This window comes from Arachis ipaensis, chromosome B5 (genome assembly GCF_059453495.1).
Source record: "Arachis ipaensis isolate K30076 ecotype BB chromosome B5, ASM5945349v1, whole genome shotgun sequence".
Taxonomy (NCBI): domain Eukaryota; kingdom Viridiplantae; phylum Streptophyta; class Magnoliopsida; order Fabales; family Fabaceae; genus Arachis; species Arachis ipaensis.
In genome coordinates, this window is record NC_142440.1 from 94,772,592 (window position 1) to 94,844,680 (window position 72,089).

General features: G+C 38.5%; 1 non-coding gene and 1 pseudogene across 1 annotated transcript; one reads left to right on the plus strand and one right to left on the minus strand.

Moving 5' to 3' along the window:
• Positions 1–22,909: 22,909 nt before the first annotated feature.
• On the minus strand, positions 22,910–23,013 carry LOC148565039 (small nucleolar RNA R71). The gene has a single exon (XR_015884833.1). It is a non-coding gene; the product is annotated as a small nucleolar RNA R71 (small nucleolar RNA).
• Positions 23,014–40,220: 17,207 nt separating this feature from the next.
• On the plus strand, positions 40,221–47,783 carry LOC107640759 (putative receptor-like protein kinase At1g11050 pseudogene; annotated as a pseudogene).
• The last annotated feature ends 24,306 nt before the right edge of the window (positions 47,784–72,089 follow it).

Genomic DNA, 72,089 nt, shown 5'->3' on the forward strand with positions numbered 1-72,089 from the left:
TTCATAAATTAAGAGGTTATTTGTTTTTATTTAGTTATAAATTTTTTTTTTTAAAATTTGTTCTTAGTGTTCATCTTGATCTTCAAGTTGTTCTTCGCGTTCATCTTGACCTTCAAGCTGTTCTTAGTTGTTTTCTTCGTTTTGATCTAAAAATTTGAAATTTGGTGTCATTTTATTGTTTTTCTCTTTCCTCATTAAATTCAAAAATATTTTTAATTAATTTTTTCGAAAAAAAAATTTCAGATTTTTATTTTTAAAATTTTTATCTTATCTTATCTTATTTCAAAAATCAAATTTCAAAAGTTCAAATTTAAAAAATTTCAAAATTTAAATTTAAAAATTTTCAAATTTCAAATTTCAAATTTCAAAAAATTCAAATTTCAAAAATTTAAAATTCAAATTTCAAAATTCAAATTTCAAAATTTCAAATTTCAAATTTCAAAATTTAATTTTCAAATTCAAAATTTAAATAACCTTTTAATTTAAATTTATTTTTTTTTATTTGTTACTATGAACTCTCACCCCTTTGGCTATGAGCCTGGTTACAATAATGTTGCAGGAAGAAGAAATTACAATGAGAACAGGCATCAAGGTTGGAACAATCAAAGATGGGAGGAGCCACAAGGATTTGATCAACCCTCATGGCAACAACCGCCTCCAATGGACTATCAATAACCACCACCATATGCCTATAAACCCTTTCCTCAACATAACTTTGGACCACCAAACTCACAAGCCCCTTTCCACCATTCACCTCCATATGACCCTAACCCTCAACCACCATACCAACCACCTTATGAACCAAATGAACCATACATAGATCCACCCCAAACCTCCATGGAGAAAGCACTTGCCAATCTAAACTCTACTATACAAGCTCTCTTCACCCAAATCAGACCACCAAATACCTTCAACAATCAACCCTCAAGCTCTAGTGCACTTCCTTGTCAACCACAGAATAATCTCTCCATCCCATCACCACCATCCATGGAAGAGCACCCACATCCATCAATCCAAGAGCAAGATGATCCCAATTATGCTATTGATATGGAACAGAAAAGAAGGAATCATCTTCGCGAATCCATACTTCATAAAGAGCTAGAGGAGGCCCTATGGGTAAGGGTAGGAGAGACCCTTAAAGATGAAAGAATAGTTGAAGGGAGTTGTCATAGAAAGAAAAACATCAAGGATGAGTACGATTTTATACTTAAACAACTGGACAAAGTAGCAATTATTAAAAAGGAAGAAGTGGTTGCAGACTTAAGAGATGCTGTACCTCCATTGGAAAGTCCAGTCACAGAGCCTCCTTCCACGGTGTTTGATGTTGATGTTGAAAAGAGCGTACAACCTCCAAGGCAGATCATGGTTGAAGATTTTGTAGAGGTTGATCAAGAGGTAGAAGATGTCAAAGAAGAGCACAAGGGAGTGGAGCTTGAAATTACCCTGCCAAAGTTGTTGGAAACCCCTCCCCCTAAGTTGCCATCATCCTTCACAACATTCAAGTGGGTAAAATTCATATCCCTTAGCTTTCTAATCCCACTTGAATATGGGCTACTGGAGACGGATGGTCAACTTAGAGCTCTTTGTGACATTAAGAGTAAGAGGAAGGTGGCCAGTGGTAAGAATTGTCCTGCAAGGTTCATCATGGTTGGAAGCTTTAAGTTTAAACGCAAAGGTTGTTATAAAGCTCAACTGAATGGGTCTAGGAAGTTGTTTGGTCGCCTTAGTGAGAATTCAGATTGCCTGCCACCCGAATGGAACAATATTGCTCAACAAGAAGACGGGTGCAAAAGCAAGATTTGGGACCCCGGAATCCAATCTAGAAATCAGCACTCTTGGGGCCTTGTCACATGCTTTAACTTACTTGAAGGCTTTCTGCGCCTAGTTTGGGATCCCGGAGGCCATTGGAATCACAAACATTGGTGGAGATTCCTGGATGAATACAAGCACAAGCCACCATAACAGGAAGCTCACCAAATGTCCAACTTAAGGACTTTAACTAAAAGTGCTAGGTGGGAGACAACCCACCATGGTATAATCGTTCCTTTTTCATTTTTTAGTTTTATTTGTTTTTGAGTTTTATTTTATTTTATTGAACCTGGAGTTTTGCATCACATCCATATTAACACTGCATTCTGCATTTTCTTTTCAGACTAAAAAAAAAAAAAGCGAGCACGCGACGCAACCGCATCAGCGACGCGTCCGCGTCGCAAGGAGATGAGAGAATAATAAATTGAACAGAAAGTTACGCAGGAGCAGCGCTGGAGGCATGCCAATGGCACAAATCACCCCACGCGACCGCGTCATATGGGAATAATGGCCTCCCACGCGACCGCGTGCCTCACGCGGCCGCGTGACCTGAAAATCGACGTCAACCAGGTGCATGGCCGAAAGTTGAGCTGGAGTTGGGCAGGACTCGTGCTGGTAGCCCAAGCCTCACCACGCGAACGCGTGCCTCACGCGTCCGCGTCATATCCCCATGATGGCCACTCACGCGATCGCATAGCATGCGATCGCGTCACCCAGAATTTTGGCAAAAAGAGTTTCGAACAGAGAGTTACGCGACCACGAGGCTACACTCGCGCCAATCACACAAAACAGGCCACGCGATCGCGTGACCCACGCGTCCGCGTCACCTGACCTTATCACGCACCACGCGACCGCGTCACTCACGCGTCCGCATCACAAGCAGCGCACAGAATATCCAGATCAGCCAATTTTCTTATCTTTTCTTCTCTAATCCTTATTTTTCCTATCTTTTCTTATTTCTTTCTTCTTCCTTTCTTATTTTCCTTCACTTCCATTCTATTTTATTTAATTTATTTGCATACTTTCATTCATTGCATTATTTTCATTGGTGTTAGAAATTTATTTGGGTCACTATTTCTATATTTTACTTGTGGGTTATTAGAGGAATTATTTGACAATTATATATATTTATTTTTAAAGGGTTGCTTGCATGTTCAATTTATTATTTTCATTAGATTATTTACCATGCATGCTATGTGTTTGTGAAAACGCCCGTATGGCATTATGCACTTCTCTATTATACTTTATACTATTTAATGCTTGCTTTTCATAAACTCCCTTTACTATTTTAATTGAATATAATTGTCAATACAAACATGGTAAATTATTACAAGTAATGCTTGGTCTATGCTACTCATGCCCTTTTCCGGCATGCCAATAAACACCCTGCATCCACTTATCTTTCGATGCACTGGCTATTTTTCATTACTGGCTTTTCACATGTACTCGAGAGCATGTGTTAATGTCAATTACATCCTAATGTGTATCCATCACCACTCTTCCATTCTCTTCCTTGCTATATATCTATTTGAATTTAATTTACTTTCTCTTCCCTTCTTCAGGATGGCCACCAAGGAAGGAAAGGAGAAAGCTACTCCCAAACCGCCGGCAAGGAAAGGAACAAAAAGAAGAGCCCAGCTGAGAAACCACAACCCCCATCCACTTGCACATCTTAGCATGCACCGAGGACGGTGCAATCTTTAAGTGTGGGGAGGTCGATACCGATCTCCATGGGTTAGTTATTTCTTGACTCAACACCATATTTTTTTATTTTATTCGTTTGTTCATTGTTGCATTCGCATATTTGATTGCATGTTTATTTGATTTTTTTTTTTTGCATATTTTACCACTTGGTTGAAGTAATATTTTCTTTTTCAAGAAAATTTTTAGATCATTTCACTAATTTGAATAAAATTTAATGTTACACTTGTTTGAAGAGATATTATACTGGAACATGGTTTAGAGCTCGAACACACAAAACCTGTGAGATTTTGAGCCTATTTAAATTGGTTGCATTTTTTAACCAATATTTTATTTTTGATGTGTATTTTTTCTCTCTAAAATTGTGATATTTGTCTTGCTTAATTCTATATTTTCATAATTTGATGTATTCATACACTTATATGATTGAGGCCTTTGTTTCACTTAGCTTACATACCCATATCGCCTTACCTTTCATTATCCTTTGCAAACCAATTTGAGCCTATTTTATCCCTTTGTTCTTTACTTTAGCACATCATTAACTCTAAGCGGAAAACAATAATATCCTTAATTTGAATCCTTAGTTAGCTTAGACTAGTGAGAGCGCTCATAAATTAAGTGTGGGAAAAGTGGGTTTGGAAACAATTGGTTTGAGAATTGAGTATGTTAGAATTTTCTAAAAATGTGAAAGAAATGTTTAGGACATGTTCATGCATTCAATAAATTAATCATATGCATTGAGAAAAATAAAAGAAAACAAAAATATATATATATATATATAAAAAAGAAAAAGAAAAAGAGCAAATAAGTAAAAGGGGACAAAATGCCCCAAAATATGTGGTGAAAGCAATGCATATGAGTTGTACTTGAAATTAGAATGCATGAATATGTGGAAAACATGGTTAATGGATGGTTAGATGTTGTATTATGATTACATGGATTGTTTAAGTTAGGTGGGAAAAGTTTAAGTTAATTAAGGATTCAAATTTTAGTCCACTTGGCCAAATACAATCCTACCTTGACCCTAACCCCATTACAACCCTTAAAAGTCCTCTTGATTTGTGTATTTATACATTAAATTTATGTTGATTGTTAGATGAAGAGCAAGCCTTAGAAAGCAAGGTTAGTAGAGAATTGAGAGAATCGAACCTAAAACACTTGAGTGATTAGAGTGTATACACTACCAGTGAGGGTTCGATGCTCAATCCCTTGTTCCCTGCTTTCATGAGCTATTTTCTTCTTGCAAGTCTATTTGTACTTCATTTTCATGATTTAAATTAGTGAAATCCAGTTCATATTTCCTCTTGAAAGATTTGTTTACTTTTAACTAAGTAGGTGGAAATATTCTGCATGTAGTTACATTCATAGGTTGTATTTCATACATTCTTCATTCTTTATAGCTTCTCTTGAGCTTAGCATGAGGACATGCTATTGTTTAAGTGTGGGGAGGTTGATAAACCACTATTTTATGGTTTATCTTGTGCTCAATTGAGTGGTTTTTACCAACTCTTTACCCACTTATTCATACTATTTGCATGGTTTTATATTTCCTTCCTAATTATGTGCTTTGATTGAAAACATACTTCTTTGATCTTATATTTGCTTATTATTAATCCTCTCTTATTACCATTAGATGCCTTGATATGTGTGTTAAGTGTTTTCAGATATTATAAGGCAGGAATGGCTTGGAGGATGGGGAGAAAGCATGCAAAAGTGGAAGGAATGCAAGAAGTTGGAGAAATTGCTAAGCTGTCCAGCCTGACCTCTCAGCACTCAAACGGCTATAACTTTAGCTACAGAGGTCTAAACGACGCGGTTCTAGTTGCGTTGGAATGTTAACATCCGGGGCTTCGATTTGATATATAATATGCTATAGTTCCCCTGACGCTAGGCAACGCGACTGCGTGATCCATGCGGCCCCGTCGCAGTGACGAAAAACCAGCATGGCAAAATCCGAAACCAGCAAATTCTGGACTGTTTTTGACCCCGTTTGTGGCCCAGAAAACACAGATTAGAGGCTATAAAGTGGGGGAATGTATCCATACATATCATGCTTCCATATATCACTTGTCATGATTTAGATTTAGTTTGGAGAGAGGTTCTCTCCTCTCTCTCTTAGGATTTAGGACTTCTCTTAGTTTTAGGAGTAACTCTCAAATCCCAGGTTCTTTATTTTTATTTATTTTTCTAATTTAATTTATGAATTCCCATGTTATGATTTAAACATTTTATTTAATATAATTCAAAGTATTTCAGACTTATGATTGCTCTCTTTAATTTATTAATGCCCTGTGTTTATCCAAATTATTTTTATTCAAGTAGAATTTCTCCCCTTTTGGCTTTGGTTGATTGATTGGTAACGCTTGAGCTGTCAAATAAAACAGTGGTTGAAATTGGCAGATTCTGATTGCACTAGGATTGCTCTAAAGCTAGTCTCTCCACAAGAGTTGACTAGGACTTGAGAATCAAGCTAATCAGTCCACTTAACCTTCCTTTGTTTAGTAAAGGTTAACAAAGTGGGATTAAAACCCAATTCTCATCACAATTGATAAGGATAGGACTTCCAGTTCTTCATACTTTGCCAAGAGTTTATTTTTATTATTAATTTATCTTTCATAATTATTCCTCTTTCTCAAAACCCCAATTTACAATCTCCATAACCAATAATAAGAACATACTTCCCTGCAATTCCTTGAGAAGACGACCCGAGGTTTGAATACTCGGTTATCAATTTCAAAGGGGTTTGTTACTTGTGACAACCAAACACGTTTGTACGAAGGGATTTTTGTCGGTTTAGAGACTATATCTACAACGCGACTGTTTTTATGACATTCTTTACTGGCAAAAATCCCGACGTCAAGTTACCAATAAGGAATAGAAACAGTAAAATTTAGAGTAACAAGCAGCAATTGTAGGAAAACACAGCATATGAACAAGGTCACAGGAACAGCAGAATTGCAGTTATGATAAAACAGAAACAGGAACAGTGCAAGTAAACAGACCTAGATCCACTAACCACCGCCTAAGCTACCTAACAACCTAAAAATTCCACTGCAACATGCATATCTAACTATCCTAATTATGAACAGGAACGGAAAAAAATTACAGAAAAATGACGAACGGAGAAAAGGGGGTTGCTTTTGCGGAACCCAGTAGGCGGGAGGGGTGGAACGGGGAAGAAGGTGGCTGCGGTGGCGTCCGGCGCGGTGGCGGGGCACGGCTTTGCGGTGGCGGCTGAGGGGGGCAGTGGCGAAGAGAGGGTTTAGGGTTAGTAAAAGAAGAAGGGGGGTTTGCAGGTGGGTGGCGTAGAGGGGGGGCGCGGCTGGGTGGTCGGCGGTGTGGGCGGTGGCGCGGTGGGCAGTGGTGGAGAGGGGAGGAGAGAGGAAGAAGGAAGAAGAAAAGAGGGGAGGGGGTTGCGGCGGCAGCGTCTGGCGTGGCGGCGGCATCTGGGTGGTGACGCAGTGGCGGCTGGGTGGTGCTGGGTGGTGGTTGGAGGGAGAGGAATCAAAGAGGGAGAAGAGGGTTGGGGGTGGGGGGCTGTGCGACTGATAGGGTTCGCGTGGCTGGTGGGGTTATATTTTCGAATCCACGCGGCCGCGTGGGGCACGCGGTCGCGTGGTTGGGGTGAAAATGGGAGTGACGCGATCGCGTGGGGCGCGCGATCGCATGAGAGGGGGGAAAAAAGGGTGACGCGATCGCGTGGGTCGCGTGATCGCGTCGCCGGAATTCGTGCTAAATGCACGACTCCAGCGCCGTTTTAGCGCAACTCTCTGTCTCCTTTTTTGTTGATGTGCAATCCATGTGACGCGATCGCGTTGCTCACGCGGTCGCGTGGGATTGGTATTGTGCAAGTGACGCGATCGCATGGGGCATGCGATCGCGTGGGCCAATTTGTGCAAAACGCACAAGGGCCGCACGATTCCAGCCTAACTTTCTATTCGTTGGATCCTTACACCGATATATATATATCACGCGGCCGCGTGGGTCACGCGGTCGCGCGGGTGGTGTTTTTCGCAATATGACGCGATCGCATGGGGCATGCAGCGCGTCGTGCACCCTTCTCTCTCTTTTTTTTTGTATGCATGAATAAATGCAAAATGCAATGATTAACATGAATGCTATGCATGATTCCAGGTTTAATATTAAAATGAAAAAGGAAAAATGAAAGCAATTAATAAGAAATAAATTGAAAAAGAAGCGACCATACCATGGTGGGATGTCTCCCACCTAGAACTTTTAGTTAAAGTCCTTAAGTTGGACATTGGATGAGTATCCTGTTATGGCGGCTTATGTTTAAATTCGTCCAAAAATCTCCACCAGTGCTTGGAATGCCAATAGCCTCCGGGGTCCCAAACTAGGCATGCAAAGCTTCTGAACAGCTTCAAATATATTGTTAGGCTCCCGGGATGACAAATGTCAGAATAAACTCCAGGATTCCAAGCCTTGCTTTTAAATCCGCCTCCGTCTTGATCTACATGTCTCCATTCAGGCGGTTTAAAAAGTAGAATCTCACCGTGATGACCAAACGTTCTTCGTGATCCATGCAATTGAGCATGATACCAACCCGTGTACTTCGAGGTGAAGCGTGGAACCTTATTGAACCTTGTGCACCAGCTCTGAGTACGAGCCATTTCCCTCTTACTCTTAAAGCCGCAGAGAGCTCTAAGCTGGCCATCTGTTTCAAGCAAACCATATTCAAGTGAATAAGTAAAGTTATAAGTTAAGGATTGTACCCACTTGAAGCTTGTATTAGGTGGTAATGGCCTTGGGATAGGTGTTTTTGGTGGTTCTGCAAGTTCCGTTTCCTTGTGCTCTTCTGTGAATTCCTCCACTTCTTTGCAAAGATCTTCAATTGTATCTGTGTCCTGGTCAAAGTCTTCTATGTCTTCCTCATCACTTGAGTCATAGATTGGAGGTTGAGAGAAATCTACCTCCGCATCATCTTCATATTCACTTGGGGAAGATTCTTCGATCTCAGAGAATTCACTTGCAGATGCAAGTTCATCACCAAGAGAGCTAGACTTGTAACTATCATCATCAAGGGATTTTGCATCTTGGATTATTCCGTCTGATTCCTCATAAACGACTTGCCTTGGAGAAATATCCTCCTTAGCATCAACTGTAGTCTCCTTGACGGCGTTTTCCTCAATTCTGGATTCTCATGGAGGTTCAGCATCTCCTAGATCTTAAACCAACTCTTCTTCTTGAACAAAGACAGCTTCTTCTAATTGTTCTAGTACAAATTCATTCTCTGTCTTGTCCACTGGAGTTTCTGGCAGCTCCTTCATGCTACGCTCTTCATTGGGCTGTCCACATGGAGCTGTGGCTAATCCTTGTGTAATTGAGCGCCTAGAAGCCCATTGAATTAGCGCTTGATCCAGTTGTTTAATGGTTGTTTGAAATTTAATTACTGTTTTCCTTAGGCGATCCTCTGCTTCTCGGGTTGCTGGACTTGGACATGATACAAAGGAAAGTGGTGGTGATTGGGAACAATCGGATTGGTATTGGGGTAAGGAAGGATCATATGGTGGCGAATGGTAAAGAGAAGCTTGCGAGTGTGGTGGTTCGAAGTTATGTTGAAAGGATGGTTTATATGCACGGGGTGGGGCCTGTTGGTAGTTACAAGGTTGTCCACCATGTCTTTCAGCTGGGTTTGCACTGTAGAATGGTCTTTGTCCAGGATATCTCGGAGGGTGTTACTGCCAAAAGGGTTGATTAGATCCTCTTGGTCCCATCCATCCTTGATTAGTCTGACCTTGGTACACATTCCTGCTGTAACTTCTATTTCCTTTAACAATATTAGAACCAAACTCAAAGCGAGAGGGGTGAGAGTTCATAGTAGCAAATAAAGATAGAAAGGAAAAACAAAAATAAATAAACAAGCAAAAGAAAAAATATTTACAATAACCAATAATAAGGCACACGTTAGCAGTTCCCCGGCAACGGCGCCATTTTGACGTCGGGATTTCTACCAGTAAAGAGATTCATAGAAACAGTCGCGTTGTAGATATAGTCTCTAAACCGACAAAAATCCCTTCGTACAAACGTTTTGGGTGTCACAAGTAACAAACCCCTTTAAAAATTGTTAACCGAGTATTCAAACCTCGGGTCGTCTTCTCAAGGAACTGCAAGGAAGTATGTTCTTATTATTGGCTATGAAGGTTGTAAGCGGGGTTTAGAAGGTGAGAAGCAAGTGATTTGAATGATAAGTAAAGTAAATGGCAATTAAAATAAATAAATACTGTAAAACAAACTTTTGGCAAGGTAAGAGAAATTAGATGTCCAACTTAGTTATCTCTCTCAACTACAATGAAGGTTAAATCTATATTCCACTTGGTCAACCTTTAATAAAGCAAAGGAAAGTCAAGGGACTAATTAAATTGACCTTTGAATCCTAATTATTTCCTAAGAAAAGGTTGGGATTACTTAAGTTCAGCTCAATTAGCAAGATAAGGATTATCAGTTATGTTGAGTTTAATAACTGTTGAGTTACTGAATTCTTAACCAGAACCAATCATAAACTGAAAATACCTCAATTATCATTAATTCAAATAACAGTCTGCAACATGAAAGAATTCATAGATTCAATTATAAAGATAAATAGCCAACTCAGATACTGAATTAAATAAATAAAGTGAAAGGGAAGTTTAAAACAAAGAAATATAAAACCTGGAATGAGAGTCACTCTTAAAACAAGAAGAAACCCTAAATCCTAAAAGAGAGAGAGGAGAAGATCTCCCTCTCAACTAAATCTAAATCATTGAAAAGTAAAATATGCGAGCTCTCCTTGAATGGATGCATTCCCACACTTTATAACCTCTGGTCTATGCTGTCTGTACTTGGATTTGGGCCAAAAAGGGCTTCAGAATTTGCTGGGGGCGTATTCTATAAATTCTGGTGCGTGGCCTCTATCACGCGTCCGCGTGGGTCACACAGTCGCGTCATTTGGAGCTTTTCCTTGCCACGCAGTCGCGTCAGTCATGCGACCGCGTCAGTCATGCGCCGCGTCGCTGCATCTTCGCTTCTGGCACGCGATCGCGTCGTCCATGCGATCGCGTGAACACCAGTTTCCTTCAAAGCTCCGTTTTGCCTTCTCCTTCCATTTTTGTATGTTTCCTTTTCCATCCTCTAAGTCATTCTGCCTTAGAAAATCTGAAACTACTCAACACACTAATGACGGCATCGAATGGAAATAAAGGTAATTAAAATAATTAATTTTAAAGCTTAGGAAACATGTTTTTCACAATATGACATAATAAGGAAGGGAAAGTAAAACCATGCAATTAATGTGAATAAGTAGGTGAAGGATTGTATAAATCACTCAAATTAAGCACAAAAGAACTCATGAAATATGGGTTTATCAAGGGTGTGCTAATTTTTATGCTGTTTTTGATTTTTCTTCAATTTTTTCAGTTGTTTTTGTGACTCCACATGATCATGAACCTATGAAGACATATAACTAATAAAAAATATAATTAAATAAAAATTGGGTTGCCTCCCAACAAGCGCTTCTTTAATGTCAATAGCTTGACAGTGGGCTCTCATGGAGCCTCACAGATGTTCAGAGCATTGTTGAGACTCCCCAACACCAAACTTAGAGTTTGGATATGGGAGTTCATCACCAAACTTAGAGTTTGGTTGTGGCCTTCCAACACCAAACTTAGAGTTTGACTGTGGGGGCTCAGGTTGACTCTGTTTTGAGAGAAGCTTACTGGTGCACGAAATTGTGATCTCTGGTAATGGCTACAAAAACTTGGTGCTCTAATCTCAATTCATAATTTGTCACAACTTCGATACAACTAACCAGCAAGTGTACTGGGTCGTCCAAGTAATACCTTACGTGAGTAAGGGTCGAATCCCACGGAGATTGTTGGTATGAAGCAAGCTATGGTCACCTTGTAAATCTCAGTCAGGCGGATATAAAATAGTAATGGGGTTTTCGAAATCTAGTAATAAAAGAAGGATAGAAATACTTATGTAAATCACTGGTGAGAATTTCAGATAAGCGTATGGAGATGCATTCGTTCCTCTGAACCTCCGCTTTCCTACTGTCTTCATCCAATCAGTCTTACTCCTTTCCATGGCTGGCTTTATGCAAGGGCATCACCGTTGTCAGTGGCTACATCCCCTCCTCTTGTGAAAATGGTCCAAGATGCCCTGTCACGACACGGCTAATCATCTGAGGTTCCCGATCATGCTGGAATAGGATTCACCCTCCTTTTGCATCTGTCACTACGCCCAGCACTCGCGAGTTTGAAGTTCGTCACAGTCATTCAATCATTGAATCCTACTCGGAATACCACAGACAAGGTTTAGACTTTCCGGATTCTCTTGAATGCCGCCATCATTCTAGCTTACACCACGAAGATTCCGATTAAGAGATCTAAGAGACACTCATTCAATCTAAGGTAGAACGGAGGTGGTTGTCAGGCACGTGTTCATACGGAATGATGATGATTGTCATGTTCATCACATTCAGGTTGAAGTGCGAATGAATATCTTAGAAGCGAAATAAGATGAATTGAGTAGAAAACAGTAGTACTTTGCATTAATCTTTGAGGAACAGCAGAGCTCCACACCTTAATCTGTGGAGTGTAGAAACTCTACCGTTAAAAATACATAAGTGAAAGGTCCAAGCATGGCCGAATGGCCAGCCCCCATGATCTAAGAACTTGGCGTCCAAAGATGTTCCAAGATATCTAATACAATAGTAAGAAGTCCTATTTATAATAAACTAGCTACTAGGGTTTACAGAAGTAAGTAATTGATGCATAAATCCACTTCCGGGGCCCACTTGGTGTGTGCTTGGGCTGAGCTTGAAGTCTACACATGGAGAGGTCATTCTTGGAGTTGAACGCCAGCTTTTGTTCCATTTTGGGCGTTGAACTCCACTTTGCAACTTGTTTCTGGCGCTGGACGCCAGAATTGGGCAGAGAGCTGGCGTTGAACGCCAGTTTGCGTCATCTAAAATTGGGCAAAGTATGGACTATTATATATTGCTTGAAAGCCCTGGATGTATACTTTCCAGCGCAATTGGAAGCGCGCCATTTTGAGTTCTGTAGCTCCAGAAAATCCATTTTGAGTGCAGGGAGGTCAGAATCCAACAACATCAGCAGTCCTTCTTCAACCTCTGAATCTGATTTTTGCTCAAATCCCTCAATTTCAGCCAGAAAATACCTGAAATCACAGAAAAACACACAAACTCATAGTGAAGTCCAGAAATGTGAATTTAACATAAAAACTAATGAAAACATCCCTAAAAGTAACTAGATTCTACTAAAAACATACTAAAAACAATGACAAAAAGCGTATAAATTATCCGCTCATCACATACTATGCCTCTTTTCCATGTTTACAGAAGGATGTCCTTGAGTTTTAAACTCAAGGGAGTCCTCATTCAATTGAAGGACTAGTTCACCTCTGTTATCATCAATCACAACTCTTGCTGTGGCTAGGAAAGGTCTTCCAAGGATGATGGATTCATCCTCATCCTTCCCAGTATCTAGGATTATGAAATCAACAGGGATGTAAAGGCCTTCAACCTTTACTAATATGTCCTCTACTTGTCCATAAGCCTATTTTCTGGAATTGTCTGCCATCTCTAATGAGATTTTAGCAGCTTGTACCTCAAAGATTCCAAGTTTCTCCATTACAGAGAGTGGCATGAGGTTTATCCCTGACCCAAGGTCACATAGAGCCTTCTCAAAGGTCATGGTGCCTATGGTACAAGGTATTAGGAACTTTCCAGGATCCTGTTTCTTCTGAGGCAATCTCAGTTGATCCAATGCATTTAGTTCATTGGTGAACAGGGGAGGTTCATCTCCCCAAGTCTCTTTACCAAATAAATTGGCATTCAGCTTTATGATTGCACCAAGGAACTTGGCAACTTGCTCTTTAGTAACATCATTCTCTTTAGAAGAAGAGTACTCTTCAGAGCTCATGAATGGCATAAGGAGGTTCAATGGAATCTCTATGGTCTCTAGATGAGTCTCAGATTCCTTTGGTTCCTCAGAGGAAAACTCCTTATTGATCACTGGACGTCCCAGGAGGTCTTCCTCCTTGGGATTCACGTCCTCCCCTTTCTCCTTGGGTTCAGCTATGGTGGTTATATCAATGGCCTTGCACTCTCCTTTTGGATTTTCTTCTGTATTGCTTGGGAGAGCACTAGGAGGAGTTTTAGTGATCTTCTTACTCAGCTGGCCCACTTGTGCTTCCAAATTTCTAATGGAAGACCTTGTTTCATTCATGAAACTCACAGTGGCCTTAGATAGATCAGAGACTAAGTTTGCTAAATTAGAGGTATTTTGTTCAGAGTTCTCTGTCTGTTGCTGAGTGGATGATGGAAAAGGCTTGCTATTGCTAAACCTGTTTCTTCCACCATTATTAAAGCCTTGTTGAGGCTTTTGTTGATCCTTCCATGAGAGATTTGGATGATTTCTCCATGAGGGATTATAGGTGTTTCCATATGGTTCACCCATGTAATTTACCTCTGCTATTGCAGGGTTCTCAGGATCATATGCTTCTTCTTCAGAAGATGCCTCTTGAGTACTGTTGGATGCAGCTTGCATTCCATTCAGACTCTGAGAAATCATATTGACTTGCTGAGTCAATATTTTATTCTGGGCCAATATGGAATTCAGAGTATCAATTTCAAGAACTCCATTCTTCTGAGGCGTCCCATTACCCATAGGATTCCTCTCAGAAGTGTACATGAACTGGTTATTAGCAACCATGTCAATGAGTTCTTGAGCTTCTGCAGGCGTTTTCTTTAGGTGAATGGATCCACCTGTAGAAGTATCCAATGACATCTTAGCTAATTCAGACAGACCATCATAGAATATATCCAGGATGGTCCATTCTGAAAGCATGTCAGAATGACACTTTTTGGTCAGTTGCTTGTATCTCTCCCAAGCTTCATAGAGGGATTCACCTTCTTTTCGTCTGAAGGTTTGAACATCCACTCTAAGCTTGCTCAGATTTTGAGGAGGAAAGAACTTGGCTAAGAAAGCCATGACCAGCTTATCCCAAGAGTTCAGGCTATCTTTGGGTTGAGAGTCCAACCACACTCTAGCTCTGTCTCTTACAGCAAAAGGGAAAAGCATGAGCCTGTAGACTTCAGAATCTACTCCATTAGTCTTAACAGTATCATAGATCTGCAAGAATTCAGTTAAGAACTGAAAAGGATCTTCAGATGGAAGTCCATGAAACTTGCAGTTTTGTTGCATCAGAGAAACTAATTGAGGTTTCAGCTCAAAATTGTTTGCTCCAATGGTAGGGATGGAGATGCTTCTTCCATGTAAATTGGAATTTGGTGCAGTAAAGTCACCAAGCATTCTCCTTGCATTATTATTATTTTTGGCTGCCATCTCCTCTTCCTATTCAAAAATTTCTGTAAGGATATCTCTGGATTGTTGTATTTTAGCTTCTCTTAGTTTCCTCTTCAGAGTCCTTTCAGGTTTAGGGTCTGCTTCAACAAGAATATTCTTATCCTTGCTCCTGCTCATATGAAAAAGAGGGAACAGAAAAATAAAAATAATAGGGATCCTTTTTGCCCAAGTATAGAGGTTCCCCTGTGTGAGTAGAAGAAGAAAAGAATGCAATGTAAAGAAGGGAAGTAGAGAAAATTCGAACACAGATAGAAGAGGGGGTTCGAATTTGTGTGAGATGAAGTGTTAGTAGATGAATAAATAAATAGAAGGAGATGAGAGAGAAAGAGGATTTTCGAAAATTAAAAATTAAAATTTGAAGTTAAATTTCGAAAATAGTTTTTGAAAAAGGTTAGTAATTTTCAAAAATTAGGAATGAAATAAAATTAAAATAAAAAATTGAAAACAATTTAAAAAGAATTTTTGAAAAAGAGGGAGGTATTTTCGAAAATTAGAGAAGGGAAGTTAGTTAGGTAGTTTTGAAAAAGATAAGAAACAAACAAAAAGTTAATTAGTTAGTTGAAACAAATTTTGAAAATCAATTTTGAAAAGATAAGAAGATAAGAAGTTAGAAAAGATATTTTTAAAATCAAATTTTTGAAAAGGATATGTTTTAAAAAAAAGATATGATTAAAAAGATATGATTTTGAAAAAGATAGGATAAAAAGATATTTTTGAAAAGATATGATTGAAATTAGTTTTGAAAAAGATTTGAATTTTTTTTTTAAAAATCACAATTAATGACTTGATTCACAAGAAATCACAAGATATGATTCTAGAACTTAAAGTTTGAATCTTTCTTAACAAGTAAGTAACAAACTTGAAATTTTTGAATCAAAACATTAATTGATGATGTGATTTTCGAAAATATGATATAAAAATAAGAAAAAGATTTTGAAAATATTTTGAAAAAGATTTTTTTGAAATTTTCGAAAATAAATAAAAAAATGGAAAAGATATGATTTTTGAAAAAGATTTAAAAAAGATGAGATTTTTAAATTGAAAATTTGATTTGACTCATAAGAAACAACTAAGTTTTAAAAAGTTTTGAAAAAGTCAACTCAAATTTTCAAAATTTATGAGTGAAAAAGGGAAAGATATTTTTTTGATTTTTGAATTTTTAATGATGAAAGAGAAAAACATGAAAAAGACTCAATGCATGAAAGTTATGGATCAAAACAATGAATGCATGCAAGAATACTATGAATGTCAAGATGAACACCAAGAACACTTTGAAGATCATGATGAACATCAAGAACATATTTTTGAAAATTTTTATATGCAAAGAAAACATGCAAGACACCAAACTTAAAAATTTTCATGTATAAACACTATGAATGCAAGAATGCATATGAAAAACAAGAAAAGACACAAAACAAGAAAATATGAAGATCAAACAAAAAGACTGGCCAAGAACAACTTGAAGATCATGAAGAATGCAATGCATGAATGCAATTTTCAAAAAATGCAAAGAATTTTTAGAAAAAAAAATGCAATTGACACCAAACTTGAAATTGACTCAAGACTCAAACAAGAAACAGAAAATATTTTTGATTTTTTTGGATTTTTTCAAAAATTAATGTGAAAAAGAAAATAAGAATTCCAAAATCTTTAAGAAGAATTCCAGGAATCTTTCAATATTAGCCCAAAGCTCCAATCAAAGGGTTGGACATGGCTTAATAGCCAGTCAGCTTTAGGATGGGATTACATGCATTGTGGTGATTAGTTGAAGACCAATCCCAAAGCAGTTTGAATATGGCTTTACAGCCAGATAGGATTATATATTTTTTTATATATTTTTTTTCGAAAATTTATTTGAAGAAAAACGAAAACAAAGAAAAAATTTTTGAAAAAGTTTTTGAAAACTAAATAAAAGTTGAAACAAGAAGAAAATTACCTAATCTGAGCAACAATATGAACCGTCAGTTGTCCAAACTCAAACAATCCCCGGCAACGGCGCCAAAAACTTGGTATGCGAAATTGTTACTCTGAGATTGTAAAATTTGTTGTTCGTTCTCTCCCTGGCAATGGCGCCAAGAACCGGTGCACAATACCATGGTCCAAACATAACTTCACAACTTCGCACAACTAACCAGCAAGTGCACTGGGTCGTCCAAGTAATAAAACCTTACGTGAGTAAGGGTCGATCCTACGGAGATTGTTGGTATGAAGCAAGCTATGGTCACCTTGTAAATCTCAGTCAAGCAGATATCAAATGGTTATAGTATTTTCGAATAGTAATAATAAATAAACAGAAAATAAAGATAGAAATACTTATGTATATCATTGGTGAGAATTTCAGATAAGCGTATAGAGATGCTTTTGTTCCTCTGAATCCCTGCTTTCCCACTGTCTTCATCCAATCAGTCCTACTCCTTTCCATGGCAAGCTTTCTGTAAGGGCATCACCGTTGTCAATGGCTACATTCCATCCTCTTGTGAAAAAGGTCCAAATGCTCTGTCACGGCACGGCTAATCATCTGAGGTTCTCGATCATACTAGAATAGGATTCACCCTCCTTTTGCGTCTGTCACTACGCCCAACACTCGCGAGTTTGAAGTTCGTCACAGCCATCCCTTTCCAGATCCTACTCGGAATACCACAGACAAGGTTTAGACTTTCCGAATCTCAGGAATGGCCATCCATGGGTTCTAACTTATACCACGAAGATTCTAATATCCCGGACTCGGTCCCCTGTATTAGATATCTAAGAGATATTCATTCTAGCTTGTTTGCATGTAGAACGGAAGTGTTTGTCAGGCACGCGTTCATAAGTGAGAATGATGATGAGCGTCACATAATCATCATATTCATCATGTTCTTGGGTGCGAATGGATATCTCAGAAGCGGAATAAGTTGAATTGAATAGAAAACAGTAGTACTTTGCATTAAATCATGAGGAACAGCAGAGCTCCACACCTTAATCTATGGAGTGCAGAAACTCTACCGTTGAAAATACATAAGTGATAATGGTCCAGGCATGGCCGAATGGCCAGCCCCCATGAAAGTCTAAGATCGCATAAAACTGATCAAAGATGTCTAATACAATAGTAAAAAGTCCTATTTATACTAAACTAGTTACTAGGGTTTACAGAAGTAAGTAATTGATGCATAAATCCACTTCCGGGGCCTACATGGTGTGTGCTTGGGCTGAGTTTGAAGTTTACACGTGGAGAGGTCATTCTTGGAGTTGAACGTCAGTTTGTAACGTGTTTCTGCTGTTCAACTCTGGCTTGTGACGTGTTTCTGGTGTTTAACTCCAGCTGCAGCGTAGAACTGGCGTTCAACTCCCTTTTACGTCGTCTAAACTCGGCCAAAGTATGTACTATTATATATTGCTGGAAAGCCCTAGATGTCTACGTTTCAACGCAATTAAAAGCGCGCCATTTTGAGTTCTGTAGCTCCAGAAAATCCACTTTGAGTGCAGGGAGGTCAGAATCCAACAGCATCAGCAGTCCTTCTTCAACCTCTGAATCTGATTTTTGCTCAAATCCCTCAATTTCAGCCAGAAAATACCTGAAATCACAGAAAAACACACAAACTCATAATAAAGTCCAGAAATGTGAATTTAACATAAAAACTAATAAAAACTTCCCTAAAAATAACTAGATCCTACTAAAAACATACTAAAAACAATGCCAAAAAGCGTATAAATTATCCGCTCATCAGCTACTCACAAGGAAAACAAGCCAAAAATTTGCCAAATGCCACCCCAAGGTTCGAACTCAACACCTTGAGGAAGCAAGGAGCAAGGCGCCACTTCCTTCACCAAGAGAAAGAGTCAGCGCATGCATTTAGCAAGTTTCGAACCAAGGACCTCTCCTTGGAAGCTCCAATGCTCAGCTCACAAGGAGAGCAGAGCGCTACTCCTTGGCACACACAAGCAACATTGACACGGGCCAAGGGAGCATGAGGCGTGCAATTGACACGGTCCAGGGAAGCAAGGAGCGCGCAAGACAACCCCCACACCAAGCAAATGCTCAGCTCCCCTTGTGAGCAGAGCATTCCCCTGGTGCCTCTCCCAGCCTAGCACGCTACAAGGGATCTCCAACATAAGCTCCAATGCTCTGCTTCCCACTTGAGCTGAGCATCCTCTTGGGAGCAATTTTCACATGGGCTGAAAATTCAATCAAAAATCCAATTAAATCCAAATCTTCACCAAATTAAAAAGCCCACCCAAATTCTAAAATCCAAGAATAGAAAGTGTATAAATAGGAGTTAGTTTGATTTAATTAGGACTTTTTACCTCTAGACTTTACTTTGAAATTTTCTTTGAACTTTCATTTTCATTTTTGAGCTTTTACTTTTGAATTTAGATCTTAGAGAATTGGGAAGGGGAATTGATCTCTCTTCTTCCTTGTTCTTGCTTGAGCACTCTTTTATTTTCTTGCTTTTGATCTTGAGTGGAGAATTGAAGAACTTCTGTTTCAATCCCACCTTGAGATCTCTTGTTTACTTTTCTGCATAATTCAATTTCCATTTCTGTTTACTGTTTTACTCTTCTACTTTTGCTGCAATTTACTTTTTTTTATTTCTTTTGCAATTGTTCTTGTTGGATCAAGGAAGGATTGGAGATCTAGACTTGTTTTCTAGTCTCTTCCACTCTTGAGATCTTCAACCTTCTTTTAAATTGCTGCAAATTAAGCATCTGTCACTTTCTATTTTAATTCCTCAAGCATTTCTACTTTTCTGTTGAGATCTATTTTATTTCAATTCACCTTCTACTCTTCTGTTTAATTGATGCCAGGGCATTTTGGCCAGTTTCACAGACCTTTTCTTTACTGTTTTTAGGGTAGTTTCATGCATTTTCTTAGAAAATAAGCTAGTTTTGGGTAGATATTCACTTACATCTTGATTCAAGCATACATTGTGCACTTTACATGATTTCATGAGGATTTTGCATGAATTTAATGACAAATTGGATGTTGTACTTCCCATGACTTGGACTAGAACTTTGATGCACTCTATTGCTTGATTTCAGGACAAAGGAAGCAAGGAAGAACCACGTTAGCAGCCACGTTAATCTAATTAACGTAACTCCTAACGTGGAATGGGAGTAACTTGCAAAGTTAATGAGAAAAGTAATCGCCAATAACGCTCTCGAAGCCATCATTGCCCACGTTAAGAGACACGTTAACTAAGTTAACGTGAACTCTAACGTGGAGGAAAGGAAATGGAGCCAATGTTAGTGACACTTACCTTTGTCACTAACGTTGGACCAAGCTCATAAGTGGCCACGTTAAGAGCCACGTTAACTAAGTTAACGTGGGCTCTAATGTTAAGAAGCAAGAGAGAAGCCAACGTTAGTGACATTCACCTTTGTCACTAACGTTGGCCAAGCCTCCATAAGCCACGTTAACTCCCACGTTAACTTAGTTAACGTGGAAGTTAACGTGAAGCAAGAATGTGATCGCCAACATTAGTGACACCTAACATTGTCACTAACGTTGGAATGAACCCACACAAGCCACTATGAGCCACGTTAACTCCCACGTTAACTTAGTTAACGTGGAAGCTAACGTGGATAAGGGAATGATGAGCCAACGTTAGTGACACTCAACTTTGTCACTAACATTGGAGATGGCTAGCATGGCCACGTTAGAAGCCACGTTAACCTAGTTAACGTGGACTCTATCGTGAGAAATAGGGACACATTGGAACGTTAGTGACAAAGGTAAGTGTCACTAACGTTTTCGAAGGTTGGCAAGCCTACGTTAAAAGAGCCATGTTAACTAAGTTAACGTGGACTCTAACGTAGGAAAGGAGGAGACTTCTCAACGTTATTGGGAAAGGTAAGTCCCAATAACGTGTGCAAAGGACAAAGAGGCAACGTTAGTAGCAACGTTTTTGCCACTAACGTTGGAGTTAACGTGGCTCTTACTTTGGTGAGGAACGTTAGTGAAAAAGGTGATTGTCACTAACATTCTCGAACCCACATTTCCACTTAAATGTTAACACCACTAACGTCCTGAGCTAAAGTCTCTGCCCACTTCACACTTTCTCTCTGCAAGTAAAACTAAGCTCAATGAAGAAGATAACTACTTCAAACTCAAGATCCAAAGGCCCATACCCAAGACTTGAAGAGCCAATTAGAAGATCAGAAGAGTAGTATATATAGGAGTAGCTTTGAATTAAAAGGAGAGTTGGAAATTATAGGGAGCCTCTTGGCATAGAACTACTCTCTGTATTTTACTTTCTCTGCACTTCTAGTTTCATCATGTATTCTCCATCTTTGTTTTCATTTTCCAGAGCTATGAACAACTAAACCCCTTTCATTGGGTTAGGGAGCTCTATTGTAATTTGATGGATTAATACTAGTTTTCATTATTCTTCTTCTATCTTTTCTCTTCATTTTACTTGAAAGCTTTCGATCTTCATCCAATTGGGTAGTTATCTTGGAAAAGAAGCTATTCAAACTTGGATCTCTTCTGAACCTTGAAAGTGGAATGAAGAGATCATGCTAGAAATGCTTTCTCATGCTGGACCAAATTGGGTTTGGATGGATATGTGACTATAATCCTCTCAACACTTGATTTGGAAAATGCATGTGGTATAATCAGTGACCATACTTCATCTCTTCTCATGAGCAATTGACCAAGGAATTGGCTATTGATCAAGATTTGAGAGATTGAATTACAAGGAATTGTAATTCGATCACTTAAGATTGCTAAGGAGATCAATGAGTGCATTGATTGAGGAAGAGATGAAAATGAAATTGATCCGGAGAATGCAACATCTCCTGAGCCCAATGAACTCCCCATTTCTGATCTTACCCATTCTCTTTAATTTCTGTCATTTACTTTTATGAGCAATTACCCCATTCCCATTTAAGATTCTGCAATTTACTTTCCGTCATCTACATTCAGCTCTTTATTTCTAGCATTTACTTTTCTGTTATTTACTTTTCCGCCATTTAATTTTCTGCAATTCTTAACTCAAATTCTGATTCGCTCAACTAGAATATTCCTCTAATTAAAGTTGCTTGATCAATCAATCCCTGTGGGATTCGACCTCACTCTATTGTGAGTTTTTACTTGACGACAAATTCAGTACACTTGCCGAAGGAAATTTGTTATGAGACAAGTTTTTCGTGCATCAAGTTTATGGCGCCGTTGCCGGGGATTGATTGTGCATCAACAATGATTAAATTGGAGGATAACTAGATTGAGAATTTTTGTTTTGTTGATTTAATTTTCTGATTGAGTAATTTACTTTCAGTTTTAGTTAATTTCTTCCCTTCTCCCAACTTTTTTGTTTAATTCCAGTTGTTTACACTCTGTTTCACTCACCCACTAACTGTTTGATATATTGCATCACTCACACTAACAGTAATTCTAACAGAATACTTTCTGCATTTACTTTCCTTGCTTGTGCTTTGTTGGTTGTATGACAGGGAGAAGAAGCGGGGCTTCAACTTCCTTTGATTCTGAACCTGAGAGGACCTTCCTTAGATTAAGGAGGGAAGCAAGAGGAAAGAGAGTAGTTGGTGCTGAGGAAGAGGAGGAATACTTTGAACCAAACATGGATGAAAATATGGAGAACCATCATGAAGAAGAGGCTCACAACCATGGCGGAGGAGGTCGAGCAAATCATGCTGGGGAGGATAGAAGAGTTTTAGGCTCTTACATCAATCCAAACCCAGGAAACTGTGGAAGTAGAATTCAAAAGCCAACTATCCATGCCAACAATTTTGAACTAAAACCACAGCTCATCACCCTTGTTCAGAACAACTGTTCGTTTGGAGTAAGTGTCCAAGAAGACCCCAATCAACATCTAACCACCTTCCTGAGAATATGTGACACAGTGAAGTCTAATGGTGTTCATCCTGACGCCTATAGACTGCTCTTATTTCCATTCTCACTCAAGGATAAGGCAGCCAAGTGGCTGGAGTCTTTCCTAAAGGAGAGCTTGACAACTTGGGAAGATGTGGTGAACAAATTTTTAGCAAGATTTTACCCCCCTCAACGAATCAATAGGCTGAGAGCTAAGGTCCAAACTTTCAGGCAATAAGATGGTGAGACTCTTTATGAAGCATGGGAGAGGTTTAAGGACCTGACAAGGAGGTGTCCACCTGACATGTTCAACGAATGGGTGCAGCTGCATATTTTCTATGAAGGCCTGTCATATGAATCAAAGAAGGCAGTAGACCATTCATCCAGAGGATCTTTGAACAAGAAGAAGACCATTGAGGAAGCCATAGATGTCATTGAAACAGTAGCAGAGAATGATTTTTTCTATGCTTCTGAAAGAGGCAACACTAGAGGAGTAATGGAGCTAAACAATGTAGATGCTCTGCTGGCCCAAAACAAGCTCATTACCCAGCAGCTGGCTGACCTCACCAAGAAGATAGAGAGGAACCAAGTAGCAGCAATCACTACTTCATCAACAACCCAAGAAGGAGTGAATGAAGAAGCAGAGGGTAGTCAGGAGCAAGCCAACTACATTGGAAATTCACCTAGGCAAAACCATGATCCATACTCTAAGACCTATAACCCTATAGATGGAGGAATCACCCAAACTTTGGGTGGGAAAATCAACAAGACCAAGGCCTAGATCAAAGACGTTCAAATCCCAATAACAATGTAGCCCACCAACATTTCACATCTAGACCATATCAGCACCCACATAACCAACCCTCTCAAAACCTTTACCAAGGCCAAAATAACCCTCCTCATCCTTCCACCTCTAATCCCAATCTACCATCATTTGATGACAGACTCTCAAGGATTGAGAATCTACTTGAAGGCATAGGCAAAGAGATTCAAGACAACAAGGCATTCAAGGAGGAAGTGCGAGCCAATTTCAAGAACCAGGGAGACATAATCAAGAGATTGGAATCCCAAGTGGGGTATTTCTCTGAGCAGATTCCCAAACCCACAGATGGATTCCCAAGTGACACAGAGAAGAATCCGAGAGGTGAAACAAAGAAAGTAAGATGGGAAGATTGTAAGATGGTCACTATAAGTGATAAGGAGACTGAGGACAAGCCAAACAAGTCGGCAGAACAACCTGGAGACACCTCAGCAGAGAAGGAGGAAAAAGATTACCAAAAACCAGAAATCTCAAAACAGGAGCTGCTGAGACTCTATGCACCTTTTCCCCAACTGTTTAATGGTGCTGTGGAGAAGAGAATATACTCAAGGTTTCTAGATTTGTTTGCATCTCTGCATGTCAACATACCATTCATCAAGACTATTCAACAAATGCCTGCATACATCAAGTATATGAAGGAGCTGCTTCCCAGGAAAAGCTCACTCAAGGGAGGCCAAACTATAGTGATAAACAAGGAGTGCAGTGCCCTCATTCAACCACAGTTGCCTACAAAAAAAAGATCCAGGGAGTTTTCATGTCCCCTGTGCCATAGGAGAAACAATGTTTGATAAAGCACTCTGCGATTTGGGAGCAAGCATCAACTTAATGCCCTTATCCCTGGTGAAGAGGCTGCAGATCAATGAGATAATGCCCACATATGTAGTCATTAGGCTAGCAGACAAAACTCAAAAACAAGCAATAGGAGTGGTGGAAAATGTGTTGGTAAAGGTTGGAAATACTTCCTTCCCACAGACTTTGTCATCCTGGACATGGAAGAGAGTCACACCCACCCAATCATATTGGGAAGACCATTCCTAGCTACAGCCAGAGCACTCATAGATGTGGAGTGAGGGGAGCTAATATTGAGGATCCATGATGAACGACTCAGCTTTAATGTATTCAAACTCTCACAAGAAGCAGACCAAGAGAACAAAGAACCAAGCAAAGATCATAATGAGATGCTGACAGAGGAAGCAAGCACTGAAGCACAATCAGCCCATCTAGAAAAGCCCTTGGTTGATGAACAAGGAAATAAGCAGTTGTCACAGCTCAAGGAAAAGCTGGAGGAACCTAAACCACCAGAGACATGTGAAGACAACAACAAAATTCTCTTAGAAGAAGAAGTCACAAAGAGCAAGGCAACATCAAAAGGGACAAAGAAGAAGGTACCAAGGGGGTGGAGGAAAAAGAAGATCCTTACAGAGGACTTCTCTCCAGGGGATAAAGTGATCTCAGCTTACTTCCCAGATATCCCCCCTAATCTCCCCACTGTACCATCACAGTTACCTAAGGTCTTCACTATCAACAGAGTTCTCTCCTTGGAACATGTAGAGATCATTGATACAACCAATGGATATAAGTCCACAGCAAGAGGGGAGGACTTTAAGCATTACCAACCACCCTGATGAGGGAGAAACGTCAAGCTAGTGATGCTAAAGAAGCGCTTCATGGGAGGCAACCCATGTTTTATATGCTTTTAGAAAATAGTGAATAAGTCAATATTCATGAATTCCAACCCAAACTTGACAAACACTTGGTGAAATCCTTATATTGCAGTATATAGTGAAGAACAAGTTTGGTGTTCAAAGCATGCCAAGAAAGCATGAATGCAACTGAGAGCATGCTAGTCTTGGAGCTTTGAACAGAACTTTTCATCACAGTGCTCCAAACTAAGTTTGGTGTCACCCCATGGTGCCACCAATGTGCATATAAGGATACACAGTTAGTTAGTTAGTTGGAGTTCATGAATAAACAAAATCTTTTCTTCTTTTTATCATTCTAGCCGTAAAGTTTAAATTATTTTTTTTATGATATTAATTCTTGCTTTTCTTATTTTATCTTTATAGGAAAAAGGAGAGGAGCATTGAAGGAGATTGATTGGACAATGAAATGAGGAAGGTTTGGCCACTTCATGAAGAGGGACTACACACTTGTTCCCAAAAGGGAACGCATTGGAAAATGTTGCCATGCAACATGGAAAAGAATAGGACCCTTGAAGACCGAGCAATCCCCATCATAAAGTGATGATCCTTGTCCTTTCTACATGCACAACCCCAACCGTCCATCAAGTAACCACTCCATCAATCCACACCCTCCATTCACTCACAACCTCTCTATATAAGTGATCCTTGTTCCTCCGTACCCTAGCTTCACACTCCACACCCACTCTTCACACTTATCCATTTTGGAGCAAAGCATTTCCTAACCCATTAAAAACATTCTCCCTCACTCCCTTCATTGCACTCAACCCTAAACAACCGAAAGTCTCCACACCCTTGCCAACTTCACACATTAACCCTCATTCATGGCATCTTCGAGCTCTAAAAGAAGGAAAGAAAAGGAACCTATGGAGCAACACCCATATGATGAAAAGAGATTTAGAAGCTTGCACCATGTATTGCAGTACAGGTGGATGGTGGATAAGGAGATCATCTATGAGCTGGGGTTTCAAGTTAAGAAAACTGAGTGCCCCGAAATCACAAAGAAGGTAGAAAAGAGAATATGGGAGCTCCTCACTGATCCGGTCATTAAGGTGAATGCAAATCTTGTAAGAGAATTTCATGCAAATGCGGTCTGATATGATAAGGTCGATGAGTCGTATACAAGCTTTGTGAGAGGAAATATTGTGGATTTTGGTCCCATGAGTGTCATGAGGGCATTAAAACTACGGTCCATACCGTTTGAAGAAGAGAGTTATCATTCAAGAATGGACAACAACCCCAATCATGACCAGATTGTGCAAGACATCTGTGTACCAGGAGCTGACTGGGAAAGATATGCGGATAGGAGACCAAGGTTTATCAAGAGAGCAGATCTCACCCCAGAAGCAAAAGTGTGGTTCGAAATTGTAAGGAGGTCCATCCTCCCAGCAGGGAACAACTCGGAGGTGAATCTCAAGAGAGCCATAATGGTGCACTGTATACTCAAAGGAGGAGAGATCAAGGTTCATGAACTCATAGCAGAAGACATTAGAAAAATGGCAGAGAAAAGCGACTCAAGAGGAACGTTAGGTTACCCCAGCACTATTTACCGATTGTGCAAGAAAGCTGGGGTGGTGTTTGAAGATGAGGACCCCGTGTGGATAAAAGAGAGCATTCCAATAACCGTTCGACGAATGCATGCTACCGCATCCCCCCTGCCTCAACGGAAGCAAAGGAAGAGGCCAGCCCCTCAAGTAGTAGAAGGACAAGTCTTAGAAGGGCAAGCACCAGTCACCTTGGATATGCACCAACTGCAGGAAGCTATTAATGGCCTATCTCGACAATATTTGGAAAGCCAAGGAGCACAGAAAGAGCTTCAACTACAGATGATGGGGCAGTAAGAGGAATCACTCTCAAGATGGATGACTCAACAAGGGGAGTGGCAAAAGCAAATGATGGAGCAACAACTGAGTCAAGGACAACAATGGAGTGAAACATTCCACAGGATGGAACAAAGGAAAAATGAACAACAACAATCCATCCAGAGGCTAATCAACATCCAAGCACATCAAGGTGCACACATACATGAGATGCATCGAAGACAAATAGAACAGGCAGAACTACTGGACGAGCAAAGGGCATTCGCAGAAGGAGTTTACCTGAGCGAGACTGGGCATCATATAAACACTCAAGCCAGGCTCGGTTACTTAGTGGGACAGCTGCCTATATTGCATCCAGGAATTACAAGGTACGAAGAAATGAGGGATGAATTAGCACGAGAAGAAAGACAAAAGGTGGAAAAGAGTCATGAATCAGTAAGGAAGGCACTTGAGGATTGGAAGCAAGCAAGATTGGCACGGATGCGAGGAAATGCAAGAGGACACAAAGAGGACAAACAAGAAAGAGAGCATGGGCAACCACACGAGTAAAAGGTGGTGAAGTTCCTTCTTTGGTCCATCTTTCTCTATGCTTTAAATAAGGAAGATCTTGTATGAAATAGAACTTGCTTCCATGTTAGTTTGAACTTTTTTTATTTTGTCTTTTAAGTTTTGTGTTGAAGAGGTCTATGCTTGCTAGTCTTTATGTCACTGCATCATCACTAAGCTTACTTGTATGCTTGTTCCTTTAAATCAAATGAAAAGAGAATGAGTGTTTACAAAAGACCAGAGTGGAGTTCACACTATGGAGTAAGTTCATGAGTTTATGGTATAGTCATAAGATAGCTAAGTTGGTTCAACCACCAGGTGGGAGGACAACTATCTGTCATGAATACTATGCTTGAGACACACCCCATGAGACTAGCTAAATAAGAAGATCCTAATAAGAAAAAGGGAAAGAACAATAAAGGTTGAAAAATAAAAGAAAAAGAGTAAGCAATAAGACTAGGCACCAATGGTTTTAATATTGAAGCATGTGTCTGTGGTGTTCCTGTGTGAGGAATTTACTTGGATGAATAAGCTCTTAGGGGTGCCTTATCACTTGGTAACTTGGGTTAACTAACTCGGGATTATCAGCTGAAAGTCCACTATCAAGAGTAACCCTCACTACAGAGCATTTAGTAACCCAAAGAGGTGCTGGACACCAAGGTCTCAAGAAAGAAAATAAACAAACCATGTGCCTGTGGTGTGTATGTATGGGGGAGAGACTTAAGGAAGTAAGTCATTAGGGGTGCTTCAACACCTAGCACCTTGAACCAACTAGTTCGGGAGTGTTGGCTGAAAGCTTATTTTAAAGAGTTGCCCCCTTACAGAGCACTTAGCTTAAGAACACAAATAAGCCCTGAAATGACAACAAAAGGATCAATGAATAAAAATCTCATGGGATGCAATCACAGTGAGTATTCTAGGACATGATAAAGGTCTAAAAGCCAGTAAAGGAATGAATCTAAGTTGCTATGCATGAAACCACCATAAAACCAGGGACATGACCTCCACAAGAATGACTCATTTCTCTTGGCATTCCATTTATCATTCTCTTGTTCCAGTACTTGCTTAGGGACAAGCAAGCTTTAAGTTTGGTGTTGTGATGCCAGGGCATTTTGGCCAGTTTCACTGACCTTTTCTTTACTGTTTTTAGGGTAGTTTCATGCATTTCCTTAGAAAATAAGCTAGTTTTGGGTAGATATTCACTTACATCTTGATTCAAGCATACATTGTGCACTTTACATGATTTTATGAGGATTTTGCATGAATTTAATGACAAATTGGATGTTGTACTTCCCATGACTTGGACTAGAATTTTGATGCACTCTATTGCTTGATTTTAGTACAAAGAAAGCAAGGAAGAACCACGTTAGCAGCCACGTTAATCTAATTAACGTAACTCCTAACGTGGAATGGGAGTAACTTGCAAAGTTAATGAGAAAAGTAATCGCTAATAACGCTCTCGAAGCCATCATTGCCCACGTTAAGAGTCACGTTAACTAAGTTAACGTGAACTCTAACGTGGAGGAAAGGAAATGGAGCCAACGTTAGTGACACTTACCTTTGTCACTAACGTTGGAGCAAGCTCACAAGTGGCCACGTTAAGAGCCACATTAACTTAGTTAACGTGGGCTCTAACGTTAAGAAGCAAGAGAGAAGCCAACGTTAGTGACATTCACCTTTGTCACTAACGTTGGCCAAGCCTCCATAAGACACGTTAACTTACTTAACGTGGAAGTTAACGTGAAGCAAGAATGTGATCGCCAACGTTAGTGACACCTAACATTGTCACTAACGTTGGAATGAACCCACACAAGCCACTATGAGCCACGTTAACTCCCACGTTAACTTAGTTAACGTGGAAGCTAACGTGGATAAGGGAATGATGAGCCAACGTTAGTGACACTCAACTTTGTCACTAACATTGGAGATGGCTAGCATGGCCACGTTAGAAGCCACGTTAACCTAGTTAACGTGGACTCTAACGTGAGAAATAGGGGCACATTGGAACGTTAGTGACAAAGGTAAGTGTCACTAACGTTCTCGAAGGTTGGCAAGCCTACGTTAAAAGAGCCACGTTAACTAAGTTAACGTGGACTCTAACGTAGGAAAGGGGGAGACTTCTCAACATTATTGGGAAAGGTAAGTCCCAATAACGTGTGCGAAGGACAAAGAGGCAACGTTAGTAGCAACGTTTGTGCCACTAACGTTGGAGTTAACGTGGCTCTTACTTTGGTGAGGAACGTTAGTGAAAAAGGTGATTGTCACTAACGTTCTCGAACCCACATTTCCACTTAAATGTCAACACCACTAACGTCCTGAGCTAAAGTCTCTGCCCACTTCACACTTTCTCTCTGCAATTAAAACTAAGCCCAATGAAGAAGATAACTGCTTCAAACTCAAGATCCAAAGGCCCATACCCAAGACTTGAAGAGCCAATTAGAAGATCAGAAGAGTAGTATATATAGGAGTAGCTTTGAATTTAAAGGAGAGTTGGAAATTATAGGGAGCCTCTTGGCATAGAACTACTCTCTGTATTTTACTTTCTCTGCACTTCTAGTTTCATCATGTATTCTCCATCTTTGTTTTCATTTTCCAGAGCTATGAACAACTAAACCCCTTTCATTGGGTTAGGGAGCTCTGTTGTAATTTGATGGATCAATACTAGTTTTCATTATTCTTCTTCTATCTTTTCTCTTGATTTTACTTGAAAGCTTTCGATCTTCATCCAATTGGGTAGTTATCTTGGAAAAGAAGCTATTCAAACTTGGATCTCTTCTGAACCTTGAAAGAGGAATGAAGAGATCATGCTAGAAATGCTTTCTCATGCTGGACCAAATTGGGTTTGGATGGATATGTGACTATAATCCTCTCAACACTTGATTTGGAAAATGCATGTGGTATAATCAGTGACCATACTTCATCTCTTCTCATGAGCAATTGACCAAGGAATTGGCTATTGATCAAGATTTGAGAGATTGAATTACAAGGAATTGTAATTCGATCACTTAAGATTGCTAAGGAGATCAATGAGTGCATTGATTGAGGAAGAGATGAAAATGAAATTGATCCGGAGAATGCAACATCTCCTGAGCCCAATGAACTCCCCATTTCTGATCTTACCCATTCTCTTTAATTTCTGTCATTTACTTTTATGAGCAATTACCCCATTCCCATTTAAGATTCTGCAATTTACTTTCCGTCATCTACATTCAACTCTTTATTTCTAGCATTTACTTTTCTATTATTTACTTTCCCACCATTTAATTTTCTGCAATTCTCAACTCAAATTCTGATTTGCTCAACTAGAACATTCCTCTAATTAAAGTTGCTTGATCAATCAATCCCTGTGGGATTCGACCTCACTCTATTGTAAGTTTTTACTTGACGACAAATTCGGTACACTTGCCGAAGGAAATTTGTTATGAGACAAGTTTTCCGTGCATCATTAATTGCAATTCACTTGTTCTCGTTTCAATTCTGCAATCCCAATTCCCAATTCCTTTTATAATTCAAGCAATTTACATTTCTTGCAATCTAAGTTTCTGCAATTTACATTACTTGTTCTTTAAGATTCAGCACTTTTATTTTCTGTTCTCTTAAATTTTCTGCAATTTTCCCTTCTCCCTTTACAATTCATGCAATTTAGCTTCTGTCAATTATAAACCACTCAACCAATACTTGATTCGCTTGACTAAATCAACCACTAAACTAAAACTGTTCAATCCTTCAATCCCTGTGAGATCGACTGATGGTATTTTTGTGAAAAACTGAATTTTCCAAAACACCAAAAACTAACCGGCAAGTGTACCGGGTCGTATCAAGTAGTAAAACTCACTTAGAGTGAGGTCGATCCCACAGGGATTGATGGATCAAGCAACTTTAGTGGGTGATTAGTTTAGTCAAGCTAACATTGAGTGATTTGAGTGACAATTGAAGAAGCAGAAAGTAAATGACAAGAAATTATAAATTGCAGAAAGTAATATTGGACAGAAACTTAAAGAGCAAGAAATGTAAATTGCAAGAATCTTAAATGACAAGAAATGTAAATTGCATGAAATATAAAGGGGAGTGGGTGCTGGAAATTAAAGAAAGCAATAGATCAAGCAACTGGAAATTTAAAGTGCAGGAAATATAAAAGGAATTGGGTGCTGGGAGCAATGTAAACAGAGAAGTAAAATTGCAGTGAATAAGAACTTAGAGCAATTGCAGGAAATGTAAATTGGAAGCAATACAACAGAAAGTAAAAATGCTTGAAAGATTTTAAAAACAGAAAAGCAGTGCTTAAGTTGCAGCAATTTAAAAGTGGTTGAAAATCTCAGGAGTGGAAGAGACTAGATAACAAGTCTAGATCTCAAATCCTTCCTTGATCCAACAAGAATAATTGCAAAATGAAAATGGAAGAGTAAATTGCAGAAGAAGAAAGATGAAAGCAATCAAGGAAACTCAGATTTTATGCAGAAGAGGAATAAGAGATTTCAGATCAAGTGAAACAGAATTCCTTCAATTCTTGATCCAAAATTCAAAACAGAATGGAAAACTAAAGAGAGAGAGAGCAAAATGAAAAATAAAAGTGCAAAACTCCCTATTGGAGCTAGCCTCCATACAATTGAGCTCCCATTTGAAAATGAGAGTGATGCCTTTATATAGGCTTTACAAAGTAAAAAATGAAATTGAAATGAAAAATAAATTAAATGAAAATCCTAATTCTAGCTTGTTCTTGTGCCTTTGAGTGATGATGTGGGCTTTGCTTGCTTTGGATCTGAGGAGAAATGGGTTTGGTTGGCCTTGATTAAATTTGGAGAAGAATTGAATTTAAATGGAATTTTTATTCAATTTTTGGTCCATGGGTATTGCTCCCAGGGGAAAGCTCAGTTGGAAAACCCAACTTAGCTTTCAAGTTGTGCTTGTCCGTGCCATTTTGTGCGTCCCAGCCCCTTAGTGTGCCAAATTGTTGCGCATCATGCTTGCTCCTTGGTGCCTTTGGGCGTGCCAAAATGTGGGGAAAAGGGGGGAAATAGCGCTCAGTTGGGAAAACCAACTGAGCTCCCCTTTTGGTGCCTTGCTTTTGTCTTCAAGGTCCCAAGTTCAACTCTTGGTGGAAGAAGTTTTGTGAGCCTTTTCCTTGAATTTTCTTGAGTGGGAGCCCAATAAAGCTCAGTTGGAAAAGTGAACTGAGCACTCTTTCCTTGCTTTCCTTGTTTTCCTTGTGTCTCCCCCTTCGAGCCTTGGTGGAAGCATTGGCTGATTTTTTTTGCTTATTTTTGGCCCTCAAAGATGCATTTCACTTGTGCCTCAATTCCATGCCAAATATGGACTATTATACATCGTTGGAAAGCTCTGAATGTCCGCTTTCCAACGCAACTGGAAGCACATCAATTGGACATATGTAGCTCAAGTTATGGCCCTTTGAAGGAGGCATAGTCATGCTGTAAACGCCCAACTTTTAACTTAGCGAAAATTCTTGCCTCCAAGCTAAGTTTCTTGTACGGCAAAGCTAAGTTCACTTTGTGAACTGAGCTTTGAGTGCTGGTTGTGATGTTTCCTTGATTTGGTCATGGGCCACGCTTTTAAAAGCGTGGCCTAAGGCTCCAAAGTGTGCTCCAACTTCAAAGTGTGCCCCAAAGTTCTTTTTTTTTCCTTTTTAGCTTATTTTGTGCTTCTTTGCTTCTTTTTCTTCTTATTTCCTACCAAATTTATAAAATTAAAAGATCAAGGAAATATACCATTTAAGCATAAAAGAATGCAATATTTAAGCACTAATTATCAATTTCTTGTATGAAAAAGCATAGAAAAACATGACATGGTGACATGTCATCATCGACCTCACTCATGTGAGTTATTACTACTTGATGCGACCCGGTACACTTGCCGGTGAGTTTTGTGTTGGATCATTTTTAACACATCAGCTGTCCCCTTTGTGCCAAATTTCTTGTAGTAAAGTAGCGCTTAGTTAACTGAATTAATGTAGCGCCCTTTCTATGCCTTGTGCGCGCTTCTCTTGGTTCCCATTTCGAACCTGGCTGGCTTCACTTCTTGATATCGTGCCTTGCTTTTATTTTTGATGGGCCACGATAAAGTGAAACAAGTTAACGTAGCACTCTCTCCAATTGAGCGTTGGGCTTGTTAATTTGGCATCCTTGTAGCGCTTCATTTGGAAACATAACGTAGCTCTTTTGCCTTTGCTTTGGTGCTTCTTCCTCTAGTGCTTAATTAGAGAGCGCTGCCCTCATTATTCGAGCACTGGCCCTTGCCCCTTTTGATGCGCAATGCTTTAATGTCTTGGGTCACGCTTTTCAAAGCATGGCCTAAGGTCCAAAGCATGCTCTAAGATTCCTTTTTCCTTTTTTTCATCATTTCTTCACCTACAAGTAATCAAAACAACCAATCAAAGCATCACTAAATTCAAAAGATTTTTAAATCATTCAAAAACCAACTAATTCTAGCTTAAACCTCATGATTTTTTGGCAAATAATTGATGGTTAATTGAATTGACATAACCATGCAAATCCACTCCAAATTACTTACTTATAATGCAAGAAAGTGCATAAAACCTAATGAAACAAGTGAAAAATTCTTCAAAAGCTAGCATACGATGACTTGTCATCAATTGCACTTATGAGTGAAAACATGCATTTTAGGCCCTTAATTGATTAATTTTAATTCACCTTTAATTCCACTAGATGCCTTGATGTGTTTGTTGAGTGATTTCAGGTTGAAAAGGCTAGGAATGGGTCAAAGGGATGAAGAGAAAGGCACGCAAAGTGGAGAAATCATGGAAAATCAAAGATTTGGGATGCATTCATCGACGCGCACGCGCAGCAGACGCGCACGCGTGAAATATGAAGTTGCATGGCAACGCGTACGCGTACATGACGCGTACGCGTGGAAAGCAAAATTGCCAAGCGACGCGTATGCGTGACCCACACGTACGTGTCGATGCTCGCACGTGACCTCATTAAAGTGAAAACGCTGGGGGCGATTTCTGGGATTCCCAGGCCTAAATCCAACTCATTCCAGAGCCTATTACATGTAGAAATCAAGAGGAGTGAAAAGGGGGGAGAACACATAGTTTAGTTTTACATCTTGTTTTATTTGGTTCTTAGAGAGAGAAGCTCTCTCTTCTCTCTAGAATTAGGTTAGATGTAGATTAGGATTTCTTAGATCTAGGTTTAATTCAAGCATTGATTTACTTTTCCTTTACAATTCCTTGTTCTTCTACTCTTGATTTCTTAGTTTAGCATTTTAATTCTTGTAATTGTTTACCTTAACTGGTTGATGCACTCTTGTTTCTTCTACTTATCTCTAACGCAATTTCATGTTTGATTTCCTTTATTGTTGATTTGCTTTGTTGTTGTTAATTCCCTTGCAATTAGTAGTTGTAGATCTATATTTCTTGCAATTTTATCTTGCTTTCCTTTTATGCCTTTCAAGTGTTTGATTAAATGCTTGGAAGGATGTTAGTGTAGAATTTTTTTCTCTTGGCTTTGGTTGACTAATTAGAGACTCTTGAATTATCAAACTCATTTGTTGATTGATAATTGAAAGTTGCTAGTTGACTTGAATTTCACTAAAGCTAGTCTTTCATTATGATTTGACTAGGACTTGTGAACTCAAGTTGATTTATCCACTTGACTTTCCTTCATAGTTAGAGGTTGACTAAGTGGGAGCAATGGACAATTCTCATCACAATTGACGATGATAATGAGGATAGGACTTCTAATTCTCATTCCTTGCCAAGAGCTTTTATCATTTGAGTTTCTTTTACTTTCTTGACATTTATCTTTTATGTTCCTTATTCAAAGCCCCAAAATATGCATCCTATAATCAATAACAAGAACACTTCCCTGCAATTCCTTTGAGAGACGACCCGAGGTTTGAATACTTCGGTTATAATTTTTATTGGGGTTTGTTACTTGTGACAACCAAATTTTTGCATGAGAGGATTGTTTGTGGTTTAGAAACTATACTTGCAACGAGAATTTATTTGTGAAATTCTAAACCGTCAAAAATCCGTTCATCACTGCTAGCACGTCATGACCAATACTAGCCGCTAGGCACTACTACACGGCTTTTCCTAAAGACTCTAGACCTTATATTAAATATATACATATGAGCCTGTAGCGCTAATCGAGATCGCATGTCAGATATATAGATATAAGGAAATAGATAATAGTTAAATAGATAATATATACATGAAGCATAGAAAATACAGAAAATATAGTAATATCGTACATATATGCCCGAAGGCTCAATTAGTACATCATAATTCACATCAGATTATGTTGTTGCTTATTCATAAAGATATATACAGACTCCATATTTATACTAATAGGCCTCAACTCACAAGAGTCACTCTAGTCTGGGACCCATTCTAACTTGTTTATATAGGTATTTACTGAAGCACCTAGCCCTTTAAAGGTCTATACCGAGCGAGGGCAAAGACTACTACTACTACTACTACTACTACTACTACTACTATTATAACTACTGCTGGTCATCGATCCTTGGCAGCTGAAGATACACGGAAGTGGTGTATGGAAGTGAAAGATGTCGCTTTGACCCTCCGATAATGATACTACTGTTCGCTAGTCCCAAGGCTGGAAACTTAAAGAAGATCTCGCTGGTTTGCATCTGCAGAATGGGGAAGTAAAGGGTGAGAACCTAAGGTTCCCAGCAGGGTACTACATAGGAAAACCTAAGGGGTTTTGCAGCCTAAGTCTAAGACTTCACGTAGTTAGGTCGGTAAGTCACACAAACAAGTACAAGCACAGGTATATAGCAGAATAGTAACCAAGCACATAATACAAGAAGCAGAGACAAAATACAAACACAGGTAATAAGCAATCACAAACATAGAAAATGCAGCAACTAAGTATGATGCATGTTTAGTCCTATGCAGGCCATGAGCTCATGCGTCAGTTGACTACCCGCAACCCGACATTACCTAGGAACTACTCCTAGATATGGTTTCCCAATTGCGTCTGTCCGTGTATACGTGTAGATGTGGTTAAGCATACCACCAGTCCTTGACAATAGGCAATCATCGCAAAGCTTGACGCCATAATATACGCACAAAGGGGAAACATAGTTTTAGCAATCAGTGGGAAAATACCCGCCTCTAAACAACCTCTAGCACCATGAGGTTTACAGTTCTTTTTCTGCGGCACATCTCAATAAACTTTATCTCTAAGGGACTTCTCTGCCCTTCTTTTTAAATAAAATTTGTGCCCGGTCCTTTCTTAAATATCTCAGCCTTATCACATTTTACCATTTTGTTCTTGGAATTTTTGTACATTTCCAATTTTACCTTTTTGTACATAACTTCGTTTTTCTAGTTTTCTTTAGGTTTTTAGTGACGCTTTCACCACTAGTGTTATTACTTCACCATTTTACCCTCATATTTTTTTCTAATAGACCTTTTCTCCTTCATTGAGTTAATTAATTATTTTTAACTTGACTTTATGCCTAAAATTACTAATATGCTCCTAAGTACTCTAATTTTACCGTTTAACCTAATTTACCGTCAAAATATTACCAGATTAATCCTAATATTTTTCTATGACCAAATTATCCATAATAATTTTAACTAATGCCAATTTTACCCTTAGGGACCTAAAAGATTATTTTACCCTTTATTAATTTATTTACTTATTCTAGTTACCACTTTTTACTGTTTTACTTCTAACTTTTACTAAAGCTTTTATTTAGACCCAAAACTTTATTGTAATTATAATCTTGACCAATTAATTTATATAATTAGTAATTTATTCTTGATGATACTAAGTTCAGAATTTTACTTATCTTTCCATTAAATTATATTTTTAACCCTCTTTTATTTAAAAATGATCATAACACCCTTCTTACTTTTACACCTTTGTTCCATAGGATTAAAATCATTTTTCTAACCTCTTTTTACTTTCAAGGGTGCAGTTTTTTATTTTTATCCACTTTTTGTGACTTTTAAGGCTTGAAACTTAAACCCCAAGTGCTCCAAATAATTTCAGTGGTTTCATAAAAATTTCCAGAGGCAAATAAGCTTCATATATCACTCAAATAATACTCCAAAATAGAGAAGCATTATTGAATTTCTAGAATTAAGAATCAAGCACAAAATCACCACAAAGTGGCTCATATGAACACCGAAAATAAGCACAAACATACTCTAACTAATCCTAACCATTACATCTTATATAATTCAGTTATTAAACCTTTCATATACTAAAAAACATGCACACAAGGGCAGGAGCACAGCTGATGATGGTGCAGTTTGGTTTTTGGCCAAAAGTATCACAAAAACGTCGAAATTCAACCACTTTGAACTCGAATATCTCTAACTCCTTAGGTGTGCTCCATGGATGCTTCAAGAGGAGTTCTCTCTAAATGGAGGAGAGTAAGGATTCATATGATTACTATTTCTTTTTAAAAGAAAAATAAAAGGAAAAAGAACAAGAGTTTACCTAGCCGAATTCGGTATAAACGCAAAGATTAGCAAAAACGGACAAGAGTTTGTGCTTGTATCGTTTGAGTCCTTGAAGAACACTTGAAGAATAGTGTATGAATGATGAGATAAGAGGCTAAAATGCAGGTAGTGTGTGCAGAATTTTCTCTCTTTCTCTCTCAAGAATTTGGTCAAAAGAGTGTAAAAATGTGTAAAGTGTTTGGTGAATTTTGTGGCAAATGCTTCCTTGAATAAAAAATCAAAGTCTTAGTGAATTTATGATGGTAAAAGGGGCTGGAATTTTTGTGATAAAGGGCTGAGCTTCAATGAATAAGGGGTGTGAAAATGAGGAAGCTTACTCAGCGCTTAAGTGCCGAGCTTATCCACACTTAACTGCAATTAGTTACTCGAGGTTAAAAATACAGCAGAGAGGGGTGAAAGGTTGAGATAGTCTCGGTCCAGAGGCTGAGAAGGAGAGACAAGTTACTTGGGTGGCAAGTAAGAAGATTTGGGGTCTCTAGGAGTCATTTGCGGAATACTAATCAGAAATTCGATTCAGGTAATTTTTACCCTGTGGCAAAATAATTAATGCCTAAGATTTATTCTTAAAGAAATAAATCATGAATGAATGGTTAATATTAATCTTGGGACACAATTATCAAGGTAGAAATTATTTTTACCACTGGTTTCAAAACTTTCGATTACAAGAGTTTTTCTCGACGCATGCAAAACCGTTACTAAAAGTGAATTTCTGGCTCAAAAAGTATCTAGTGAAAAACTAAACCAATGGTAATCTAATATCTATTATTTACTAGTCAAACTTGACTTAGGAAGAATTAATACCCTCATAAAGTCAATTTTGACCTTATTAATAGCTTTTACTTTTTAATTTTAATTTTTTTCTTTTTTCTTTCTTTTTTTTATTTTTATTTTTTTTACCATTGGGTCAGCCTCACCATTTCTTATTGGGCCGTGATTCTAGATTTTGCAAAATAAATTTTAAAATAGCCAGAAAAGTCTACTTACCGAAAATTGAGTTCTTACAGGCTACATTTCCAAGAACAAACCTCCATTTACTATGAGCAGAGTAGGAGGGAGCACGATGGAAGCCATGGGAGTACGACAGAGGCCACGAAGCAGAGCAGAGCAGACACACCAACAGCGCAGAAAAGTGCATCGCAGACCAAGGACAACGAACGATGACGACGGATGCTCACGCTGCCAAGGACGATGACGACAACACCGACGCAGATGGACGAATAGAGGGGAAATGCCACTGACTTCAGAGAACAAGCTGGTTAGGATTCTTTAATTTTGGGACAAAATGCTAAGTGTGATTATGGTATTTTGAAAAAATAAAAGTGGGTTAAATTAGCTATTCTAACCTAATTATAAAAATATTCGACTTTTGAACAGAATATTATGTTATCTCAAACGGTTTTGTCATGATGAGGACTAAATTGAAAAAAATTTAATGTTTAGGAACCCAATTGAAAAGAAAAAAAGTATAGGGAGCTAATTAAAAATTCGGTAAAACAATAGGGACCTGCAGAATAATTAAACCTTTAGTTTTCTAATCTTAGTGGATTTAGGTTGATTAATTTAGGTTAGATTCAATACATTAGGTTTTGAATTGTTGAAGTGTTTGGAATTCTCTAATTTTGTTATTTCCTGCGTTGATGATTATTTTGCTGAGATTGTTTGCTACTTATTTAATTTAATTTAGGTTTGATTAGAATTTCAATTTCAAATTTGAATCAGTTTCAAAGTTTGTTTATTGTTAATTTTCTAATCTTAGGGGATTAGGTTGATTAAGTTAGGTTATATTCAATACATTAGGTTTTAAATTGTTGAAGTATTTGGATTTGTCTAATTGTATTAATTGCTGCATTGATGACTGTTTTGCTGAGATTGTTTGATAATTTGATATTTGCAGACATGACGATAGGCAGAGGTGCTGCGGATCAAGCTGCTGGTTATGGTCGTAGCCGTGGTCGGGGTAGAGGGAGGATTTCTTCCGGTGCCCCAGGACTTTTGGATCCTCTCCTTCTACTCCGACCACACCGGTGACACCACAGGTTGCGGGTTTAGTGGACCAGCTGTTCATCATGGTCCCTAACCCAAACTACGTGCCTCTGTCTACAGCGATGACGCCACTTCCTACCAGTTAACAGCCCGCATCCACGACAATGCCGCCTCTAGGGACAGATGCTATGGCCCCAGAGTTCAGCCATGGAAGTGAGGCAACAGTTGATGCCCCTCCATCACCTCCTATCGTATAGTTGCACATTTGGCTTGATGGGGTACAGGGTAAGTATCACATTCAGTCTCATGTATTTCCTGTTTATGGTTGCCTAGTTATTGTTTTAAGTTCCAATGACTATGATTCATGTTTAGTGGATTTAGGTTGATTTGATTATTCTTTTAAGTTCCAATGATTATGATTTTTTTTAGTGGATTTAGGTTGATTTTGTTAATCTTTTAAGTTCTAATGATTATGATTCTTGTTATGTATATTTAGGATGATTTGGTTATTATTTTTAAGTTTCAATGATTATGATTTCTTTTTAGTGGATTTAGGTTGATTTGGTTGTTGTTCTTGTTTATGGGTTGTTGTTAGGTTTGTGCCGAACAACAACACCTATACTCAGGAGATAACTAATGTCATCAAGCTGATGTACCACCATCCCTGGCCCAGCTACACGAAGATCCCGCTGAGACCAAGATATGATGATTTCAGGAATAGGCGGTAATTACTTTTTTTAAGTTTCAAACCTTTTTAGTTTAGATTTATATCTTCTATATTGCTTAACTAATTTCAAAGTTTCTTTGTTGCACTTGCACTTTATATGGGCCCCTGAGCACGATCTTGCCATCAGAAAGATATTTGACCATAGAATGGGTCGGAAACTCTAGCAGATGCTGGATGATGTTCGTCAGGGGTGGGAGCAACGAACGCATGGGGCTCCGACCAGACATAAAGAAGGCTCTATTTGTTTTGGGAAACTAATGAGGGGTTCTGGCATCGGCGTCTCACCAACGGAGCTAACAGGGCCCCAGCCAGGTTGTCCAAGTATACTGGCAGCTAAGCGACCTTCATGAAGACAAAGTCCAGGCTAGTATGTAAAGTGACTTTAATTTTGTTAACAACTTAGTTATATTCTTCTGCATATCAATACTAGGCATCCTGATCATATTGTTTTAATGCAAAAAGTGTAGTCGAAGTCGTTGGATTGCGAGGCGACATTGGAGGAAATGCTTAAGTAAACCCACACGCTAAAGGAGAATGTTGGGCGGAAAAATCGTCAGTAAAGAATTTCACAAAATAAGCGCGTTGTAAGTATAGATCTAAACCGACAATTAACCCTCAATCAAATTTAATTTGTTTGTCATTTAAGCAAACCCAATAAAAATAACCGAAGTATTAAACCTCGGGTCGTCTCCCAAGGAATTGCAGGGAGGTATGTGACTATTGGTTATGAGATAGTATATTTTTGGGTTTTTGAAAGGTTGAACAAGGAATGTAAATGACAAGAAAATAAACTAATAATTAAGAAAAGTCTTAACAAGTATTGAGAATTGGAATTCCTATCCTCATTATCATCATCAATTATGATAGTAATTGTCCATTGCTCCCACTTAGTTAACCTCTAACTATGAAGGAAAGTCAAGTGGATAAATCAATTTGATTCCTCAAGTCCTAGTCAACTCTCAAGGAAAGACTAGAGTTAGTGGAATTCAAATCAACTAGCAAGTCTCAAATTCCAATCAATAAAAGCCCTTTGATAATTCAAGAGTCTCCAATTAATCAATCCAAGTTAAGAATAGGAAAATCTAACTTAAAACCATCCCAAGCATTTTATCAAATACTTGGAAGGCGCAACATAAAAGCATAGAAAAGCAATAAGAGATAATAAAATCCAAACAACCAATTGAAAGCATAAATAACATAAATTGAAGAAAGCAATCATAAATATGAAATACCTCAAATTGCATTAAAAAGGAAATCAAATCTAACATGAGAATTCATAAACTAAATGGGGAAAATAAAGTAATCAACAAGGGAAATATATGAACTAGAATGCTAGAACAATTAAAAGTAGAAGAGAAACTAAGTTAAACTAAGTTAGAATTCAGAAATTGAGAAGAACTAAAAGGAACCCCTAAAACCTAGAGAGAGGAGAGAGCCTAGAGAGAGGAGAGAGCCTCTCTCTAGAAAACTACATCTAAAATCTAAAATTATGTGAATAAAAGTTGTGAATCAATGATTCCCCCACTCTGCAGCCTCTAATATGTGTTTTCGGGCTTGGAACTGGGCCAAAAACAGTCCAAAAATCACCCCCAACGATTTCTGATATGTCCAGCACGTGGCTTTGTCACGCATACGCGTCGCTGAACTTTCGCAAGGTCACGCGTACGCGTAATCCATGTGTGCGCGTCACCTAACTGGATGGCAACTATGGTAAATTGTATATCATTTTGAAGCCCCAGATGTTAGCTTTCCAACACAACTAGAACCGCCTCATTTAGACCTCTGTAGCTCAAGTTATGATCAATTTAGTATGAAGAGGTCAGGCTTGACAGCTTAGCAATTCCTTCAATTTCTTGTATTCCTTCCACTTTTGCATGCTTCCTTTCCATCCTCTAAGCCATTCCTGCCCTATAAACCCTGGGAACACTTAACAAACATATCACGGCATCGAATGATAATAAGAGAGGATTAAAATTAGCAAATTTAAGGCCAAAGAAGCATGTTTTCAATCATAGCACAAAATTAGGAAGGAAAATGTAAAATATGCAAATTATATGAATAAGTGTGAGTTTAGTGGATAAAATCCACTCAATTTAGCATAAAATGTACCACGAAATAGTGGTGCATCAAATCTTCTCACACTTAAACATTAGCATGTCCTCATGCTAAGCCCAAGAGAAGGTATAAATGAGTGAAGAGGAATGGTAAAACTTATGAAATGCAACCTATCTATATGAATGCAACTAAATGTAAAAATACTTCTACCTAATTGGTTAAAAGTAAACAAATTCTCCAAGACAAACATAAATCAGATTCTACTAATTCAAATCACACAATAAGAGACAAGTAAACTTGTAAGAAGATAGCTCATAAAAGTCGGGAACACAGAATCAAGCATTGAACCTTCACTGGAAGTGTATATGCACTCTAATCGCTCAAGTGTCTAGGGTTAATTCACTCTACCCTCCTCTAGTCATGCTTTCTAAAACTTTGTTCTTCATCTAACCAATCAACAAATATTTAATGTACAAATAGAAACATCATGAGGACTTTTTAAGGTTGTAATGGGGCTAAGATATGGGTGAAGATACATGTATGGCCAAGTGAGTTATACTTTGAATCTTTGACTAACCTAAATTCTCACCTAACACACACACATACTCTATATAATTCTAAAATCGTGCCTAGCTACCAAAAAATCCCACTTTTACATCAGATACTCATGTATCAATTTTTTATTTCACCACATATGCATTGATCTTTTTATTGGACTTAACATTGGGGTAATTTTGTCCCCTATCTATTTATTTCTTTTCTTTTCTCTCTTTTTTTTTAATTATAAATAAAAACATAATATATCAATGCATATGGTTTCTCTGATTTCACATGAGCAAGCACCCAAATTTCCAATATTTGTCAGTAAAAACACAACACATTCTCATCAACCTAAGTTTCCACATTTCCCCACACTTAGTTGACACACAATCTCTATCTTAAGCTAACCAAAGATTCAAATGGGATAATTAATTATTTTTCTGCTTAAGACTAGTGATGTGGTAAAATACAGAACAAATGGGGGTTAAAAAAGCTCAAAGTGGCAAACAAAGGTAAATGGAATGGTAGGCTATTTGGGATAAGTGAGCTAATATCAATTGATGGCCTCAATCATATGTATCCATGCAAATACACTAAACAATGGACATATAGAATGGAACAAACTATAGATTGTAATCATAGAGAAGAAAACACACAAGAATAAAAATTCATGGTTAAATAATGTAACTATATAATTAAGCTCAAAAACTAACAGGGTGTGTGTTCTTAGCTCAAAAACCATGTTCCAAATTAAAATCTTCAAACAATTTTAACAAAAAATGTTTTAATTTAAATTAGTAAAATTCTATAAAAAGGGTCTTGAAAAAAAACTTATCACTCCAACCAAGTAGTGGTAGAAGAACATGCACAAAATCAAACAAACATGCAATCAAACATGCAAATGCAACAACTAATTTAACAAGGAAAATTAAAAATTGGTGTTGAAATAGGAAATAACTAACCCACGGAAGTCGGTATCAACCTCCTCATACTTAAAGATTGCACCGTCCTCGGTGCATGCTAAGATGTGCAAGTGGACGGATTGCTCCAACTGACGCTTTTTTTCCAAAGAATGTGCAGGTCGACTTGTCGGTTGCCCCATTGATAAGCTTTTTTTTTCCCTTCCCGGTGGCCATCCTGAAAGAAGAGAAAAGGGAAGAAAAGTAACCCGGGAACAAAGATAGAAAACAAATAAAATATGGGTGGGTTAATGCCAAATAACGAGAGTCTCAATTACATGGTAGCTACAACATGCAAGTGAGAAAATAGTAGAAGCAAATGGCATATCAATAGTGCAAAAATTGCAACAAAGGGGAAAAGATAGTGGGTAATGAAAGACAATATAAATTCATGTCAATGCAAAAGGAATACAGGTATCATAAAAAAATTGGCATTGACAGATAAATAATATCACCCAACAATGTAAAACAAGTCACTAAGCACTAAAATAATACCAGAAAAGATACAACAGTTGAATAAGAATATTTAACACCAACGGAGAAAATAATAAACGTAGAAAAGAAAATAAAAACATGAACAAAAATTAAAATGCAAGGAAGAAAAGTATGCAAATGCAGTAAGTAAAAGAATTGGAAAGAGAATATGGATGAGAATCTAAAGAAATGAAGAAGAAGAAAGTAAGAAAGGAGGAAAAAAGAGGGAGAATTGATAAGAGAGCAAGAAACGGACGCGACGCATGCGCGTGAAAACAGAAACGGCCATGCGACGCGTAAGCGTCGCCCACGCGTACGCGTGGGTGGCCAAAAGTGCACACTGACGCATGAGATAATATCTAAAGTTGTTAAGTTGGTGAGATATCAAATCTGAGTCAAGGCTAAACCTAAGAAGGTTTGAGGCAATAATATCTAGGGCTCTTAGATTAGTGAGGAGGCAGTCTGAGTATGGCTTAAGAATGTCAGGAGAATATATAATATTCTTAGGTTGATAGGATATCTAATCTAAGCCAATGCTTAGCATGAGAAGGCTTATGGTAATAATGTGTAAGGTTTTTATATTAGTGAGCAGCTAATCTGAGTCTTGCCTGACAAGGTCAAGAGAATATCTAAAGTTTAGATTGGTAAAGTATTCAATCTAAGTCACTTCATAGCCTCGAAAAAGCTTAAGAGAATAATAACTAAAGTCCTTAGATTGTGTTGCAGTTTAGTCTGAGTTAATATTGTAGCTTGAGAAGGCTCAATACAAATAATATCTATTGTAAACTTATTCTAATAGTGTACTTTTCAAGTTCTCCTGAGGACTAGAAGTAGGCATTTTTAGGTGAACCATTATACATCCATTGTAGATAACTTGTTCTTCTTTTGCAAAGTAATGAAAATGCTATTAACTTCATGATATCTCAGAAAGTATTCTGATAATTTAAAAATTCAAATATAATTTAATAATTCTGTTAATATATCATCTAATATTTGCTCAAGTCTGTCAGTGAACTAAAGAATTTTTCCAAAGTAATAAAATCAAACTAGCTACCTTCTTAACCTGAGTAGGTCAAATCTTAAATGAAAACAACCTCAAAAGATAAGCTAAGTAACCTTACTACCTCAAAATCTGACTAACTACCTCAAAAAAGATATTACACATTTCAGAAACTCGATTGTTCCACTTCCACTCATGAATAAATTGAAAGCGGAAAATCACTAACCTCAGAAAAGCGTCCCTACTTCTAACATTTAATATTAAAGTGTACTCAAAAAAGCGTCCCTACTTCTAACATTTAATCTCAATTGACACATAGTACAATACAAAATTACCATTCTTGCCAAAATATGTTAACACAAGTAAAACGTAGTTTGACTTTTATCACCTTTTGAAGTATGTAAAGGCAGAGATAGAAGAAGGGTTTTCAGTGGATCTTTAATACAATTGGTTTTTAAATGAGTTAATAATCAATTTCGTCCCTGAAAGATACCTCGATCTCCATTTTCGTCTATGAAAAGTCAAAATTAATCAAAATCGTCCTCCAAAGATACCTTACCTGATCACGTTCGTCCTTCCATCATCTCCCTAGCTGAGTTGACAAACATCCGCTGACGTGGGCCGTTAACTGCCAAGGTGGCAGAGAACAAAAATGACGTCGTTTTGGTAGAAAGAGCTCCTAGGGTTGAAACGTCGCCGTTTTTTCTTCAGACGAGGGATTCAAACGTTCACCATGGCAGCACTTTCACCTTCACCTTCTCCTTCTTCTCCTTCAACATGCCCCCATCGACTTCAGCTACGTTAAGAGAGTTCCATGGAACCCTTCAACATGTGAGAATTTCCACTTTTTATCATCAAACTTGAGCAACTATTGCACCTCGCTCTTATCTCTAATCGGAATAGGGTTCGCGCAGTACCTTAAAGCAACTACAAATTTCAACCTCCCAAAACATGAAACCTCAACCTCATGCGTCCATGATTTCCAGTCTCAGCTCAATTCATTGTCTCTCCAAAACAACCTTGTTGACTTGTGCTTTGACCCTCACTAGTTCGTCATGTCCCGAAACGTCTGCACAGGAATTGAAACCCTAACTAAAAGATTGGGACAAGAAGCTTGGTCAAATCACGCCTCTTGCTACTAGTTGCAAACAAGACCTCACTGATCTTTCGCTATGTGATGTGTGTCTTACTGCGGGGTTTCAGGTGCAGCATAAACTTGTCTCCATTGATGGTAATGCTTCTCACTCTGAAAATTGTTTCAAATTTACTATTCTATATGCTGTTGCATTTGTGAATCAGTATGGATCTGAAAGTAATGGTGCCATGAGTTGCATCTTTGGTATGTCACTTTACCCACAGGGTGGTGGTTCTTGTGGGAAAAGTCACCAGGGTTTGGTTTTTGGGTTAACTGGTGTTGGTGTTGCTTTGTTAGTTATGTCTTGTTTGTTAGGGGTTTATGTTTGGTATGATAGGAAGGTTAGGAGGAAGAAGCTTAATGATGATGCAATTCTCAACCAAGAATTTCATTGGCAGGGGTGGATTTGGGCTTGTTTTCAAAGGGATTTTGTCCGATGGTTCAGTCGTGGCGGTTAAGAGGATCTTAGAATCTGATTTTCAAGGGGATGTGGAGTTTTGTAATGAGGTGAAGATTATTAGCAACCTGAAGCAACGGAATCTGGTGCCTCTTCAAGGCTGTTGTGTAGTGGATGATGATGATGAAAAATTTAATGACAGGGGAAGCCAAAGGTTTTTGGTTTATGATTACATGCTGAATGGAAACCTTGAAGACCATCTGTTTCTGGTGAGTGAGCAGCAAAAGTTGAAAAAATCGCTGACTTGGCCTCAAAGGAAGAGCATAATCTTGGATGTGGCAAAGGGGCTGGCTTATCTGTCGTGCGATGCATGTGTTCACGGTGATGTATTTATCGTTCAAATTCATATTAGGGTTTCAGGGACTAATGGGACGTCTTAAACAAGAGTTATCTTGTCATTAACAACATGCTACAGCCTGGCGTTTGCCACCTTGGCAGTTAATGGCCCATGTCAGCGGACATTTGCCAACTCAGCTAGGAAGATGACGGAAGGACGAACGTGATCAGGAAAGGTATCTTTGGAGGATGATTTTGATTAATTTTGACTTTTGGGGACGAAAATGGAGATCGAGGTATCTTTCAGGGACGAAATTGACTAGCTATTAACTCGTTTTTAAATTATGCTGTGGTGCAATTTGACTCAAAGTTGTAGCCTCGGATGGCTTGGTGCGAATAATATATTTTCAACACTCATTCTATTACTGAAACTTTTAAGTTACTTTAGGGCTAGACATATGCATTTTAAGCCAAATCCATACATATTACTTGCGTACTCGCTTTGAATCCTTACCCCTTGTATTTACTGCTCATTTACTGTACATTTAGTTATTTCGAGTTTAGAAGCTACTATTTCTTTTGAGAAACCTTAGATAACTCAAAAACTATTTTTAAAGCGCGTATGAAGTCTCCTGAAGACCTCAAAAGACATCTTTATGAAACTCTTATCTCAAAATATGCTTTAATGGACGTAAAATTAGCTTGCAATCTAAACACGCTAACTTATATTTCGCTGCACACAACTCAAAGACTTGAGAAGTTTTTAAGTTCTTTTTCATATGAAAAGAGAATCAAGCATGATTCAACTTTTAAAAACAGAGCTTAAACATGATTCAATCACTCTTCTCATAGACATCTAGCCATTTTAAATTTTGTATATTACTAATAAACTTTATTTTATCATTTTAAATTGTGTTAAAAAGTACGGAGTTTATTAATAATTAACTTACATAATTTTAGTTTAATTAATTGAGTTTTTCGAATCTTGCTTTCGATGAAGTTGTGTGTGAAAAATATGCTTTTCATTCTTCTAATTATTAATTCTTAATATCTGTTTATGCCATTTGATACCATGATAAAATTTCTTTAAGTATTTCAGGGTTAAGGTACTTCAACGGAAGCAATTCAAAAGTGTAGCTATCTGGAAGCTTGCTTAAGAGAGATTCTCGCGCGAGAACAATTTTCTCGCTTAATCGAGATTCTCGCGTACGTAAAGTTAGTTTCATGCGTCTTGATTAATGAAGCATGTGAATTCACATTTTGAGCTCCCCAAGAGCCTTCAATAGTTGTATGAGATTATATTTTAAAGCCAAGACTTGAGAGGGGGAAGGAACACTACATCATACACACTCATTTTTACAATATTTTTAGGTTTTAGTTGGATTCTAGAGAGAGAAGCTCTAACTTCTCTCTAGAATTTCTGGGGTTTTACTTAATTTTCTCTGTAGTTCTAGGTTGTAGTTTTATTTAATTGTAGTTTTGCTTATAATTTCTTGTTTTATTACTCTTGTTACTTAAAATTTCTTGTTACTTTTTCTATCTTGCTATTTTAAGTTTTTGTGGGACATCCTTACTACCAGATATCACGCTTCTGGCTATGCCACTCTGATAGCTAAGATATACGATGACTCTATACTTAATAATAAAACATGGGCCTTTGACTCAATACCGGATTGCTATTTCTTTGAGAAACTGAAAGTTCTTTTTACTTGAAAATAAACATGCATATACATATGTACAAAAATTTTTATACAAGTAACTTATAAATATTATATACATACAAAACATACAACTCCTATCCCTCTTACACAATTATAATGACAAAGGCGAGGGGGAAAAAACTATGAATAATATATATACAAACCGACATAGCATGGCTAAGGACTTAGCAAAAAATTCATTAGTTTCCTCGTCTATCCTGAAAAGAGAAGTCTGTAGGGGGTAAGAACATCGTCCTTGCAGCTTCTCAGTAGAGGGTTTAAGAATTGTCATAAGAGGATACATATAAAAAGAAGAACAGAGTTTGAAAACAGAGATCTTCGTTTGTCTTATGAATCTTTTTAAAAACGTGACATTTACTTATCCAATATTCCAAGTTCCCTTCTTTAATTATAAGAATTTTCAAAGATAAAATAATATTCCATGACATAATCAAGTGCGGCCTCCGGCCCAACATGTAAACAAATCTCAGCCTCCGGCCCAACATATAAAATAATCTCGACCTCCGACCCAATATATCACGACCATACTATCATCAAAAGCATCAATTCATTCACCAATACTCAGTTTTAAGATAAATCAATCACAAGCACAAACAATACAAGGCAAACACAATCAGAGAACAGTTACAGCAAGTACCACTTGAACACACCCAAACAATAGCAAACAAATGCAGTATAATGCATGCCTGTCCTACTGGCCGTAAGCTCACGTGTCGATTAAACTCATGGTTCTGAAAAACGGAGTGGATGGCCAGTCGAACCGATTCAACCGGAAACTGACAACATCAACGGTCTTGTCCTATATCTAAAATCGACAGTTGAAGAACCGGTTCTTACTAAACAACGCCATTTTACTAAACACCCTCAATTTTCATGCTAGATCTCAGCAGCATTACCTTCTTCCCCTGCCTCCATCTGCTGCTTCTCCTCTCCAACAACAGTGTCCCCACCTCCAACCACTCCAAGGTTCCTTGCATCTCCGCCGGTGCTAACCACTAGTTTGCCGTTGTTCGTCCAACACGCTGACCCTCACAACCCGCTGTTCTTCGATGGTGCGTTTGACTTCGCATTCTCCGCAAGGCTTGATGAGAAGTTGTTCCAGTGAGATTCGCTACAGAGATGGATCATCACGTCATGTCTGGTGGCTCGTGTGTTATCACCGTCATGAGTGCGGGAATGATGAGGTGAGGGAGGTCGTTTATCTGTTCAGTAATGTTACCTTGGTTAGAATGAGAATGACAAGTATTGTTATAACAACTTCTTGGTTAATGCTTGATTTCTCACTGCTTACTGGGTTTTTCACTTTTTCCTTTTATTGTACATGATATATGCATAGAAGTTTTAGACTGATAATGTCATGGGTAATTCCGGTGTGGTAAAAAAGAAGTCGGCCTGGGTCTCCTTTCGTTCTACCCAGGGGAAGAAGGTTTTTTCCATGTTTGACGAGTCGTTCCGTGATTTTAAAAACTACTTTTTCAAGGTCTGAGCTGTTGAAGGGGCTCGGCCCTTTTTTCTAGATGAGAATGACGAACCTGCTTTTCCCTTGGAATGGCAAAAATATGTGAGGGTCTCCAGGTATTCGTGGGAGATGTTGGATGAGGCTTGATGTGCGAAAAACGATCCGACACAAAACTCACCGGCAAGTGCACCAGGTCGCATCAAGTAATAAAAACTCACGGGAGTGAGGTCGATCCCACAGGGATTGAAGGATTGAGCAATTCTAGTTTAGTGGTTGATTTAGTCAAGCGAATCAAGATTTGGTTGAGAGATTTGTGATTTGCAGAATTTAAATTGCATAGAAAGTAAAGGGAATGGGTAAATTGCATGAAATTAAAGAGAACTGAAATTTAAAGTGCTGAATCTTAAAGAACAAGAAATTAAATGGCAGAAACTTAGAACGCAAGAAATGTATATTGCAGAATCTTAAAGTGCAAGAAATGTAAATTGCTTGAAATGTAAAGGGAATTGGGAATTGGATTTGCAGAAATTAAATAAGGAAAAGTAAAATTGCAACAAACATAAGAGTGGAGGATGAATTGGATTGAATCGGATCTTGAAACAGAAATGTAAATGAGCTTGAAAGCAGTAAACAGGGAATGTAAAATGATAATTCAGATCTCAGGACCCAAGAGACTAGATAACCAAGTCTAGATCTCAATGCCTTCCTAGATCCAACAAGAACAATTGCAAAGGAATTGTAAATTATAAATTGCAGAGAAAGTAGAAGACAGAAGCAATTAACCAAAATGGAAATTCAATTATGCAGTAAAATGAAACAGAGAGATCTCAGGATGAGATTGAAACAGATTTCCTTCAATTCTCCAACCCAAGATCCAAGACAAGAAAAGTAAAGAGTGCTGGGCGAGAACAAGGAAGAAGAGAGATCAATTATCCTCCCAAATTCCCTTGAATTAAAACAACAATGCCAAGAAATGTAAAGTGAGCTCTCTACTAAGTGTACTAATCAAAACCGAAAAGAAAGCTCCCCAAAAACTTAAATCCTATGCTATTTATACACTTTCTTCAAATGGTCTTCAAGCCTTCAATTGGGCCTTTGCTCTTGATGGAATTGGGTTGATAGAGGCCTTGGTTGATTGCTCTTGGAGTTTGGAGAAGAACCGAAGTGAACCGGGTTTGGAATCATGAAAGCTTGAGTAAAAGTTTGAGTAAAAGTTTGAGGCAAACTTTTACTCAAACTTTTCATATCAGCCACCCCATCCTTGCTGCTACCAACGTTTGAGCTAAAGTTTGGGGTCAAACTTTTGCTCAAACGTTGGCCTCCCCTTGCACACTCATGGCGCCAACGTTTGCCAAAAAGTTTGAGGCAAACGTTGGCGCAAACTTTTGCTCTCCAGGGTGTGTTGTTCATGGCGCCAACGTTTGCCAAAAAGTTTGAGGCAAACGTTGGCGCAAACTTTTGCTCTCCAGGGTGTTGATTTGTGATGCCAAAAGTTTGCCAAAAAGTTTGAGGCAAACTTTTGCTCAAGCATTTTGCCCAAAAGTTTGCACAAAAGTTTGAGGCAAACTTTTGGTCAAGCTTTTTACTCCCTGGTTCGTTTTCACTTATTCCAAAAGTTTGAGCTAAAGTTTGAGGCAAACTTTTGCTCAAACTTTTTGTCCTCTCTTCCTCCTAGCCATTCCCTCTTGCTTCAACCTTTCTCCAAGCTTTCTTCACCTATCATCAATCAACCAAACACATCGAAGCTATGCTCAAAATCATGAGATATTCATTCTTTCATAATATGTGACAATTATAGCATAAAACCTCATGAAATTGCATTAATTCATCTATGGTTGATTAAATCAAAGGAAGCATGAAAATCTACCCAATTGACTTGCTTATGGCTCAAGAAAGTGCATAATTCAAATGAAAATATAAGAAAAAGACTAGTGAAACTAGGCTAAGATGACTTGTCATCAAGGCTGAGCGAGCCTTTGTTATCTTGGAAGAACGCTGGGGTCAACCTCCCCATCTTGACACAAAGAAATTTCTAACCAATCCTACTCTTCTTCAAACTGAACTGGGTATCTTGTGTTTCTTTTATTATTTTGTTTATGTTGCTTGTAGCTGTCCTTTCCGACTTGTCCGACTTGTAGCTGAGTTTTCTGTTTTGTTTGCAGAGGGCGACTGCTGCCAGAAATGCTGCCAGAAAGCTTATAAGAGGGCGCAGAGGGCGACTGCTGCCAGAAATGCTGCTGCCCAGGCGGCTGGGGAGGGATCTTCCCAAGTGCGCGAGAAGCCATCGGTGCAGAGTTTCACCGGGGTGAAGAAGGTGATCCCTACACCCCGAGTTCGTTTGGCAGATCCTCACGTCACCTCTGCTGCTTCTTCTGTTGCTCCTCCCAATAAAAAACAAAAGATTGCTGAGCCCTTTGACCTCGATGCTCCTGATTTTAATGCTACTGAATTCGTGGATCAACAAATCGGTCCTTATGGCACTCTCTCCATGGACGATGTGTCCATCCTCCATCACTTGGAATTCATGGCCCGAAATCATGTGAAGATGGTGTACATGTCGGCTGCCATATATCAGACTGCTCAGAATCTCCCTCTCCACGCTACTAAAGCGTTTATGGAGGAGGCGAAACAGGAGTTTGATCGGATGAAGGAGCTAAAGGAGGAGCTTGAGATGAAGGTAGCCAAGCTGGAGAAGGACTTGAAGAATGAAGAGGCGAGCTCTCAGTCATTGGCGGCTTCTTTGAGGTTGGCTGAGGACGCAGTCTTGATGCACAAGGAGAGTTACTTTTCATCTTATCGGGAAGTGATGCGCCTGAGGGGAGAGCTTGACAGTGTTTGGGAAGATTATGCTGAGCTCCAAAGTCATCTCGTTGGTAGCGTGACTGCTGCTTATGAGAACTTGAGGGAGCAAGTTCAGGTCATTGCTCCCGAGGCCGACCTCACCCTTTTTAGCCTGGATAATATTGTCAGGGATGGCAAGATTGTCCCTGATGATGAGGGTGATGATGATGATGTCGTTCCTCCTGTGTCTTCTACCAAAGTGCCGATCTCTTCGGTTCCTCCCGCTGTACCCGACCTGGATTACCAGATCCTGAATCGGGAGGATGGAACTGTGGATGCTGTGCCGATCCAGACTCGCCCTCCTTCTCCTTGTCCTGATGCTGCCAAGAAGGCTCCTGATGCTTGTTGATCTTTTCTTAAAATTTGTGTAGTTGGCCCGGCTTGTGGGCTTTTCTTAGAACTCTTTTATTTATTTGCTGATACTTCTTAGTTGCTTATTGATGAGCGAATAATTTATACGCTTTTTGGCATTGTTTTTAGTATGTTTTTAGTAGGATCTAGTTACTTTTAGGGATGTTTTCATTAGTTTTTATGTTAAATTCACATTTTTGGACTTTACTATGAGTTTGTGTGTTTTTCTGTGATTTCAGGTATTTTCTGGCTAAAATTGAGGGACTTGAGCAAAAATCAGATTCAGAGGTTGAAGAAGGACTACTGATGCTGTTGGATTCTGACCTCCCTGCACTCAAAATGGATTTTCTGGAGCTACAGAACTCAAAATGGCGCGCTTCCAAGTGCGTTGGAAAGTAGACATCCAGAGCTTTCCAGCAATATATAATAGTCCATACTTGGCCCGAGTTTAGACGACGCAAACTGGCATTCAACGCCAGCTCTCTGCCCAATTCTGGCGTCCAGCGCCAGAAACAAGTTGCAAAGTGGAGTTCAACGCCCAAAATGGCACAAAAGCTGGCGTTCAACTCCAAGAATGACCTCTCCACGTGTAGACTTCAAAGCTCAGCCCAAGCACACACCAAGTGGGCCCCGGAAGTGGATTTATGCATCAATTACTTACTTCTGTAAACCCTAGTAGCTAGTTTATTATAAATAGGACTTTTTACTATTGTATTTGATCATCTTTGGATTATCTTTTGATCTATTGATCACGTTTGGGGCTGGCCATTCGGCCATGCCTGGACCTTCATTACTTAAGTATTTTCAACGGTAGAGTTTCTGCACTCCATAGATTAAGGTGTGGAGCTCTGCTGTTCCTTAAAGATTAATGCAAAGTACTACTGTTTTCTATTCAATTCATCTTATTTCGCTTCTAAGATATTCATTCGCACTTCAACCTGAATGTGATGAACGTGACAATCATCATCATTCCCTATGAACGCGTGCCTGACAACCACTTCCGTTCTACATTAGATTGAATGAGTATCTCTTAGATCTCTTAATCAGAATCTTCGTGGTATAAGCTAGATTGATGGCGGCATTTATGAGAGTCCGGAAAGTCTAAACCTTGTCCGTGGTATTCCGAGTAGGACTCTGGGATTGAATGACTGTGACGAACTCCAAACTCACGAGTGCTGGGCGTAGTGACAGATGCAAAAGGATAGTAAATTCTATTCCAGTATGATCGAGAACCTCCAAGATGATTAGCCATGCAGTGACACCGCATCGGACCATTTTCACAGAGAGGAATAGGATGCAACCAATGACAAGGGTGATGCCTCCAGACGATTAGCCGTGCTGTGACAGAGCATTTGGACCATTTTCCTGAGAGGATTGAAAGTAGCCATTGGCACCGGTGACATCCTTACATAAAGCCAGCCATAGAAAGGAGTAAGACGGATTGGATGAAGACAGCAGGAAAGCAGAGGTTCAGAGGAATGAATGCATCTCCATACGCTTATCTGAAATTCTCACCAATGATTTACATAAGTATTTCTATCCTTATTTTAGTATTAATTTCGAAAACTCCATAACTATTTTATATCCGCCTGACTGAGATTTACAAGGTGACCATAGCTTGCTTCATACCAACAATCTCCGTGGGATCGACCCTTACTCACGTAAGGTTTATTACTTGGACAACCCAGTGCACTTGCTGGTTAGTTATGCGAAGTTGTGAAGATATGTTTAGACCATGGTTCTGTGCATCCGTTTTTGGTGCCATCGCCAGGGAATCAATTTCGAACAATAATTCACAACCTGAGTAACAATTTCGCATACCAAGTTTTTGGCGCCGTTGCCGGAGATTGTTCGAGTTTGGACAACTGACGGTTCATCTTGTTGCTCAGATTAGGTAATTTTCTTTTTGTTTTCTTTTCAAAAAATTTTCAAAAATCTTTCAAAAATTTCTCCTTTGTTTTCGAAAAAATTTTTTAAAAAAAAATGTTTTCAAAAATATATTTTTCTTCAGAATTTTTAAGAATGAATTCTAGTGTTTCATGAAGCATGTTGAAGCCTGGCTGGCTGTAAAGCCATGTCTCAAATCTTTTGGACTCAAGAGAAGAGCTTCTTTATCTTTCTTAGCAAATTGGCTACTGAATGTAAAGTTCTGCTAAAGCTTGACTGGCTATTAAGCCATGTCTAACCCTCAGATTAGAGCTTTAGACTAAAAAGCATAAGATTCTTGGAATTCATATTAAAAAATTTGGAATCCTTATTTTTATTTTTCACAATAATTTTCGAAAAAAATACAAAAAAATTATAAAATCATAAAAATCAAAAATATTTTTGTGTTCTTGTTTGAGTCTTGAGTCATGTTATAAGTTTGGTGTCAATTGCATATTCATCTTGCATTTTTCGAAAATCCATGCATTCATAGTGTTCTTCATGATCTTCAAGTTGTTCTTAGTAAGTCTTCTTGTTTGATTGTGATGTTTTCTTGTTTTGTGTTGTATGGTATTTTTCATATGCATTCTTGAATTCTTAGTGCCTAAGCATTAAAGATTTCTAAGTTTGGTGTCTTGCATGTTTTCTTTGCATTAAAAATTTTTCAAAAATGTGTTCTTGATGTTCATCATGATCTTCATAGTGTTCTTGGTGTTCATCTTGACATTCATAGCATTCTTGCATGCATTCATTGTTTTGATCCATAACTTTCATGCATTGCATCATTTTTCTTGTTTTTCTCTCTCATCATAAAAATTCAAAAATCAAAAAAAATATTTTTCCCTTTTTCTCTCTTAAGATTTCGAAAATTAGATTTGACTTTTTCAAAAATTTTTAAAATCTAGTTGTTTTTATGAGTCAAATCAAATTTTCAATTTAAAAATCTTATCTTTTTCAAAATCTTTTTCAAAAATCAAATCTTTTCCATTTTTCTTAGTTATTTTTGAAAATTCTAAAAATATTTTTCAAAAAATTTTTTTCTTATTTTTATATCAAATTTTCGAAAATAACAATAACAATTAATATTTTGATTCAAAAATTTCAAGTTTGTTACTTGCTTGTTAAGAAAGATTCAAACTTTGAGTTCTAGAATCACATCTTGTGATTTCTTGTGAATCAAGTCATTAATTGTGATTTTAAAAATCAAATCTTTTTCAAAACTAATTTCAATCATATCTTTTCAAAAATATCTTCTTATCTTATCTTTTTCAAAAATTTGATTTTCAAAATATCTTTTCTAACTTCCTAACTTCTTATCTTTTCAAAATTGATTTTCAAATTTGTTTCAACTAACCAACTAACTTTTTGTTTGTTTCCTACCTTTTTCAAAACTACCTAACTAACTCTCTCTCTCTAATTTTCGAAAAAAATCTTCCCTCTTTTTCAAAATTTCTTTTTAATTAGACTAATTATTTTATTTTTATTTTGAATTTTCGAAAAACTACTAACCTTTTTCAAAAACTATTTTCGAAAATCACTAACTCTTTTTCAAAAATTATTTTCGAAAATTCTCCCCTCCTCTCATCCCCTTCTATTTATTTATTCATCTACTAACACTTCTCTTCATCTCACATCACTGCTCCTATCATCACCTTTGTGTTTGGATTCTTCATTCTTCATCACCCCTATTCCTTTTCTTCTTCTACTAACAATAAGGAACCTCTTTACTGTGACATAGAGGATTCCTCTTCTTTTCTTTTTCTCTTCTCTTTCTTATGAGCAGGGACAAAGAAAAAGGCATTCTTGTTGAAGCTGATCCAGAACCTGAACGGACTCTGAAGAGAAAACTAAGAGAAGCTAAATTACAACAATCCAGAGACAACCTTATTGAAAATTTCGAACAAGTAAAGGAGATGGCAGCCGAACCCAACAACAATAATGCAAGGAGAATGCTTGGTGACTTTACTGCACCAAATTCCAATTTATATGGAAGAAGCATCTCCATTCCTGCCATTGGAGCAAACAACTTTGAGCTGAAACCTCAATTAGTTTCTCTGATGCAGCAGAACTGCAAGTTTCATGGACTTCCATCTGAAGATCCTTTTCAGTTCTTAACTGAATTCTTGCAGATCTGTGATACTGTTAAGACTAATGTAGTAGATCCTGACGTCTACAGGCTCATGCTTTTCCCTTTTGCTGTAAGAGACAGAGCTAGAGTGTGGTTGGACTCTCAACCCAAAGACAGCCTGAACTCTTGGGATAAGCTGGTCACGGCTTTCTTAGCCAAGTTCTTTCCTCCTCAAAAGCTGAGCAAGCTTAGAGTGGATGTTTAAACCTTCAGACAGAAAGAATGTGAATCCCTCTATGAAGCTTGGGAAAGATACAAGCAGCTGACCAAAAAGTGTGCTTCTGACATGCTTTCAGAATGGACCATCCTGGATATATTCTATGATGGTTTATCTGAGCTATCAAAGATGTCATTGGATACTTCTGCAGGTGGATCCATTCACCTAAAGAAAATGCCTGCAGAAGCTCAAGAACTCATTGACATGGTTGCTAATAACCAGTTCATGTACACTTCTGAGAGGAATCCTGTGAGTAATGGGACGCCTATGAAGAAGGGAGTTCTTGAAATTGATACTCTGAATGCCATATTGGCTCAGAATAAAATATTGACGTAGCAAGTCAATATGATTTCTCAGAGTCTGAATGGAATGCAAGCTGCATCCAACAGTACTCAAGAGGCATCTTCTGAAGAAGAAGCTTATGATCCTGAGAACCCTGCAATAGCAGAGGCGAATTACTTAGGTGAACCTTACGGAAACACCTATAATCCATCATGGAGAAATCATCCAAATCTCTCATGGAATGATCAACAAAAGCCTTAACAAGGCTTTAATAATGGTGGAAGATACAGGTTTAACAATAGTAAACCTTTTCCATCATCCACTCAGTAACTGACAGAGAACTCTGAACAAAATACTTCTAATCTAGCAAACTTAGTCTCTGATCTATCTAAGGCCACTGTGAGTGATGAAAGGATTTTTGATGGTTTAGAATTTCACAAATGAATTCTCGTTGCAAGTATAGTTCCTAAACCAAACAATAATCCTTTCATACAAAAGATTGTTTGTCACAAGTAACAAACCCCTAAAATTAATAACCGAAGTATTCAAACCTCGGGTCGTTCTCCCTAGGAATTACAATAAAGTGTCTTGTTATTGGTTATGAGTTATTTTGGGGTTTTGGATAAGAAGCATGAAAAGTAAATGGCAATGAAAATAAACTAACAACTATAAAAGGCTCTTGGCAAGGTATGAAAATTAGAAGTCCTATCCTAGTTATCCTTCTCAATTGTGATGAGAATTGTTCATTGCTACCACTTAGTTAACCCTTACTAATTAAAGGAAAGTCAAGTGGATGAATTGACTTGAGCCACAAGTCCTAGCCAACTCCCAAGGAAAGACTAGCTTTAGTGCACTCCAAACCAATTAGCAATCTCTCCAATTATCAATCAACAAAGGAATTAGATACTCAAGTGTCACTAATTACTCTACCTAGGCCAAGAGGAACAAAATCTACACTATATCTAGAAGAGGCATTTCAACAAACACATAGAGTGCAATAGAAGTAAACATTATTAATTGCAAGAATTAATGGAATCTACAACTACAAAGGCAAGAGATCAACAATAGAAAAGCAAAGAAGAACAATTATTATGAATTACCTCTTATTGAATTGGAAGAATGTAGAAGGAACAATACTAGATCTACAACAAAATATAAGAACAACATAAAGGAAATTATAACAAAAGAATAGAAGAAGATGAATGTAGCAACAAAGAATTGAGAGATAGAAGTGGAAGAAAGCAAAGATTAAAACCTAGATCTAAGAACTAAACCTAATCCTAATCCTAATTCTAGAAAGAAGAGAGAGCTTCTCTCTCTAGAAACTAACTCTAAACTAATCCTAATGAGTGTGTATGATTGGAATCCCCCTTTTTGCTCTTCAATCCTTGGCTTTAAATAGCAGTTTAGGCGCCAAAGTTGGTTGAGATTGGGCCCCACAACCCTTGAGAATTCGTTGGTCACGTTTTCATTAAAAAATCATAAACCAGCACCGACGCATATGCGCACAGCACGCGTACGCGTCCATGGGGTGATTCGCAGCTGCGCGCAAGCGCCAGGTACGCGCGCGCGTCCATGGGCGAGTTCAACTTCTTTGACTTTTCATGATTTCTCCACTTTGCATGCTTTTCTCTTCACTCCTTTGATCCATTCCTAGCCTTTTCAATCTGAAATCACTAAAAAACATATCAAGGCATCTAGTGGAATCAAAGGGAGATTAAAACCATCAAATTAAGGGTCTAAAAGCATATTTTCACATCTAAGCACAAATAAGGAGACAATCACAAAACCATGCTATTTCATTGAATAAATGTGGGTAAAAAGTGATAAAATCTCTTAAAATCAATACAGGATAAACCGTCAAAATAGGGTTTATCAACCTCCCCACACTTAAACCAAGCATGTCCTCATGCTTAAACCAAGAATGAAGCAAAGGGCATGGCATTTATTCAATGGAAACTAATTAAATGCAATCTACCTATATGCAACTATCTAAATGAATGCAATTGCTTGGTCAAAATAAATCAATTCCCAAGAAGTATATATGCACAAGGGCTAAGGACTAGCAAGCCTAATCCACAATTGAATTGAGTTATTAAATATTTTTACAAACTTGCATGAAAAGAGATGATCATAGGTGAAAACATGTAATTGAGCATCAAACCCTCACCGGTAGTGTTTGCACTCTATTCGCTCAAGTGTTTAGGGTCGATTCTCTCAATTCTCCCCTAATCATGCTTTCCAAGATTTGTTTTTCTTCTAACAATCGACATACATCTCATGCATGCATACAAGTATCATGAGGTCTTTTCTTTAGGTTGTAATGGGGTTAGGGTCAAGGTAGGATGCATATATGGTCAAGTGAGCTTAAAATTTGAATCTTTGATAAATTTAGACTCCCCACCTAACCTATGACATCCTTATACAATTAAGTTCTAACCTAACTACCCATTTTCTCACTTTTTCACATACTCATGCATTTTCTTTTCATTTCACAACACTTATGCATTGATCTTATTGAGCTTCACTTTGGGGCATTTTGTCCCCTTTTTATTATTTTTCTTCTTTTTCTTTCTTTTTCTATTTTTTTCTTTTCTTTTCCATATTGTTTTTTTTTTTCTTTTTTTTCTTTTGTTTTTCTTATTTTTTTTTCTTTTTATATACAAGAACCTCAATGCATAAGGTTTTACATTTGATCAATACATGAGTGTGTACCCAATTTCCAATATTTTTAATAGCAATACAAAACTACCCTTTTATTCACCCAATGTCCCAAGGTTCCCACACTTGAATGATACTCACACACACTAGCCTAAGCTAATCAAAGATCCAAATTAAGGACATTTATTGTTTTTCGCTTTAAGGCTTATAATGTGCTAAATTAAAGAATAAGTGGGTTAAGCGTAGGCTCAAATTTGGCTAACAAAGGAAGATAAAAGGTAAGGCTATTTGGGTAAGTGAGCAAAATGAAATGATGGCCTTAATCATATAAATGCATGAATACGCAAAATAATGGAAATAAAGAATCAAACAAATCAAAGATTACAATCATAGAAAGAGAATAATGCACACAAGAAGGAAAAATAAGTGGTTATAAGATGTAACCACGCTATTAGGCTCAAGTCTCACAAGCTTGTGTTCTTAGCTCAAAACATGATCCATAATATATATAATTCAAGCAAGTTCTATGAAAAGTTTTCACTCAAATCAATTGACATGCCCTATAGATAGAAATCTTGAAAAATTCTCATTATTTTGACTAAGCTTATTGTGTATACATATGCAAAAAATAAGAAAATGAAAGTAAAAATCCTAAGAACCTAAAATGAAATACAAAAGTGTTGGGATTAGAAATTTGTCACCCAAAATCGCCGACCGGTCGGACGACCTCCCCACACTTAAAAGTTTGCACCGTCCTCGGTGCACTCAAAGATGAGCAAGGGGGTACGGCGACTCTCCGGATTGCTATGTGTTCTTAGTCTTGCTTCCATGTTTGCTTGTGGTACATTTATCATGAAAAACAAAAATACAACACCATAAGATGAGAAGATATAAAAGCAAGGAAGTATACATTGTTGGAATGAGGTAAATCACTAGAATTGAGTGAGTGAATTAGTGTGACATTAAGAAATATTAGGTGTGTGAATTCTAAATTGCGCGGTTTAGAATACACATTAGCATAAAGAGCTATGTCACAAAAGAAGCATGCACGTCACTTATCCTAGTATGCTTGAGATGCTTTATGTAAGCTTGTAAGGTAAGACAAGCATGAGAGAAGCATGAAAGCATTCGAGTTAAACATATGGATGGATATAATCATGAAATACAATGCATTAAGGTAAATTCTCAACATCATCCATCAAGAGATTGCCTAATCACAAAATAAGGCTCAAACCACATGGTGGCCAAATCATGTAATTCAAGAAGAGTTACAAGCTCGAAGGCAATTCTCATCACTTTGTATTCTTAAAAGGTAAGCATGAAGAACTCAAAACCAAGTAGCAAAATATAACCTCAATAATAAAATCCAACAAAGGTTATAAACATAATGATGTTAAGAAAATATCCCATTTTAATACTCAGCAGCAATTAATGGTAAGCAAGAATAACAATCCAACACTTACAATGAAAAAAAATGAAATGGAAACTAACTAAAACTAACTAATCAACCAACGAACTAACTAATTAGTTAACTAAAAATAAATGGTTATCAATGGTGTTTGGAGGAGTTGGATGAGTGGTAGAAGGAGGGAAGAAGAAAGGAGAAGGAAAGAAATGGAAAGAGGAAAAGAAAAGAAGTGGATGGAAGAAAGGGCATCCACGCGTACGCACACATGGCACGCGCGCGTCGTTGGCTTATTTCGAGAGTGGCGCGTACGCGTCATGTGCGCGTATGCGCAAGTGGGGTTTATGCCAGAGGCACAACGTTGGCGCGGTGCAGGCACAACTCTCTGGAAAATGTATGGAGGTTGGGACTTCTCAATCCACGCGTACGCACGCATGGCGCGCGCGCGTGGATAGTCGAAAATGCTGGAAGTGCGCGTACGCGCCATGTACGCGTACGCGTGGATGGTGCTCTATTTTTCAAAAAAAAATTTCTATGTTTTTGCACCAATCCAAGCATTCCAAACCTCCAAACAGCTACCAAAACACCATAAAACCTTATTTAACATACTTAAACTACCAAACATACTCAACTAACTAAACAAAACATGAAATTAAACTAATTCTACCAATATATACAAAAGAGAAAATGAAAGGATTTTACCATGGTGGGGTGTCTCCCACCTAGCACTTTTGTTTATTGTCCTTAAATTGGACTTATGGGGAGCTCTTATCAAGGTGGCTTGTGCTTGAATCCATCCTTGAACATCCACCAATGCTTGGACTTCCATTGTGCTTCATCATTCAAAGTTAATAACTCCAAGCTTTGATGGAGTTCTTCACAAACCATAGGCTCCCAAAGTTGATCTTCCTTGTTCGATCCGGGATCCCACACTTTGCTTTCACACCCGTCCTTGAGTTGATCATGGTGATTTCCTCCGGGTGGCAAGAGAGATGAATTCTCATAGGAGCACCAATCTATTCTCCTAGACCCATCCAATTGAGCACTAGTCCAACCTTTATATCTCATGTTTGATGCATCAACCATAATGAGCCTTGATTTGCAACGCCAACCACGAAACATCTTTCTTTTACGCTTCATCCCATAAAGCATCCTAAGTTGGTCATCCATTTCAAGCAAACCATATTCAAGTGGGATAATAAAGCTAATAGAAATGAGTTTCAACCACTCAAATGAAGGTGTAGATGGCAACCTAGGCAAAGGTGATTCCAAAGGTCTTGACAAAACGTATTCAATTCCCATCCTCCTTTTTCTAAGGACTTCCACCTCTTCACAAGATCTCTTACTTTCAATCCTTTGTTCAACAATTTTATCTAAACCTTTTCCCTTACTCAAATCACAAATGGGAGGACGAGAGAGATTTACCACCATATTGCTATCAAATCCAATGGGGAAAAGTTCTTCATGTTCAAAGGATTCTTCACTACTAAGACTTGATGCTTGATCTCCATCACCAAGGGAACTCAATGCTTGCTTTATCCCATCCAATTCTTCATAAGAGATATGCCTTGGAGGTTGTGCATATTCCTCCTTTGCATCGATTTCAATCATCTTAGAGGGATTTTCTTCAACTCTATGTTCCCATGGAAGCTCCGCATCTCCTAAGTCTTCTACCACTTCTTCCTTGTCTTCAACAATTAAAGCTTCCTCCAATTGTTCCAATACAAAGCAACTTCCCTCATTTCCCACCGGAGTTTCCAATCGCTCCTTCATGCTATGTTCTTCATTTGATTCTCCACATGTAGCCATGGGAGTTCCTTGAGTGTTCAAGCATTGGGAGGCTAATTGATTTGTTACCACATCCAAGGTGGCCATAAAATTTTGCACATCCCTTTTCATCTCTTCTTGCCCTTGAACAAGAACACCAAAGGTTTCATCCATTAGAGATTGGGGTGGGTGGAAAGGTTCATTAAATTGGGGGGAGGGTTCATAATAGGAAGGTGGTTCTTCTTGGTAGGTTTGTGGTGGTTCTATGTTTTCCACACTTTCCACTTGTTGCACAACACACTCCATGGTTGCTTGAAATTGATCCAATGCTTCCTTGAGACGATCCCTTGACTCTTGTTCCTCTTGGATAATATGATTAGGATCATGTGGCTCTTGGATCAATGGATATGAGTATTCTTCCATGGAAGGTTGTAGTGGAAAGTAGTATTCATCTTGTGGTTGAAAATTTTCATATATTGGAGGTGGTTCATCTTGGTAATAATGTGGAGGAGGTGGCTCTTGAAAATATTGATGTTGGAATGGTGGTGGCTCTATATATGGTTCATATTGCTCATATGGTTGTTGGTAGGATGGATATGGATTAGGGTCATATGAAGGTGGTTGGTAAGAAGGGGTTTGTGAGTATGGTTGGAAGTTATGTTGAGGGTATGGATCATAGGCATATGGTGGTGGTTCTTGAAAGTCACAAGGTGATTCACCATAACTATTGGATTGATATGCATCATAGAATGGCTCTTCTTCATAGTGCATTGGTGGGGGTTGTTGCCATGAGGATTGATCATAAGCATATGGCTCCTCCCACCTTTGGTCATCCCATTCTTGATACACATCTTCATTATAGTCCTCATTTCCTACAACATGTTGATAACCAAACTCATAGCCAAGGTGAGAATTCATGATAGCAAGAAGAAAATGAAAACAAAATCAAATAAGAAGCAAGAAAATTAAATCCTAAAACTAGCAAGAGCTAACGAAAGCAAACATATTCACACTATTCACATATATACAATAACCAATAACATAATACCATTGCAATTCCCCAGCAACGGCGCCATTCCATTTTGATGATTGGATTTTTTATGGTTTAGAATTTCACAAATGAATTCTCGTTGCAAGTATAGTTCCTAAACCAAACAATAATCCTTTCATACAAAAGATTGTAACCTAAAATTAATAACCGAAGTATTCAAACCTCGGGTCGTTCTCCCTAGGAATTACAATAAAGGGTCTTGTTATTGGTTATGAGTTATTTTGGGGTTTTGGATAAGAATCATGAAAAGTAAATGGCAATGAAAATAAACTAACAACTATAAAAGGCTCTTGGCAAGGTATGAAAATTAGAAGTCCCATCCTAGTTATCCTTCTCAATTGTGATGAGAATTGTTCATTGCTACCACTTAGTTAACCCTTACTAATTAAAGGAAAGTCAAGTGGATGAATTGACTTGAGCCACAAGTCCTAGCCAACTCCCAAGGAAAGACTAGCTTTAGTGCACTCCAAACCAATTAGCAATCTTTCCAATTATCAATCAACAAAGGAATTAGATAACTCAAGTGTCACTAATTACTCTACCTAGGCCAAGAGGAACAAAATCTACACTATATCTAGAAGAGGCATTTCAACAAACACATAGAGTGCAATAGAAGTAAACATTATTAATTGCAAGAATTAAAGGAATCTACAACTACAAAGGCAAGAGATCAACAATAGAAAAGCAAAGAAGAACAATTATTATGAATTACCTCTTATTGAATTGGAAGAATGTAGAAGGAACAATACTAGATCTACAACAAAATATAAGAACAACATAAAGGAAATTATAACAAAAGAATAGAAGAAGATGAATGTAGCAACAAAGAATTGAGAGATAGAAGTGGAAGAAAGCAAAGATTAATACCTAGATCTAAGAACTAAACCTAATCCTAATCCTAATTCTAGAGAGAAGAGAGAGCTTCTCTCTCTAGAAACTAACTCTAAACTAATCCTAATGAGTGTGTATGATTGGAATCCCCCCTTTTTGCTCTTCAATCCTTGGCTTTAAATAGCAGTTTAGGCGCCAAAGTTGGTTGAGATTGGGCCCCACAACCCTTGAGAATTCGTTGGTCACGTTTTCATTAAAAAATCATAAACCAGCACCGACGCATACGCGCACAGCACGCGTACGCGTCCATGGGGTGATTCGCAGGTGCGCGCAAGCGCCAGGTACGCGCGCGCGTCCATGGGCGAGTTCAACTTCTTTGACTTTTCATGATTTCTCCACTTTGCATGCTTTCCTCTTCACTCCTTTGATCCATTCCTAGCCCTTTCAATCTGAAATCACTAACAAACATATCAAGGCATCTAGTGGAATCAAAGGGAGATTAAAACCATCAAATTAAGGGTCTAAAAGCATGTTTTCACATCTAAGCACAAATAAGGAGACAATCACAAAACCATGCTATTTCATTGAATAAATGTGGGTAAAAGGTGATAAAATCTCTTAAAATCAATACAGGATAAACCGTCAAAACGGGGTTTATCAATGAGTTTCATGAATGAAACAAGGTCATCCATTAGAAATTTGGAGGCACAAGTGGGACAGCTGAGTAAAAGGATCACTGAAATCCCTCCTAGTACTCTCCCAAGTAATACAGAAGAAAATCCAAAAGGAGAGTGCAAGGCCATTGACATAAGCACCATGGCCGAACCTGTAAGGGAAGGAGAGGACGTGAATCCTAGTAAGGAAGACCTCCTGGGACGTCCAGTGATCAATAAGGAGTTTCCCTCTGAGGAACCAAAGGAATCTGAGACTCATCTAGAGACCATAGAGATTCCATTAAACCTCCTTATGCCATTCATGAGCTCTAATGAGTATTCCTCTTCTGAAGAGAATGAGGATGTTACTGAAGAGCAAGCTGCCAAGTTTCTTGGTGCAATCATGAAGCTGAATGCCAAATTATTTGGTATTGAAACTTGGGAAGATGAACCTCCCTTATTCACCAATGAACTAAGTGATCTGGATCAACTGACATTGCCTCAGAAGAGACAGGATCCTGAAAAGTTCATAATACCTTGTACCATAGGCACCATGATCTTTAAGGCTCTGTGTGACCTTGGTTCAGGAATAAACCTCATGCCCCTCTCTGTAATAGAGAAACTGGGAATCTATGGGGTGCAAGCTGCTAAAATCTCATTAGAGATGGCAGACAATTCAAGAAAACAGGCTTATGAACAAGTAGAGGACGTGTTAGTAAAGGTTGAAGGCCTTTACATTCCTGCTGATTTCATAGTCCTGGATACTGGAAAGGAAGAGGATGAATCCATCATCCTAGGAAGACCTTTCCTAGCCACAGCAAGAGCTATGATTGATGTGGACAGAGGAGAATTGATCCTTCAATTAAATAAGGACAACCTTGTGTTTACAACTCAAGGATCTCTCTCTGCATCCATGGAGAGGAAGCAGAAAAAGCTTCTCTCAAAGCAGAGTCAACCAAAGCCCCCACAGTCAAACTCTAAGTTTGGTGTTGGGAGTCCACAACCAAACTCTAAGTTTGGTGTCAAACCCCCATATCTAAACTCTAAGTTTGGTGTTGGGAGGTCTCAACAAAGCTCTGCACATCTGTGAGGCTCCATGAGAGCCCACTGTCAAGCTATTGACATTAAAGAAGCGCTTGTTGGGAGGCAACCCAATGTTTATTTATCTAATTTTATTTTTGTTTTTCATGTTTTCTTAGGTTCATGATCATGTGGAGTCACAAAATAAATATAAAAATTGAAAACGGAATCAAAAATAGTGGAAGAAAAATCACACCCTTGAGGAAGCACCTGTCTGGCGTTCAACGCCAGAACAGAGCATGGTTCTGGCGCTGAACGCCCAAAATGGGCAGTATCTGGGCGCTGAACGCCCAAAATGGGCAGTATCTGGGCGCTGAACGCCCAAAATGGGCATCATCTGGGTGCTGAACGCCAGAATTGCACCCTGGAGAGGAGCTGGCGCTGAACGCCCAGAACAAGTATGGTTCTGGCGTTCAACGCCAGAAATGGGCAACAAATGGGCGTTAAATGCCCAAAATGGGCACCAACCTGGCGCTGAACGCCCAGAGTTGTGTGCAAGGGCATTTTACATGCCTAATTTGGTGCAAGGTTGTAAATCCTTGAACACCTCAGGATCTGTGGACCCCACAGGATCATCTCAGGATCTGTGGACCCCACAAGATCCCCACCTACCTCCACTCACTCTCTTCTCTCTTCTCAATCATCCTCTATTCCCAATAAACACTCTTCCCTAAAACCCTTCACCTATCACCTCTATCTCTCTTCCCTATTAACCCTTCACCACTCACATCCACCCACTCTTCCCCATAAACCTACCCAATAAACTCCACCTACCTTCAAAATTCAAATCAATTTCCCACCCAAACCCACCCATATGGCCGAACCTTAACCCCCCCTCCCTTCCCTATATAAAGCCTTCCATTCTTCCTCATTTTCACACAACATAACCCTCTCTTCTCTTCTTGGCCGAAACACACCTCCCCCCCTCTTCTCCATCTTTTCTTCTTCTTCTTCATCTAATTCTTTATTTTCTTGCTCGAGGGCGAGCAATATTCTAAGTTTGGTGTGGTAAAAGCATAAGCTTTTTGTTTTTCCATTACCATTGATGGCACCTAGGACCGGAGAATCCTCTAGAAAAGGGAAAGGGAAGACAAAAACTTCCACCTCCGAGTCATGGGAGATGGAAAGATTCATCTCCAAAGCTCATCAAGACCACTTCTATGATGTTGTGGCCAAGAAGAAGGTGATCCCCGAGGTCCCTTTCAAACTCAAAAGAAATGAGTATCCGGAGATCCGACATGAAATTCAAAGAAGAGGTTGGGAAGTTCTAACAAATCCCATCCAACAAGTCGGCATCCTAATGGTTCAAGAGTTCTATGCCAATGCATGGATCACCAAGAACCATGATCAAAGTAAGAACCCGGATCCAAAGAACTATGTTACAATGGTTCAGGGGAAATACTTGGATTTTAGTCCGGAAAATGTGAGGTTGGCGTTTAACTTGCCTATGATGCAAGGAGATGAACGCCCCTACACTAGAAGGGTCAACTTTAATCAAAGGTTGGACCAAGTCCTCATGGACATATGTGTGGAAGGAGCTCAATGGAAGATTGACTCCAAAGGCAAGCCGGTTCAACTGAGAAGACTGGACCTCAAGCCTGTGGCTAGAGGATGGTTGGAGTTCATCCAACGCTCCATCATCCCCACTAGCAACCGATCTGAAGTTACTGTGGATCGGGCCATCATGATCCATAGCATCATGATTGGAGAAGAAGTAGAGGTTCATGAAGTCATCTCCCTTAAACTCTACAAAATAGCCGAAAAGCCCTCTCCTGGGGCAAGGCTAGCTTTTCCTCATCTTATCTGCCATCTATGTTACTCAGCTGGAGCTTCCATAGAAGGAGACATTCACATTGAGGAAGAGAAGCCCATCACTAAGAAAAAGATGGAGCAAGCAAGAGAGCCCATTCATGGAGCTCAAGAGGCGCAGGAAGCTCATCACCATGAGATCCTGGAGATGCCTCATATGCATTTTCTTCCACAAAACTATTGGGAGCAAATCAACACCTCCCTAGGAGAATTAAGTTCCAACATGGGACAACTAAGGGTGGAACATCAAGAGCACTCCATCATCCTTCATGAAATAAGAGAAGATCCAAAAGTAATAAGGGAGGAGCAACAAAGACAAGGAAGAGACATAGAAGAGCTCAAGGACATCATTGGTTCCTCAAGAAGGAAACGCCACCATCACTAAGGTGGACTCATTCCTTGTTCTTAAATTCTCTGTTTTTCGTTTTCTCTATGTTAAGTGCTTATCTATGTTTGTGTCTTCATTACATGATCATTAGTTGTTAGTAACTATGTCTTAAAGTTATGAATGTCCTATGAATCCATTACCTCTCTTAAATGAAAACTGTTTTAATTCAAAAGAACAAGAAGTACATGAGTTTCGAATTTATCCTTGAACTTAGTTTAATTATATTGATGTGGTAACAATGCTTCTTGTTTTCTGAATGTATGCTTGAACAGTGCATATGTCTTTTGAAGTTGTTGTTTAAGAATGTTAAATATGTTGGCTCTTGAAAGAATGATGACAAGGAGACATGTTATTTGATAATCTGAAAAATAAAAAAAAATGATTCTTGAAGCAAGAAAAAGCAGCAAAGAACAAAGCATGCAGAAAAAAAAAATAGGCAAAAAAAAATGGAAAGAAAAAGCAAGCAAAAAAAGCCAAAAGCTCTTAAAACCAAGAGGCAAGAGCAAAAAGCCAATAGCCCTTAAAACCAAAAGGCAAGGGTAAATAAAAAGAATCCCAAGGCTTTGAGCATCAGTGGATAGGAGGGCCTAAAGGAATAAAATCCTGGCCTAAGCGGCTAAACCAAGCTGTCCCTAACCATGTGCTTGTGGCGTGTAGGTGTCAAGTGAAAACTTGAGACTGAGCGGTTAAAGTCAAGGTCCGAAGCAAAAGAAGAGTGTGCTTAAGAACCCTGGACACCTCTAATTGGGGACTTTAGCAAAGCTGAGTCACAATCTGAGAAGGTTCACCCAATTATGTGTCTGTGGCATTTATGTATCCGGTGGTAATACTGGAAAACAAAGTGCTTAGGGCCACGGCCAAGACTCATAAAGAAGCTGTGTTCAAGAATCATCATACTGAACTAGGAGAGTCAATAACACTATCTGAACTCTGAGTTCCTATAGATGCCAATCATTCTGAACCTCAATGGATAGAGTGAGATGCCAAAACTATTCAAGAGGCAAAAAGCTACAAGTCCCACTCATCTGATTGGAGCTATGTTTCATTGATAGTTTGGAATTTATAGTATATTCTATTCTTTTTATCCTATTTGATTTTCAGTTGCTTGGGGACAAGCAACAATTTAAGTTTGGTGTTGTGATGAGCGGATAATTTATACGCTTTTTGGCATTGTTTTTAGTATGTTTTTAGTAGGATCTAGTTACTTTTAGGGATATTTTCATTAGTTTTTATGTTAAATTCACATTTCTGGACTTTACTATGAGTTTGTGTGTTTTTCTGTGATTTCAGGTATTTTCTGGCTGAAATTGAGGGACTTGAGCAAAAATCAGATTCAGAGGTTGAAGAAGGACTGCTGATGCTGTTGGATTCTGACCTCCCTGCACTCAAAATGGATTTTCTGGAGCTACAGAACTCAAAATGGCGCTTTCAATTGCGTTGGAAAGTAGACATCCAGGGCTTTCCAGCAATATATAATAGTCCATACTTTGCCCGAGTTTAGATGACGCAAACTGGCGTTCAACGCGAGCTCTCTGCCCAATTCTGGCGTCCAGCGCCAGAAACAAGTTGCAAAGTGAAGTTCAACGCCCAAAATGGCACAAAAGCTGGCGTTCAACTCCAAGAATGACCTCTCCACGTGTAGACTTCAAAGCTCAGCCCAAGCACACACCAAGTGGGCCCCAGAAGTGGATTTATGCATCAATTACTTACTTCTGTAAACCCTAGTAGCTAGTTTATTATAAATAGGACTTTTTACTATTGTATTTGATCATCTTTGGATTATCTTTTGATCTATTGATCACGTTTGGGGGCTGGCCATTCGGCCATGCCTGGACCTTCA